The 72,089-nt window shown below is 39.6% G+C and overlaps 2 protein-coding genes across 12 annotated transcripts in view; one reads left to right on the top strand and one right to left on the bottom strand.

Moving 5' to 3' along the window:
- The window catches only part of Lsm5 (LSM5 homolog, U6 small nuclear RNA and mRNA degradation associated), a 3,217-nt gene extending 842 nt beyond the window's left edge, over window positions 1-2,375 (bottom strand). Inside the window, exons 1-3 of one of the 2 annotated variants that reach the window (NM_001107289.1) lie at window positions 2,279-2,375; window positions 1,014-1,109; window positions 738-765 (exon numbers count right to left, since the gene is read on the bottom strand). In NM_001107289.1, the coding sequence (NP_001100759.1) occupies window positions 738-765; window positions 1,014-1,109; window positions 2,279-2,324 (170 nt within the window). In that variant the 5' untranslated portion in view covers window positions 2,325-2,375. Of the gene's footprint in view, window positions 1-737; window positions 766-1,013; window positions 1,110-1,816; window positions 2,254-2,278 lie in introns of those variants that run through there. The other variant, XM_063285928.1, reaches the window with a different exon arrangement.
- Window positions 2,376-8,960: 6,585 nt separating this feature from the next.
- Avl9 (AVL9 cell migration associated) lies at window positions 8,961-56,436 on the top strand. 10 transcript variants are annotated; one of them, XR_010065640.1, is made up of 21 exons: window positions 8,961-10,012; window positions 17,575-17,695; window positions 18,695-18,780; window positions 19,866-19,937; window positions 21,155-21,244; window positions 22,156-22,222; window positions 23,249-23,289; window positions 24,174-24,212; window positions 33,489-33,558; window positions 34,233-34,771; window positions 38,760-38,894; window positions 40,467-40,686; window positions 43,011-43,128; window positions 45,752-45,805; window positions 46,242-46,330; window positions 48,093-48,186; window positions 48,273-48,377; window positions 49,498-49,815; window positions 54,263-54,524; window positions 55,882-56,036; window positions 56,142-56,436. XR_010065640.1 is itself a non-coding variant. In XM_063286035.1 (18 exons), the coding sequence occupies exons 1-18, from the start codon at window positions 9,920-9,922 to the stop codon at window positions 49,589-49,591; spliced, it is 2,127 nt and encodes a 708-aa protein (XP_063142105.1). In that variant the 5' UTR covers window positions 8,961-9,919; the 3' UTR covers window positions 49,592-54,193. The 10 variants fall into 10 exon arrangements, 4 of the variants coding, with proteins under 4 accessions (XP_063142105.1, XP_038964611.2, XP_063142106.1 ...); XR_010065641.1 differs by having other exon boundaries at window positions 54,263-54,443; XR_005503608.2 differs by lacking the exon at window positions 48,273-48,377.
- Window positions 56,437-72,089: the final 15,653 nt, after the last annotated feature.

A 72,089-nucleotide genomic window follows, 5' to 3' on the forward strand; every position in this document is an offset into this window, starting at 1 on the left:
ACACACACACACACACACACACACACACACACACGGCCTGGGTTCCATCCCTAGTACCAAAGCTGCTATTCTTACATATGAATGAATGTGAACTTATACAATTACAGTAAGTTTCACAAATATAAACTGTCCACTAGATAATATTCATGTAAATATAATTCACCATAAAGCTTGCTCGCAATTCTTACAAATTCAGGAATATTAAGATAATAATTCTCTAACTGGACCTCACAAATACCAGTAAATAATGTTTAAATGTTAAGGTATTTTCCAACAAGTAATTTTTTTTTAATCAATCATACTAAAGCTACTATGGAGGTTTAAAGGAGAATGGCCTCCACTTCGTCCTCAGTAGACTGGGAATGATTAGGAGGTGTGGCCTTTTTGGAGGAGGTGTGTCAATGGGAGTGGGCTTTGAGATTTCAAAAGCCTAAACTACACCCAGTAACTGCTAACTCATATTCGAACTCTCTCTCCCTCTCTCTGTCTCCTGGTTGTTGTCTCAACATATAAGCTCCTAGCTACTGCTCCAGATGCACACCTTGCTGCCTGCTGTCACAATCCCCACCAGGAGGGTCAAGGACTCTAATCATCTGAAGCTACAAGCAAGCCTTCAGTTAAAGCCTTCTTCTATAAGATGACTTTGTTATACTGTCTCTTCACAGGAATAGAAAAGTAATCAGAGATTACTCGATAAGAGATGTCCTCCCCTCCTCCCCAATCCTTTAACTACTCACAACTCTGTGACATCTTCCAACACCATATCTGAAATTCGACGTTAAGAAAATAAACAAGGTTGACTTTATTCTGGTGTATGTTTTTGTTTGGTTTCAAATATGTTCAACATTATGGTAGTGCAAATTCAAAGGTTTGTTGTTGGCAAAAACCCTATCATCAAACACGCCTCTTAAAATGCTACCAAGTTCCTGGAAAACAAAATTATTAATGTAATAACCACAAAGACTTAATACATCTTTAAAACACTACATCATTACCACTTATAAAAAGGATACTGACAAAGTCATCAAATCCTAGAAGTGTACCCACGATTTCTTTATCACTCTTCATCACAATGTGAATTCTTGATCCTATACACTTGTCCACAAGCTCTGTGGAAGGAAAGAGGTAGTTTTACCCACTTATTAAATCAACAAACATTTGAATGCCTACTTTATTATTTTCTTATCATTATGGATAGGCAAAAACATTCAACATTTATTTTGCTTTTATTTTTATTAATCATTCCATTCGTTTACATCTCAAATGATACCCCCCTCCTGATTACCCCTCCACAGCCCTCCTCTGACATCCGCTCTCTCCCACCTCCTCTTTGCCTCTACGAGAGTGCTCCCACACTCCTGCCCCCCCCCCACTCCAGCCTCTCCCTATGCTGGGACATCAAACCTCCACAGGATCAAGGGCCTCCCCTCCCACTAATGTCAGACAAAGCCATCCTCTGCTACATATGTATCTGAAGCCATGAATCAATACTCAATAATTTTACATCTTATACAAATCTCTGTTCAATCATTAGCACAAATGTCTGCTTTAGCTTTCACTTAACTCTTTATTTGCAATTAATAGGACTGTGATTTTTATTTAGATTAATTGATTAATATAGGAACACACCATGAGATGGAAACCATGACTGTTTCTCTTCATCAGTGTTTGTACCGATAAACAATATCTAACATTGCAAAAACTTTCAATCACAGCCACTTTCACTACATTCACCAGACCCAAAGCATTACAGGGGAGAAGCATTATTAGAGACACCAGCTTTCCTGTCACTTCTTCTCTGAGCTCCAGGACCAACCTGAGCGTCTCGGCATCTTGGAATTGTTCAGCACGATGTGTGCTAGTGTGCTATCTGAAAGCAATGGCTGTAATTTAAGTTCGTTATTCAACAGCTCTCTGGCACTGCGCGGGAACTGCTTGTTGAATTAAGGAATAACGGAGCTACTTTCCAGATTTCTATTTTAAGATTCATTGTATACCGTGGATGCAATGCCTAATACAGGGTCTGCCTAATCTGGAGACCGAAAAGGCCACGCAGAGAACTGGGACTGGTACCCATGACATCTTATTGGCGAGCTCAAAAAGAAGGCCGAGCATGTCCTTCACTAAGTGAGACCTTCGCCGACTACCGACAGGCAAAACGGTCTGTCTTCCCAGCGACGCCAAGGGCGGTAAGCCGGGCTCGGAAGGGCGGCGGCCCAGCCTCGGCCCCCAACGTGGAACTGTAGCAACCCGCCCGCTCCCCAAGCAAGACTTTTACCTAGTGGCAGGAGTTGAGACGGGTTCGTGGTCGCGTTAGCCGCCATGGCCACGCCGGAAGTGGCATAAGGACACCGGCGCAGACTTTAAAATAGCGCGCTTCCGCCCTTTTCCCACAGCTGGGTCAGACGAGACTAATCGGAGGCCGATCTTGCGATTGTAGAGCTCTGTAGAGAGGTTCAGACCTCTATCCCTGCCACCAACCCGACTATAGTCCCCTGAAGTTTTACTAAACTTCAGAGAGAGTTTGCCTCCAGAAGACCACAGCAAATGAGATCTCCGAGTTGGCAACTTTCCTTTTTCTTTTTCTTTTTTTTTTTTCGGAGCTGGGAACCGAACCCAGGGCCTTGCGCTTCCTAGGCAAGCGGAAGGTTGCATCTCAAGCCGGCATTTTTCTTCAGAGCAAAATAATCAATTTATATTTCCCATCATAGTTCAGCGTGTTCCTTAACAACTACTCATTTTCTTAAGGAATCTGTTACTTTTAAGGACAGAGGACTGAAAATCCATAAGCAGCATTATTTTTCATTATCCTTTTAAAAAAGGTTTTAATACTTATTTAATTTCTTCGTATCGTTTCTAGGAGTCTAGTTTATTACAGGCTTTAAAGTCATCAGTTTTTGACTTACAGGCAACAGAAAGATGTCATTCTGTATGTTTTCACCATCATGTTTGGAAACCTTGCTATCACACTTCTGTGTTGGAAAAGATTGAAAAGGCCCCTTTTAATGTGGAATGACCAGTAAACCCAGAGACAGAAGGAGGCATCAGTTGTCATCATGGCCACCTTAGACCCTGACATTAAAGAAAAAATTAAAACTAACAAGGGCTAGCTAGTAGCTTCGCTATAGAGTACTTTCCTAACATTGATGAGGCCCTGAGTTTGAGCCCTAGTGTTTTTGTTTGTTTGGCTGTTTGTTTTGTTGTTTTTAAAGCAGATAAATTCTTTGCCTTTGTCCATCTCATGTGATGGACTTAAAATCAAACAATCTAATATGAGAGATCATTATGAACAGCATTCATTTTACAGTGTTTGGTAAGCACGATCCTTTCCTTCGTTGAACAAACATATCCATCAAATACTGTCTGACTACCAGCTTGCTGGGTATGTAAAACAATGTCCAGAAAAATCTTCAACCAAGTGAGTGGGAAGAAGGACAAATAATACATTCCATGTACACAGAACTATAGAATTTAATATAGAAAGCAATGCCTCCAAGGAACTTAGAAAACTCAACCCCATTCTCAATTCCAAGCCAGTGGTGACTTTTCTTCCACTCCCAAAGGATAAATCTTTTGTATCTACTAGGTGCTGAAGCAATTGCAAACACACTTTACAGCCGTCCTTTGATGCAAGAATCAGGATTAAGTTTCTTGTGCTTAAAAAAAAAAAGTTAAACACTGTCCCCTGGCCACACATAAGAGCTTGAAGAACTGAGGAGTTGCTGGGAGTCTAATCCCGCACAGTGATTAAGGATGGAAAAGCAGAGAAGAGACAAAAGTAGCATCCTGAGAAAAGGAAATATTGTGTGTCGTGGGTATATGTCACTTAAAAGCCTTTCTTGTTGATCTTGTCTTTGAACCATAACCATTTATTTCTTCTACATTTAACATAAAACACTTGCCTTTCGAAATGTGGGGTTTTTTTTTCTGAATAACCCCAGTCTTCAGTGGTTTTTTCCTATTTAACTTCATGCTATTCCTCAATGTTCTGGTAAAGATGTCCATTTTTCAAGACCCTGATCAGAAATGATCACCTCTCCTGACTTGTGTAGTCTTTTTGGAGTCTGATGCTGGCTGGCAGCACTGTCAATAGCTGTCAAAGTTATTTGGATGTACATTTTAATATAATTATTCAACAAAGCACCTACCCTTAAAAAAAAAACTGAGTTCCTCAAGACTAAGAACATTGGAACATAGTATAGTGACTAAATCCATTGGTTCTGAATTTAGTGGCTTTTTTTCAAATCCAAACTTCGCAGTTTTTAAAAGCTTTTAAAAATGTTTTTAACATTACATTTAATTGTGTGCACCACATGAGTGCACACATATGTGTGTAACAGCAGAAAATTGGAAGGAATGTGTTCTTTCCTTCTATTATGTGAGTTCTGGGACTCAGACTCTGGTCAACAAGCTTGGCAGAAAGCATCTTTACCTATTGAGCCATTTCACTAGCCCCAGCACAGTTTCTACAAACTACTTTTTCTTATGAGTACATTATTTACGCTTTTTAAATCTCAGCTTACCTGTTTGAAGCACTGGTGGTAATACCAAATACAATATTAGTTTTAATTATTAATTATGTATATGGATGTTTTGTTTGCATGTATATGTGTCTTTGTGACCTTCCTATTACTGTGACCAAGACAACATATCAACATTAATTAGGAACTTGCTTCAAGCTATAGAGCTTTAGTTCATTATCATTCTTGAAGTGGTGGGGTGTGTGGCAGCCTCCATGGCACTGAAACAGTAGTGGAGATCTACGTCCTGATCCACAAGTCAAGAGAAAGAGATTGGACCTGGCAGGGCTTTTGATAACCTTAAAGCTCACCTCCCCTCCCCGCCCCCCAAGTGACATACTTCCTCTAAGGCCAATCCTACTGCAATAAGGCCACACCTACTAATCCTTCTAATCTTTTCTAACAGTTCCAACCCTTAGTAATTAAACATTCAAACATATGAGCCTATGGAGTTCATTCTTACTCAAACCAGCCTATTGTCCGTGCACTACATATGTGCCTGGTGTCCATGGAGGTCAGGGAGGGTATCAGATCCCCTGGAACTTAAATTATAGTTATGAATCCCATGGAGATGCTGGGAATCAAACCCAGGTCTTCTAGAAGAGGAACCAATGCTCTCAACCTTGGAACTATCTCTCTCATTATTTTAATGATTAAATGAAATAACCTATGAAAATTGGTTAGGGCAAGATCTAATATACAGCAAACTATTCTTATATTTTTGGTTGTTAGCCTATCCTTTAACAGCTGAGCCATCTCTCCAGCCCATAGCAAACTATTCTATGTGATGTAGTGTTACTTATAGATTTTTGTTTCCTAATGTTAACATTATATTTGGCTTAGGGTAGAACAGCATATAGGTAGCATTATTAATTGCTTGCACATGTATGTTATTGAGGGGGCTGGTGAGACAGCTCAGTGATGGTAAAGGTGAGTGATGCCAAGCCAGATGAGCCAAGTCCAACCTCTGGAACTCACAAGGTAGAGGTATACCAACTACCAAAACCTGTACTCCCATTACCACATAAACACTCCAACAGGCAAAATAAATGTAAAAGAAAGGTTATTTTATAACAATAAACCACATTCAAGCAACAATTTATCTGCCTTGGCACAGTAAAACTACCACATTCCCAGATGTAATACAGGGCCTAATCAATGCTCTTTGGATTTATTATATCTCATTTATGCTCATTGGCACACACCTTAATCTTTGTGAGGTCTCATACAGAGAGTAAGGCCATACTCATTAATGAAGTCCCCTTCTTTTCTTGCTTTTCTTTTCTATCTGTATTCCTGTTTTGTTTTCATCAGAAAAAGAATACAGCCGATGTTTTACATCTTCCCTGATATGAACAAAATGAACACTAGCAAGTTTCTTTTTGCAGTGCTGGGGCTGAAACCAGGAACCTCATGCATACAGGGAAAGTCTTGTATTGTCTTGTAGGTTGTCATGAAGCTACTCAGGCTAGTTTGAACTCACTCCGTAGCCCAGGCAGTCCTTGAACTTTCTCCTCTCTTGCCTCAGCCTTCCAAGTAGCTGGACTTAGCAACATTAGCACTTGTGAGTACCACAAAAAAGAATGAAATATTTTTATACTGTATAAAAGAAACTTAGTATTTACACAGTATACTGAGCAAGATTTCTAGATGGGAGCAGTTCTATTCCACCATGTTCTTTCCTGAGGCAAAAAAAAAAAAAAAAAAAGCCAAAAACAGCCAGTCAATTTCAGCTACAATTTCACCGAGTTGGAAATTACGCCATAGCTTCTTGACTCAAAGTGCACCTGGCCCCCTCCCCTTTGGTGCTTCCTTACAGAGCAAAACATAAATGGAGTTTATGAATCATTATAAAGTATATATAATGTAAATCTTTTCAAGATTCTATATATTCAGAAAAGCATTTTAAATTTCCCCTGAAGTTAAATGTCATTATATGAACACAACCAAACTTTTCTTTCAAGACAAGGTACAGAAATGTACTTAGACTTGGTTATCTCAAACTAGTATTTCTTCCCGCCTAACCCTTCCCAATACTTTGAAAAATAAAAGAATTGTTTTTCAGTAAGGGATTTGTCCTTGTAAATAATATCCTGTTAATGAATTTACTTTACAGTGATGTAATTCACTTAAAAATGAATGCACAGTCTAGAAAAAAATGGCTTAGTCTATCACTCAAGTAGGAAGACCTGAGTTCATTACCTAGCACTTACATTATAAAAAAATTGGAAATAATGGCTCAGGTCCACAGTGCCAGTGTTGGGGAAGGAGACAGGAGGATTCCTAAGGTTTGCAAGTCTTTTAGTCTAGCCAGATAGGTGCTCTCCGGGTTCAGTGAAAGACCCTGTCAATAAGTAAAGTACAGAAGTAATTGAAGAAAGGTATCCAACATTGACCTCTGGCCTCCATATACACACACAAACATAAACATGTACATATACACACAAAACTAAGATAAGGGAGGTGCTTTTAAATGTACCAGTTTAAGGACCATGAAGTCCTCTTTATCTGTCCCTTCTTTTGTGTACGTGTCATCTCAACCCCTGCACTGCAATGAATCCTTTCTCCCTCAGATCACTTCGTGTCTGAAAATAACTAAATAAATGATAATCTTAAATGATACTTTTTAAAACATTTAAGCTTAATAAAGATGATTTAATCTCACGCGATAGCCTCAGGATCCAAAGTGACACATACCTCTAAAGGCAGCGTGTCACTCCTGAACAGTGGAGTAAATGTCGATGTTTCCTGGAGACAGTCTAACACAAGTTCAAGCAAAGGTGTGAAGTTAGACTCAATTTTAGCTATGCCAACTGTGGAAAATATTAACACAGGTTACATCAAGAAAATAGTAAAAGACAAGTAGTTAACATAAAAGGGTAATGTGAAAAAAATGTTACTGGAAATCGTATAGTTTTCATGAAGCCATGAACATTGCCAAGAATTTTGCTATATAAAAAAGATATGATAGCATATTAAAAATATTGAGTAGTTTTAGAAGCATTTAAACAACTTACTTTTCAAAACTTAGCACATTCAGTAAAGGATTTGGAAACTCTAGAAACAAACCTATTTTGTGCCAACTACAGTAAAACCCAGAAGCACTTAAACTGTACATGAGTATATTTTAATCACAGCTGGAATAATCATTTGACAGGTACAATGTAAGTCTTTATTGGTGAGGATATTATGAGTCAAGACTTCCAAACTCTTGTGTATAACGTATATATTTATTTATCTTTGCGGGTATGAGGAGGATACCTGTTTGCCTAGACTGATCTTAAACTCTGTGTTAGTCACGGTTCTCTAGAGTCACAGAACTTATGGAATGTCTATATATATTAAAGGAAACTATTGTACTGACTTACAGTCTTTGGTCCAACTAACCCAACAATGAGCGGCTGTGAATGGAAGTCCAAAGATCTAGTAATTGCTCAGTCCCAAGAGGCTAGTGTTTCGGCTCTTCTTCTGTATAAGCAGGAATTCCGAAGTAGTTTCCAATGGGTGTGCTGGCCAGTAAGTGGAAGCAGGTAGAGAAGGAAGTATGCCTTTTCCATTGTCCTTATGCAGAAGGTATGGCCCAGAGTAAAGGTGTGTACTATCACACCTGGATTTGGAACTTGCTCTATCCCAGGCTGGCCTTGAACTCTGCTTGCCTCAGTCTGTTGGATGTAAAGATGTATACTACCTTGCCTGGGCCTAAGCTTTTCATGGTCACTATGCCTCAAGATCTGGATCAAAAGTATGTGTCATTCCATGTTAAGATCCAGGTCAGAAGCCTGTCTCTTCCAGCCTCAAAACCTGGATCACAGATGTGCCCTCCATTTCTTCGTTGTAGTTCATTCCAGATTTAGTCAAGTTGACAACCAAGAATAGCCATCACACTCACCAATGTGAGAAATTTGTCTTTTCTTACAATTTTAAGAACCACGTGCCTTCTTTGCCTCCTTTCCCTGTCCTTCATTAGATGTTTATCCAGGTGCACTCAGTTTAAACACTGCGTACTCTGCACTCTCTCTTTCTTCTCCTTTTCCAGCCACATCCTAAATCAGATGATCTGGAGTAAAGCGTGAGCTAGGACCTCAGCTAAAATGGAAAAGCCAACCACCACCATCACCACTACCACCTGGCCATCCTGAACAGGTGGTGTTTGTTCCTATGGTTTTTGGACTATGACCCTTTTCATCTGAAGTTATTATCATCATCATTATTATTACTATTATTATTATTAATTGTTGCTGCTGTTGTTGTTATCCCTTGTCATTGTTTTTCAAGACAGGAATTCTGTGTAGCTCTGGCTGTCCTGGTACTTGCTCTGTAGACCAGGCTGGTCTCAAACTCAGAAATCTGCCTGCCTCTGCCTCTGGAGTGAGTGTTTGAATTAAAGGCATGCACCACCACGCCTGGAGTGACTTGAAAGTTATAAAGCTTTGCTGGGTCATTATACTTGCAGTAGTGATCTTTGACCTTGTGAGCACATTTCTAAGACAATGTAGCCCAGGTTGGCTTGAAACTTGGAACTCTCTTACTTCAGCTCCTCAACTTGTAGCATTACACACTTGCAGCCTAGTATATGGGACTGTACAGAAAAAAATTAAATGAAAAAACTCTAGAGTGAAAGTAAAGAAACATTTGAGTAAGCAAGCAACTTAATTTCAACGTTGAATACACAAGATACCAAACTTCATGAAAATGCATGTGTCGTTGTAAAACATTTAAAACTCAAGGCTGAGAGATTCCACGAAAGATTTAAAGAATGAAAATACGTTTTATAAATAAGTAAAATTGAAGGAGGAGGAGTAAGGATATTTAATGAAGGAAAGATAGATTTTTAGAAGGAAGTGATTTGACAAAGATCGTAGGGAGAAAGGAGCAGGTTTAAGTGGAAGCCAATTCAACTCCTCCACCACTGACTGCAAAAGGTACCTGATGGTCAGCGTCTGCCTTACCTTGCCCCGCCCCGCCCGCTCTGCCCCGCCCCACAGGTCCTATAGGCCCCGCCTTCAACCTCTTCCGCCAATCCTGCTCTCAAACAGTCCCGCCTCTCATGTTATACAACCCCGCCCTTATCCGATTTATTTTCCTTTAATCCCGCCCCCTAGTCAGGCTCCGCCCACACTGCCTCAGACGCTGCCGGGACATGGGCCTCAGGGTACCGCCCCGCCCTGCCGGAGGCGGCTGTAGCGTCAGGTGACAGCCCGGAAGCTGCGGAAGCGGATGAAGCAGAGCGGTGGAGGCCCTGTGGGGCTTCGCGGAGGTGAGGGAGCTGGTCGGCGGCCCCCGAGCCCGTGGCGCAGCGCGTATGTGGCGCTCCGGTTGACATCTGAAAGCCGTCGCTCTGCTTTGTGCGGCCCGGCCTCGGCGTTTGGAGTCGCGGTGCGGGTCTACGGCGAGCGCCCATGGAGAAGGCTGGGCGTGAAAGTGACGGCGCCCCCTGCGGGCCTGTCCTGCATATCGTGGTGGTCGGCTTTCACCACAAGAAGGGCTGCCAGGTGAGGACCGGCCCGCGCCTACTCGGCGCCCCGCGGCCTCCCGCGCGTTGTGCCTCTGGGAATTGTGTGACGAGCAGCGGGGGTTCGGGTTTAGAGAAAGAAGGACGGACGAGCCTTCTGTTCCCTGTCAATCTCCACCGACCTGCTGGGTGTCTACCCGTAAAGGAAATCTTGAGGAAAAACTCGGCGTTTGAACGCCGGCATGTAGTGAGCTGTGGGTTTCCACACGAATGCTCAAGTAGGCTGACGCACTTGTAGGCTCCGCTCTGAAGAATCAGCTTCCTTTGTTTATCTCCCGCAAGCCTCCGAATCTGTAGTTTAGGGTTGGCGAGCGGCCCCGCCCCCTTCTCTTTGTGCCATGTAAGATTTGATCTTGCCCAGAACTATTCTTTTGGTTAGGTTGACCCTCCAAGTCGGTTGCAGTAAATGAAAATGTAACGTGCCAAACAGATAGTGCAAATGGACATGGATAGTCCAAATGGAGCCAGCTTCTTAGCTTACTCTTCAACCTACCATCTGAACAGAGCATTTGCTTTGTTTTGAAGGCAGAGGAGCAAAATAGAATAGGATTGTTTAATCTGAACAAACACTGGAAGGCAATGATGTCATAATGCGCTAGTGGATGTATATATTGAATACCTAAGGTGTTGAAAAAACGGAGTACTGCTAATAGAAAACAAAGCATTTGGTTTCTTTTCACAGAGAATGTAACATTAGAAGATAACAAAAGTAGAAAAGGGAGTGGAGAACTGGTAGCTAGCTAGCTGCGTGTGCGTGTGTATATAGGTGTGTGTCGACTGTTAACTTCAATCTAGGTGTGGTGGTACACAGCACACATCCAGCAAATGGGAGGCTGTGGCAAATTGATTATCTTAAGTTGAACAGGATACTTAGATCCTGCCTCAAAAAGAGACCATTAACTTTAAGATGTTCTATCCTTTTATCCTCAGATTAGAAAGATGTAGAATAACACTAAAGAGAAAGTAGCATTATTGTGTGTGCTATTATGACTTTTTAGTACTTCATGACTACAGCCTTTGAACTAACTAGTTGCGTTATAAGCTAGGAGTAAAGTGACAAAATGACAGAAATCACACTGAAAAAAAAAAAGATTGCTGAGATCATACTGTTTTGAAAACCAGCCCTGGAGTCGGTCAGAAGTAGTAACCTTGCTTCCTGTGCCATGTGTGTCCGTGTGTGGCAGTATAGTCATTGTGGAAGCTCGCTTCAGAACTACACTGAATGGAGCTCTGGAAAGGAAAGAAAAATCAGAATTGATAGAAGATAGGGTAGTCTTCTGATTCTTGCTGTCATTTGAAAGCCAAGATTCATTACGTTTTCTGCCTTTCTTACTGGTTTTATTGCTAATATAAATTTCAACAAAGGAAGCAGTATATAGTGCTGCATAAAGACTAGAGAATAGAGAACTGTTCTTAAAAGCAAAGATACAGGGCTGGAGAGATGGCTCAGTGGTTAAGAGTACTGGCTGTTCTTGCAGAGGTCCTAAGTTCAAATCCCACCAACCACATGGTGGCTCACAACCATCTATAATGGGATCTGATGCCCTCTTCTGGTGCATCTCAAAACAGCTACACTGCACTGTATACATATAAATAAAAATTAATAAAAGATTTTTTTTAAAAAGCAAAGATACAAGAGCAACCTGAATATTCTCTCTCTCTCTGTCTCTCTCTCTCTCTCTCTCTCTCTCTCTCTCTCTCTCTCTCTGCCTTTGACTTTTGGTTTTAGCATGCAGGTAAAAGTGACTGCTTTTGTAAAGTAAGTTTTGTGCCAGAAGCAGGAGGCCTATATTATGTTTCTCTAAGACCATCAAATCCAAATAGCTTCCTAATTTGCCCTTCTCAGTTTCTATTGCCAAATAATATATAATAATTCCAAGAAGCAAATAAATCCTAGTTTTTCCTCTATTTGATGCTTAAAGTAGCTTGATTAATTATTGATCTTTTGAAAGTTACACCTACCTAGGGTATGGTAGAAACAAAGCACTAAGAACCTAATCCTAGACTAGGGAATGTAGGTAGCTCAGTGGTAGAGTGCTTGCCTAATAGGTACAAAGAGTAGATCTCTGTGAGTTTAAGGCCATCCTGGTCCACAGACTGAGTTCCAGGACAACAGGGCTATCTAATAGAGAGATCCTATCTTAAAACAAAAATAAAGATTTATTTGCTGCCATGCCCTGCTCTTTTTTGTCATATATGAATATTTTATTTACATTCTTTACACCTCTTCCAATTTCTCTTGTGTCCCTCCCTCTCCTCAAATTTATCATTTCATCTGTTACACACATGCAAGCATGTGTGCTGCACATAACCATCCACACATATAAATTTAACCTGCTGAGTATGTTTAGTGTTGCTGGTGTGTATCCGTTTAGGGTTGACTACTTGGAATAGATAACCTATCAGGGATATGTCCTTGGAGAAGACTGAGTCTCCATATCTAGCTCAATGAATTACCTATAGCCTTCATCTAGGTATGGGCCCCTTTCTGCTTGCCCTATCTACTGTTGTCATTGTGTAAACAACCACATTACTGAGAGTTCTTGTGTGCAGCTTTCCTGCTATATATAGAAGATATTATCTCACAGATGTCCTTGTCCTCTGACTCCTAGAATCTTTCCACACACCGCTTCTACCATGTTCCCTGAGCATCAGGTGTAGAGATTGTGCTATAAATATATCATCAGCTTGGGTTGTGTACCTCATGGTCAGTTGTTGTCCTCTGCATTTTGACCAGTTGTAGATTTCTATGAAGAAAAAAGCTTCTTTGAGGAGTAAGAGCAGCAGCAATACTTACCAGGCTGGGCCAGCCCACAAATCAGATTGCCATAATCTTTTATTAAATAATCAAGTATGTATCACGTAAGCTCTTTGATTTTGTTCATACTTTTAAATTTTTTAATGTTCAATAGAGAACAATTATTTTCCAAGCCTTAACATTATTATTATTATTATTATTATTATTATTATTATTATTAATTGTGTATATGATGTGCTTAGAATGGGGTATGGCCCATGTATAGAAGTCAAAAGACAATTTGTGGTGTCAGTTCTCTCAACATTTTCATGAATTCAGGTCTTCATGCTTATATTGTCAGGCTACAGGCACCTTTACCCACTATGTTACCATGTCACCAATCTAAATTTTTGCTTTTGGCCTATTTAATGATAGAGTCCTGGATTGTATACATAGCTAGCATCTTTAATTCTTGAATAAACTGATTTTTTTGTTTTTGTTTTTGTTTCTTGGGTTTTGAGAGCGGGTTGTATGCTTTTTGTTTTTGTTTTTTTTTTTTACCAAACTGTTTTCTTTCTTTATTATGCTTTGACAGTATCATACGAGTATGTAAAATCTTTGGGTCATTTTCATATCTCATTACTCTTTTTCATGCCCTCCACTCCTACTGAACATTTTCTTCTCAACAAGTCTTTCTTCTATTTTCATGTTTCTTTGTTTTTGTTGTTATAGTGTGACCCACTGCACAAGCATGGATGGGGAAATTAGTCACTGGAACTTGGGCAGCTTAATGGCTATACTGTGAAAGAAAATGATCCGCTCCCATGCCCTAGCACCTATAAATGCTAATAGCTTCTCAAAGACGGGTGGAGCCTTATGACTCTCTCCATAACTCTTTTTATTGTCTGGCTTTTTTTTTCTTTTGTTTTTTTGGTTTTTTTTTGAGACAGGGTTTCTCTGTGTAGCCCTTGGTGTCCTGGTACTCAGTCTGTAGATCAGGTTGGCCTGGATCTCAGATCCGAACTCTTATTTTCTTTTTCTTTTTTTTCCCCCCAAGATTATTTGTTTTGTGTGTATGTGCGTGCCTGAGTTTATGTATATATGTTCACCATATGTATGCAGGTGCCTGTGGAATCCAGAAGAGTGTGTTAGTTTTCCTGTAGTTACATTCAGTTATGAGCCCCTCAAAGTAGATGTTAGAAATTGAAACTTAGCTCTTTGCAAGAGCAACATCCAGCCCCACACTATATTTCCTAGGAAGAAAAAGCAAAATTGTAAGACAGTTGGAACTTTACCAGGGAAACCGATTTTCTAACAGTTTAGAAACTAACTCAGAAAGAAGTTTAAGGTTCATTTGATAAAACAAACAAAAACAAAACCAGGAGCCAGATGGTGATATTGACACTGTTAATCCAGCACTCAAGAGACAGAGGCAGGTATAACATTGAGTTCCAGGACAGCCTAATCTACAAAACAGTTTTAGCAAGGGTACACGAGAAAACCAGTCTCAAAAAACAATGGAACAAACAAACAAGCAAACAAACAAAAAACCCCACCAGGGTCAATAAGTTATAAATTTGGCAGCTGCCAGGCTGGGAAGACAAAGGAGAAAGGGAGAAAGTCATCACTTGTTTTTTAACTACATTTTAATTTTATTTTGTATATGCATGGAAGTTTTACTTTTCTTTTACTGCGAAGAGCCACAACCAATTAATGGATGCTTAGAGAGGAAGACTGAGCGGATAAGTCCCTGATGATGAGTTAATCATTTCAAGTGCTCAGCCAAACACACACAGACACACACACACACACACACAGAGCACTAAATAGACTCAGTAGTTTATATGAACATTTGTGTGTGTGTTTCTGTGTGTAACAATAACAAAGACAAAGTCCTGAGAGAGAAGGGCATTGAAGGAGTTGAGAGTGAGAGAAAGGGTGAAAATTGTGTAAATACGATACTTATGCATTGCATTTAAAAAAAAAGCTGGACATGGTGGCACATAACTTTAATTCCAGCACTTGGGAGGTAGAGGCAGGCAGATCTCTGACTTCAAGGCCAGTCTGGTCTACAGTATAAGTTCCAGCCAGCCAAGACTACATAGGAGACACTGTCTCAAAAATAAATGAATCACAGTATTTTTAAATCTGGCAATCTGACAATTATACTTTATATACTTGAACAAAAAAAAATCCTGTAGAAATATATATATATATATATATATATACACACACACACACACACACACACACACACACACAGAGAGAGAGAGAGAGAGAGAGAGAGAGAGAGAGAGAGAGAGAGAGAAATTATTTCATGTCAAATAGTCTAATTTCAGGCAAATTTTAAAGGAAACAAATTGGAAACAGTTCTCTCCTTGCACTGTGGGAGTTCTGACTCCAGATATGAAGCTTGATGCCTTTAACCTTCTGAGCCATTTCATAGCCCCTGAAAGTCATGCCTTTCAAATTAGAGTCCAATAAACCAGGAGGGTTCAGCCCTGGAAGTCAGTAAACAGCTATAAATGGAGGTGGAGGAGTCTTCATAGAAAGTGAAAAAGCATGGGCATGTGTTGCTAGGGTTTTGGAGTGTATCAAAAGAAGAAATAGAAAGATAGAAAAGGAAATGTTGGCAGACTTAGTAGTACTGCTTGATGGGAAAGCTATAAGCAGCTTTTTGGGAGTTGGGCTTCTGGGAGATGAATACATGATCTTACTAAGGGGATCATTTTCCCATTTCCATGATGCCTTCAGGTGAACCAGGCTTTCTAACAAGGTTTTCTGGTGGGTGAGTGACAGAGCAGGCACAGAAGTGGAGGTTAGAAGAACAGCTGAGAAGAGAGTTCTCTCCTTCACTACAGGACTTCAGGGATTGAATTATGACTGCAAGTACATTACCTGCTGAGCTATTTTACTGGCCCAGGATTAAGAGAGAATAGTATGTAATGTTCTAATCTTTGGAGCATATCAGAATGTCATGTCTCCTCCTAAGACAAAAGGCATAATTAAGATTCTATTATTTTGACCCAGAGAAAGTAGCTTTCCCTTAATGGGCCTCAACATAGCTTTCACCTTTTTATATTATCATTTTAAACTCTAAGTGGCAGTTGTGATGTTTCCTATTAGGTACCTAAATAGGAATTAACAGGGTGGGAGGCCATTGAGGATAGATCCTTGCCTCATGTTCAGCTTTGGACCCCTCCTTCTGTTTCGTTGGCAACCACTAGAAAAAGACACCCATATGGTGTTCTTACATAGATGCAGGCAAGACACCTGTACACATAAGAAAGAAAAAGCTTATTCCTTGTGATTTAGAGCATCATTATTGTTTCCACTTTTTGTAAGTCAGCCATTGTCTTCTTTCCTTCTGTTACCACTTCTTAATAAATATGTAAGATTATTAGAATCAGAGTAGATCTACCCACATGAATTGGTTATTTAAAGAGAGATACTTGAAATTTTCTTGGTTTTAGTTTTATCCTTTTGGGGGATGTTGATATCTCCTTTACACTGATGTACATTAATGTCTCACTGTGTTTTTTAATCCTTAAATTTTACTTAGATTTTGGCCCATGGACTACTTAGTAGTAGATAATAATCAGGATAAGTGTGAAAAGGAAACTCCAGATATGAAGCTGGAAGCTTATTGTTCATGTATGATCTCAGATTCTTCCCATCTCTGCAGACCTATTATTAACTACTCTGAGTTAACGTTAAAACCCATAATTTAAGGGCTTGCATCCATAAGACTTATTACAAAGCCAGTTACAGGTGCCAAGGTCCCAGGCCACCTGAACTTCTGTCAAATTTAAAGGTTCCCATAACCGTCAGCTCAAGAATAGCCAAATGAAGAGAGTGGAATATAAAGCAGAATATGAAGGAGAGATAGGGAGCATCCATTCCTTCCCTTCATCTTCATGTATTTAGCAACTCAGGAGCTCCCTGAATCCCACTGCTAAGGGCATGATTGATCAACACACTCGCTATTTGCTGATCTCCAGGCTCTCTTCTAGGGTGAAAGGACAAGCTTGAAAGTTCCATCTTTCTAATCAAGGCATTTCGGGTGACTACTCTTTATTCTAAAGATGGCTTAAGTATAAGCTAGGGAATATTGGGACTGATTACAAGTAATTTATGATTCAGGAAGTTTTAAAGGTTTTAGTATATTTGTTGTAGGAACCAGTAGTATTTTTATTATGCCCATTGAATAACAATAGCTAGTTTATACAGCTATTAAAACCTTCTAATATAACAAAAGTATTGACTAAACAAGTACTATGTAGCTATTAAAATTGTGAGTGTTCATGTAGAAAGGAGGTTAAATATTTTAAAATTGATAGCAAATTCTTCTAGTTTTCAAGAACAAGTATCTAATGGTAGCAATTTTACCAGCAGAAAACAAGAATTCTAAAATTGCCAACATAAGATAGGCAGTCTACAACTTATGGATGAATTGTGTTCCCAAAGTTGGCTGTTTAAAGTCTGGACCACATTTTTCCAAAGAAACTGTGTTACAGACACTGAACCCAAGTCATCCTAGCATAGCCTTAATTTCACTTACAGAATTCTTGAGTATACTTAGCACCTAAACTCTGTTTAAACATATTTATGAGTAGATCGCACTTGAGTTATAACTAGACGCTTTAAGTCAACTGGGAATAGTCTATAAACCTTCCCATCTTTCTCCACTTCTGTGTGTTTGCTGATAATCTTCAATAGCATCATTCAGGATTTAAGAGCATCAGTTTGTCAGTGTAAGACCCCTTCTTTGATCACTGCTTGGCTAACATTCTTTTCCGTTTTAGGTTGAGTTCTCTTACCCACCACTAATTCCAGGAGATGGCCATGACAGCCACGCTGTACCTGAAGAGTGGAAGTACCTGCCTTCCCTTGCCTTACCAGATGGTGCACATAACTATCAGGAAGGTATGCAGTCAATAATAGATGAATTACTAAGTGCAATTTTGAAATTTCTCTCATGGTCTTGAATACTTTGGACCTGTTGTGATTATTTGTAAAATGTGTATGTGTTGGAGGTGAGACATGCACAAGAGACGCTTTAGAGAGTACTGGGCTGTTTCCTTCCTATGGAGTCTTCCACCATATGGGAGTGCTTTGTCACATCTAATGAAGGACTATTCTACCTTAATTAAACCAGATTAAACATCATTTCATCATTTGAGTACTTGTTTTCCTCATGCATTACTTAATACTTATAAATAAATCCCTTATAAAATAAATCAGATGTTACCATACAGTTTAAATAAATTTTATTATAAGATTTGTAACCTCAGAAATATGTTTCTTCCTAACTTTTTTATTATGGATGCTTTCAACCTCGTGGGAAAATTAAATTAAGATTATAGGGAATATTTGCAAGTTTTCTTTGTGTGTATTGTCAGTTTTGTAACTTTTTATTCTAAAGTCATTGGAATAATGACAGACACTTGACTTCTAAATATTTAAGTGCATGCACCCTCTAAGAATGTAATCATTTCCCAGCATCCAGTTGTATTATCATAGCTAAATAATTTAACAGTGATTTCATAATATCATCTCACATCCAGTCTATGTTCAAATTTTTCCAGTTTTTAAACCAAATTTTTTGAGTGCACTCAGAAAATTGAAGAATTCACATGTTGCCATCAGTTTTTATGATTTGATTTTCCTTTAGTCTGGAACAGTCCCTGTATATATTTTCTGTAATTTTATAGTCAGTTTGACTTGCTATCTTTAACACTCCTAGGTGTTGTGGCAGACATGTACTATAAGGATTGGGAAAAAGTCTGATGCTAGAAATAAGTATCACATAGTTCCTGGATGTGTCATTATGTTTATGTTAATGACTGCATTATAATTTCACATTTAATTGTTCAGTAATAAGTAACTAATGTCACTACTTATATTTTTCTGTGTTTCTCTTAGATACTGTGTTTTTTCACTTGCCACCCAGAAATGGAAATGGAGCCACAGTATATGGTATCTCTTGTTATCGACAAATTGAAGCCAAGGTATGATGGTTGATGATGAGCAGCAGCAGGAAAAAGCTCCTCCATCCTTTCTTGGTTGTTTGTTACCTGGTTGTTTGTCACAGTCTGTAACTTCATGTAGTACACGTGTGCAGAGGCCAGAAGAGGATGTTCAGTCCCATAGAGGAGGAGTAATAGGTAGTCGTGACTCATCTGACTTGGGTTCTGGGAACAGAGTTGGGGTCCTCTGCCAGAGCAGTGTGTATTCCTAACTTTTGAGCCATTGTTCCAGCTCTTAATTTGTACGTTTTTGCCAAATCTCCATACTGATCTCTATAATGGCTGTAACAATTTGCACCCTTACTAGCAATGATTAGGGTTTTCCTTTCTTTACATAGTTACCAGCATTTGTTACAATTTTTTTTGCCATGGATTATTTTTATTAGCATATTAAAATTTATATAATGAGAACTAGTGAAAGATGGAAGGCATCCATCAAAATTACATTAAAAATTAAATTCAGTAGTAGTTAAATGTATAGAAATGTACAAAAAGAAAATGTTAGAGCACTTCAGTAGCATTACTAACAAACAGGAAATACATCCATAGTAAATTTGAGTATCAGTTCCTAAAGACACTTTATGATGACCTCCTTTATCTCTCCTGACTAGTTTTGAAGTCTGCTTTAGCAGCTATGAATCTAGCAACATTAGTTTTTGTGGAGGCTCCATTTGTTTGGTAGGTGGATTTCCATCCTTGTGACTCTCAGTTTTTGGATGTGTCACAGGTATGCGTTTTTAGGAGATAGCAAATTTTGTTTTTTAATCCAGTCAGTTTTTGTTAGTTGGTTCTCACTAAATGGTTGGTCTGGTATGTGACTTGTACATAAAACAGTTTTCATCGGCCAGTAACTTCTGCGAGAGTAGGGATTGTTCCTCACTGTTCTACCCAGGGCATGGCTTCTGACATTCAGAACAAGGCTGGCAGGTACTCGCTCAACTAGCATATCTGAAATTCACTGTGGCATTCTTTAACCAAATACACAATTTTTGTATGTTCTTATTGAAAACTGTTTTGTAAATGCTGCTATAAAGTATTTCTAATACTTAACTATTTGCTTATAATAGGCATTAAAAGTAAGGCAAGCCGACATCACCAGAGAAACTGTTCAGAAAAGTGTCTGTGTTTTAAGCAAGCTGGTAAGAGATCTAGTAACTTACTTACCTATTAACATTCAAGGCAGAACTTTGCTAAAATTAGTCAGGTGCTTACTAATGTGCTCTTATTTCCTCTGTATCCATCAGTGTGCTCTCGTTTCTACTCTGCTGAAGACTCTAAGTTGAGCAAGTTTGACCCAAATGAAACAGCTGTTACATTTTGTTTATCTATTTTTGTTTGTTCCTAAGACTGTGGATAACGGTTCTTTTAACAACTTAAAAAAAAATCTTAACTTCTCCAATTTTATTGATAATAGAGAAGTCCATGACTATTGCAGTTAAGAAATTTAGCCTTAACATGTACTTTAAATTTTAGAATGTTTGAGGAAAGCCAGTGACATGGTAAAACTGTACTAAAACAAAATTTCAGAGTTGTGTTTCTTCTTGGTGCATAGTCTTCAAGTTTAAATTAACAATTACACATTTAAACATGTACATTATCTTTAAAATTTGTGCTGCTAGAGATGGGGGAGGAGTACCTGCCAGAGTGCACATGTGGAGACAATAGAACGACTTTGGTGGTCATTTCTCTCCCTCTGACTTTATGTGTGTTCCAAGGATCAGACTCACTCATCGGGGCTCTCTCAAGTTGCAAGTACCTCTGTGAGCAGAGCCATTGCCAGGCCCCTATTGTAACATCATTTTGTTCTTAAGACAGGGTCCTTTTTGGCCCAGGTTGGCCTGCAACTTTTTGTATAGCTAAAACCTTTAACTCCTGATCCTTCTGCCTCCACTTCTCAAATTACATGTGTGTTTGATCACATTCAGCTTATTTTTATTTTCTTTAGAGAAACAAATATTAATCTATCTTATCCAAGTCCTAGTTCTGTTCCCCACCACAATGGAAGAATTGGAGAGAGGGTCAGAGAGAGGAAGGAAATACTATATATACTATATGCTCCTTTTGGTATACAGGATCAGCTTGGTGAGGAGGTATGGAGAGGTTGAGGCATTTAATTAAGCAGACTGAAAGATGGAGCTTGGCCCAGAGTCTGTCTCACAACCTTGCCAAGATAGCTTTCACCTGCTGCCAAAGAGTGGGACTAGGAGATATCACAGTTTCTGGTTCTGAATGTGTACCCTACAGTTGATAGTTAGTAAACTTTCCACCCTGATATCTTTGAATTAAAAGCTGAAGGGTTTTGTTTGCTTCTGTTGTTCACTATGATCAACCTAATGATGGTTTCTCTTTTTCTTAGCCTCTTTATGGCTTACTTCAAGCAAAACTTCAACTTATTACACATGCATATTTTGAAGAGAAAGATTTTTCCCAAATTTCCATTCTAAAGGTAATCAATTTCCATACGTGTTTGGTGAATGGTAGCTTAATGAATCAAATAGCTCTTGTGGCAGTACTGTGAAGGCTAGTCCTGATAGTTTAAGAAAAACATTGTATGAAAATCCATTTGCTTGGACCTGAGATGATTCAGTGCTTAAAAGCTCTTACAGAGAACCCAAGTTTGGTTCCTAGCATCCACATTTGATGGCTCACAACCACCTAGGGATCTGATGTCTTTCTTCTTCTCTGACTTCTTTAGGCACACACATGCATGTTGATAAAAATCTAAGATAAATCATTTTTAAAATATAGAATAGAGTAAATCTTTATAATATATCTGCATTAAACATTGAAGTGCTAGTAGATTAACCCATGTACTAAATTCAAACTGTTTTTGACAAGGCAGTGACTATAAACAACTATTATCAGTGTCTCTTAGGAGGAATGATATCTTGCTATGGCATTGTGTCTATAAATTTAAGTCCAGTTTCTAGTTCCTGGTATTTTATTGAAAAAAAGATACCATCCTTCTCAAGGCTGGCAGTGGTATACAGTTCTCTATCTTTCTTGGGCATTGGTGAGAGGTGGGGCAGCTAGGAATTTAGTGGGGAGACAGAGGGAAGGTTAATTTATATTTCTGTTAAAGTTCTGAAAAGGAGCAGAGAGAGAGAGAGAGAGAGAGAGAGAGAGAGAGCCCCCGAGTAGCGTTTTGTTCTTTTTGCTCAGATCTCTCCTGTTACTGTTCATGTCTACAAGAAAAGAAATAGGTTGAGTGCTGAAAACTAGCAGGTTTCGGAGACTGTGGTTGCTTATTTTATTTAGTAGGTGGCAGAATAAAGTCCCTTTCTGGTCATCATATTTCTAGGAACTTAGTGGCTAAAGTATCAGTGTAGAGTTCTAAACTCGTTCTGCATTCCACAGGAGCTCTATGAGCATATGAACAGTTCCTTGGGAGGGGCCTCATTAGAAGGATCACAGGTGTATCTTGGTGAGTGACTTCCAAAACAAGCTAATGTCCTCAGAGTTTTCTGCTTTGAGTTGCATGTAACTGTTGATCAGAACTGTTAAGCGTATGTACATTCCATTGAGTATTATACAACTAATAAGTACTCACACAATCTTCGTATGGGATCTAAGTTCTTAAGTTTGCTTCTTCCTTAAATACCCAGAATTCATCTGAGATGGATCATTATTTTATACTGGTGGTGATATTTACATGTATTGCAGAGGCAAGTTTCAGCGTTTTAGACTAGTACTAGACTTTTTTCCATTAATGCTGATCAGCTCAATTCCAATAGAATGGCACAGGTGCTGCTTAGCTCTTCACTGAGATTCTTCACTTTGGGGGCGGGGGGTTGTTAATGTACACTATTGACAGCACAAAAAAATCCATTGTTAGCCTAGGTAGTCAATAAATATTCTTTTGTGATAAGAGTTGTAATGCTATGGTAATTTTTGTTTCCTCGGTTTCCATTTCAATGTAAAGTAGCCACATTGTGGTTTACTAGTGCAGTCTTAGAACGTCAGCTAGACATTCCTGTTCTAAGACTGTATTTGTAAGTTGTTTTCTCTTTTACTATGGTGTTAGAGCTATGTGATTGGAAAACACTGTGATTCAGAAATAGAAGTATATGTAATGCAGTGACCAGAGTTCACATTTAAAAGACTGACTGCCATTATGGTGTAAGCTTTATGACTTAAATTTATGTGGTTTATGTGTGTAGAATAGAAGTGTTAAACCCAGTGTCCAAAACTGTATCTACTAATAGTATAGACTAAGTGTATTATAGTATAGTTCATAAAATTTGAAAGCCACATTTGAAGTGCTTAGTGACCACATGGCTAATGTGTCTGACAGGGTATATTTTAAACATTTTCATCCTTGGGGATGATACTCTTTCCGAATATATATATATTTCACCAAAAATTACATAAATGTTTGAATATTTACATGTTCTCATTTGTTTCTCTAGATATTTTTTTTTCACATTTACCTCTCCTGTTTACATTGTAGGTCTGTCTCCTCGAGATCTTGTCCTTCATTTTCGACACAAGGTGTGATAGATCTCCTTCAACTTGCGGTGTACTGAAATGGGAGAGGCTGTGATTGTGTTCCTTTTCCTGCGAACTCATTGGGGCAGTATCACAATCAGCTGGCGGCATAATTGTGGTTTTGCTCTTCTAAGACAGCTTCTTAAGTATACAAGGCCGGAGGCATCAGGAATATTTGTGTGGTAAAAGTCTGGGAGTACCTCTTGCTCAATAGAGTTTGCTTTTGATTTCTTATTCTGCAGTCTTTGCAGTTTCACTTAGTATGGGTAGAAATGAAGATGTTTCCCTGAAAGTGGAATATTCTTCTACATGACTTACTTTTTCTTTTGTTGTGGTTTTGGTGTCAAAGATATGGTCCTTATTGTTAAAGCATAAGTTGCCAAGGACACACACATACAGTCACTTATTTACTGAAATTTTATTGAATAGCGATGTAAATGTCATGTATCCCAGACTAGCCTTGAATTCACTGTATAGCTAAGTATTACCCTGAATTTGGGACTCTCCTGCCTCTAGCTCCCAGTGCTGAGCTTGTAAGTGTGTACCACCATGCCTAACTTACTGACACCAGGCTCTCATGAATGGTAGGCAAGCACATTACCAACTAAACAATTCCCCAGCCTCAAATCTCTTCCTCTTCAGAAAAATGTCAAGCAGAGATGACACTATTCTTTCCAAAAAAAGATTATTTCAATTAAAGGTCAAATGATTCACATTTTTAGAGGACATAGCTAATGCTTAATTTCTCAGCTCAAGTTCAGTTTCTCATGTATCTTAAGTATAATTATATAATATTATATAACATGATTATATTTTAAAAAGAAATAGCAAATGATTAATAGATCTGAGTTCTTGTTTTAAAATAGTATTTCTTTCTCTTTCTGCAGGTCTTGATCCTGTTTAAGCTAATTCTTCTTGAAAAGAAGGTGAGATACAGAAGGGTAAAAGGAAGAACAGGTTATTTATTGGCATTTTTACATACTATTGTAATGTGGGAATTAATGATTAAGTATTAAAACATATTTTGTCTGTCAAGTGAAACACAAAATTCTTTTTTACTATCATACAAATACAAATTTGTGTGTTCCTTTTTAAAGACAGTTTGATAGTATAGTCAATTGTCCTGTTACCATAAGAAGTTTAAACTAACTTAAATAGAAAAGGAAATGTGTTGGTTCACTCAGACTTCAGGGTTGATGGTTGATTTGGTGCTTCCAGGGTGTCACAATCTTGGGTTTTCTCTTTGTCCCACAGTCCAGCTGGTTTTACTCAAAGTGATCTCCCTTGTATACAGTAAACTGCCAACAATAATTTGGCTATTTGCTTTCTCAGATATAATACCACTTCCCGAGCTATTGAATATGAATTTGTTCCATCAGCTTGTTATCAAAATTCTGCCTAGACTAATTGGCTTAAACTTGGGTTCCAGACCACTGTGTACGACAAAGAGATGGGATTGCCATAGTCATTGTGGACCTCAGGTCTATGAACTAGGTCTTGTAGCCTACTCTACCTTACCACTTTCTTTAGAGAAATTAGTTGTTTTTAAGACTTACTGTTTTTATGTGTATGTGTGTAGAGATATGCATCTGCTTCCATGTTCCTGCAGAAACCAAAAACAGGACATCAGACACTCTGTAGTTGTGGTTACAGGGTACCTAATGTGAGTGCTAGGACTTGAACTCAGGTCTTTAGCAAGAGCAACGGCTGTTCTTAACTATTGAGCCATGATAAAAGTTTTATTGGAAAAGAGGCATAGCAGTACTGTTTGCTTATTGTTTATAGCTGTTTTCATCCTTTAGAAACAGTTGAGTAGCTGTGAGAAACTATATGGCTAACAAGCCATATGTCTGACCCTTTATAGAAAAAGTTTGCTGAACTTATGCTTAGACTAATCAGAAGCTGTCCCTGAAATACATCCAGTTTTATATCCCACATTAACTGTATTCAGTGCATCTAAGGTAAAAGGGATGTTGAGGGGTCAGTCATGCACTATGTTCATTATGGCTCATTACCTTAAAGCTTGTTACCTTCTTTTGCTCCATAGAGTTTTTTTTTTTTTACAATTAATCTGAGTTGGATGCAAAACTACCTGAAAGAGTCCAGCACAGAGCCATTTAAAATGAGTTACAAATCAGCTAATTATGTTGTGTGTTGCATGTAACTCTGGACAATAAAAATTTCCAATACTTTTTATTGTCAAAATGCATCGAGGCACATGAGGCTAAAAGCTATCCAACCTTCAAGTCTGTGACTTTTTAAGTTTATTTATTGTTACCTAATGAGTATGAGTGTTTTGCCTGTATTTGTATATATTCACTACATGTGTGCCTAATGCCCCCAGAGGACAGAAGAAGGTATCAGATCCCCTGGAACTGGAGCTATATAAGGTTGTGAACTGCTCTGTGGGTGCTGGGAACTGAACCTGAATCACCTGCAAAAGCAGGAAGTGTTCATCACTGAGCTATTTCTCCAGCCCTGTGTTCTATTAACTATGATCCTGTTTTATAAACAAATACAGATTCACTGAAACAAGGCTGTAGAACACAATATACAGTCTGTTTTCAAGTTTCCCTAGATGTTTTAACCTCCTTTGCTTTCTTTTTTTTCATGGAGGGAGTTGGGGTGGGACAGGATCTCTAATGTGATCACAGCTGTTTGAAAACTTAATCCCAGTGCCTCCAACATGGGAATCCTGGGATTATAAGCATATATTACCACTTCTAGTTATAATAATGTCCTTATGTTAATTTGATTTGCCTAGAAATAATGTAATTATAATACACAAAGTGAAGTAGAGAACTTTTTTATCAATGCAGGTGTTAAGTGTCATTGTGGGGATTTAGGAGAATGGATTTTTACTGTAATTAGGATATTAAGGATTGGGGAAATGGCTCAGTTAGTAAAATGCTTGTGATGCAAGCATGAGCACTTGAGTTCAGATCCCCAGTGTCCATGTGAGAAGAAAAGCTAGCACAGTCCCTGTTCTGTAATCTCTGCACTGGAGAAATAGAAATTGACGATCTCTGTCACTTGCTGACTAGCCCATCTGGCCAGTCTGTGAGCTCCAGATTTAAGTGAGAGACTTTGTCTCAAATGTAATAAGCTGGGGAAGCAATGGGAAAAGATACCTGATGTCTCACTCCAGCCTCCACACGCATTTAAATGTGTACATGAACACCTAGAAACATGAATATGAAATAAGGGTTAAAAACACAGGCGTAGGAGCTGGCTCCTAGGAGATGACTCAGCAGTTAAGAGTACTAGCTGTTCTTTCACAGTCACAGGGTTTGATTCCCAGTACCTACATGGTAGCTCATAACCATCTGTAATTCCCGTACCAGGGTATCTGACGTTCTCTTCTGCCTTTCTGCAAGCACACATCTGTACACATTGTTCATGCAGGCAAAACACACATAAAGTTTAATTTTTAAAAATTCTGGTGCTCTATTAAAAAAAGAAGAGAAAAAGAAACCCAGACGTAGTATCTCAGTCTTGTCATCTCAGGCCTTGGAAGGCTAAGACAGGAGAATGGTGGTAGGCTCCAGAGTAGCCTGGGCTACATGGTAACTACCCAGTTTTCACACTCTAGATTTTATTTTTCTTGCACTATAGCCTTTGCATTTATTTCTCTGATATCTCTGACCTATCCCATCAATCTCTTAGTCATTTATCTTGTATAAAAATTACAGATTTAAAGAGTGGTAAGGAGCTGAGTTTTCAATGTCTTTATAGAAAGATAATGAATGAGAGTATCTTATCTCTAACTTTATAGATAAAATGTATAGACAGTTGTTCATTTTCATCTAGGAACCAGATGAATCAAGAATCCTATATTGCATTTCTAGTGTCTGCTAGTCTCAAATTATTCTATAGCACAATGGTAGTACATCTAACTCCAAGTCAAATTGTACCATCATTACTTCATACTCTTTTGTTTATTCATATTTATTTAGTTATTATTTATTTATTTATTCACTCCAGATTTTATTCCCCTCCCAGTCTACCCCGGAGAGTTTCACATCTCATAACTCCTCCCCCCTTCCCCACCCCCCGTACTCCCCTCCCTGCACGCACGTGCGCATGCGCACACACAGTCTCCACAAGGATGCCCCCACCCAACCACTAAACTTCCTGGAGCCTCCAGTCTCTTGAAGATTAGGTGCATCTTCTCTGACTGAATCCACACCCGGGAGTCCTCTGCTGTATGTCTTGGAGGCCTCATCTCAGCTGGCGTATGCAGCCTGGTTGGTGACCCAGTGTCTGAGAGATCTCAGGGATCCAGGTTAATTGAGACTGCTGGTCCTCCTACAGGGTCGCCCTCCTCTGCTCCTTAGCTTCCACCAGCTTTTCCCTGATTCAACCAGAGGGGTCAGCAGCTTCTGTTCGTTGGTTGAGCACACATATCTTCATCTGACTCTTTCAGCAGGTCCCTTTTTGTGAGTGCTCCATAGCTTCAGTGTGAGGGCTTGTGGCCTCCCCTTGAGCTGGATCCCACTTTGGACCTGTCACTGGACCTCCTTTTTCTCAGTCTTTTCTCCATTTTTGTCCCTGCAGTTTTCTCAGACAGGAAGACTTATGGGTCAGAGTTTGGCTGTGGGATAGCAACCACATTCCTCGCTTGATGCCCTGTCTTTCTGCTGGAGGTAGATTCAATAAGTTCCCTCTCACCACTGTAGGGCCTTTTATCTAGGGTCCCCGACTTTGAGTTCTGATAGTCTCTGGTACATTCTAGAGGGTCCTCCCAACCTCCTTCCTCCCAAGGTCTCCTCCTGTTTTCATTCTTTCTGCTGGCCCTCAGGGCTTCAGTCCTTTCCCTCCCCCCCACACCCCCCTCCACCCAAAACCAGATCATGTTCCCCTCTCCCTCCCACCTCCATCTCCTTTCCCTCCCCTGTCCCTCCCTTGTGGTTGCTTTCTTCTCCCTCCCAAGTGGAACTAAGGCGTCCTCACTTGGGCCCTTCAGCTTATTCACCTTTTTCAGTTCTGTGGACTGTATCTTGGGTATTCTGTACTTTTTTTTTTCTTTGACTAATATCCACTTATTAGTGAGAACATGCTGTGCATGGCCTTTTGTGTCTGAATTACCTCACTCCAGATGACATTTTCTAGTTCCATCCATTTGCCTGCTAAATTCAGGATGTCCTCATTCTTAATAGCTGAGTAGTATTCCATTGTGTAAATGAACCACATTTTCTGTATCCATTCTTCTGTAGTGGGACATCTGGGTTGTTTCCAGCTTCTGGCTATCTCAAATAAGGCTGCTATGAACATAGTGGAACATAGTAGAACATATGCTCCTGTGGCATGGTGGGGCATCTTTGGGGTATATTCCTAAGAATGGTATTTCTGGATCTTTAGGTAGGTCTATTTACAATTTTCTGAGGAACCTCCAAATTGATTTCTAGAGTGGTTGCAATCCCACCAGCAATGGAGGAGTGTTCCTCTTTCTCCACATCCTTGCCAACATGTGTTGTCACCTGAGGTTTTGATCTTAGCCATTCTGACTGGTGTGAGGTGGAATCTCAGGGTTGTTTTGATTTGCATTTCTCTGATCATTAAGGACTTTGAACATTTCTTTAGGTGCTTCTCAGCCATTTGAGATTCCACTATTGTGAATTCTTGGTTTAGTTCTTTACCCCATTTTTTGATTGGGTTGTTTGATTTTTTGGTGGTTAGCTTCTTGAGTTCTTTATATATTTTGGATATTAGCCCTCTATCAGTTGTGGGGTTGGTGAAGATTTTTTTTTCCCAATCTGTAGGATGCTGATTTGTCTCATTGACTATGTCCTTTGCCTTACAGAAGCTTTCCAATTTCATGAGGTCTCATTTATCAATTCTTGATCTTAGAGCATAAGCCATTGGAGTTCTGTTTAGGAAATTTTTGCCTCTGCCAATGAGTTCAAGGCTCTTTCCCACTTTTATTAGATTCAGTGTATCTGGTTTTATGTTGAGATCCTTGATCCGCTTGGACTTGAACTTTGTGCATGGTGACAAATATGGGTCTATTTTTATTTTTCTACATACAGACATCCAGTTAGACTAGCACCATTTATTGAAGATGCTTTCTTTTTTCCATTGTATTTATCAAAGATCTAGTGTGCGTAAGTGTGTGATTTTATTTCTGGGTCTTAAGTTCTATACCATTGATCAACCTGTCTGTTTCTGTACCAATACCATGCAGTTTTTATCACTATCGCTCTAGTAGAGCTTGAGGTCAGGGGTGGTGATTTCCCCAGCCATTCTATTTTGTTAGGAATTGTTTTCGCTATTCTGGTGTTTTTGCCTTTCCAGATGAATTTGAGAATTGTTCTTTTCATGTCTTTGAAGAATTGTGTTGGGATTTTGATGGGGATTGCATTGAATCTATAGATTGCTTTTGATAGGATGGCCATTTTCACTAGGTTAATTATGCCAATCCATGAACGTAGGAGATCTCTCCATTTTCTGAGAGCTTTGATTTCTTTCTTGAGAGACTTGAAGTTCTTATCATAAAGGTCTTTCACTTGCTTGGTTAGAGTTATCCCAAGATATTTTATATTATCTGTTGCTATTTTGAAGGGAATTGTTTCCCTAATTTCTTTCTCAGCCTGTTTATCATTTGTACAAAGGAAGGCTACTGATTTATTTGAGTTAATTTTATATCCGGCCACTTTGCTAAAGTTGTTTATCAGCTGGAGAAGTTCTCTGGTAGAATTTTTGGGGTCCCTTATGTATACTATAATATCATCTGCAAATAGTGATACCTTTAATTCGTCTTTACCAACTTGTATCCCCTTGATCTCTTTTTGTTGTCTCATTGTTCTAGCTTACTGTATTGAATAGATGTGGGAAGAGTGGGCATCCTTTTCTTTATTCATTTTTTTAAGATCTGTCTTATATTTAACTATGTGTCTATGTGTGTATCTGTGTATATAAGTGAAGCTGTGCTCAGAATCCAGGAGATCTTTAGATCCTCTGGAACTGGAATTATAAGCACTTTTAGACCACCTGATGTGGATTCTGGGAATCTACTCATGTCTTCTGCTAAAGTAGAATACTTTAACCACTGGACTGTCTTCCTAGTCCTGCCTCTTTTTCCCATTTTTTTTCTTGAATTTCATGACATTGGGACTTTTTAATTGATCTATATCTGTGTGGGTTTATGTACACTTATATGTAGGTATGAGAACCTGTGCCTGCATGCCGTGGCTAGCAGAGGTTAATGCTTATCCTCATCTATCAATCACCCTATTCATTTTGCGTCAGGATCTCTTTTAACCTGGGACTTTTTATTATTATTATTATTATTATTATTATTATTATTATTATTATTTCCTGTCTCAAAATCTTTTTTTTTTTTATTAACTTGAGTATTTCTTATATACATTTCGAGTGTTATTCCCTTTCCCGGTTTCCGGGCAAACATCCCCCTCCCCTCTCCCCTTCCTTATGGGTATTCCCCTCCCAACCCTCCCCCCATTGCCGCCCTCCCCCCACCAGTCTAGTTCACTGGGGGTTCAGTCTTAGCAGGACCCAGGGCTTCCCCTTCCACTGGTGCTCTTACTAGGATATTCATTGCTACCTATGAGGTCAGAGTCCAGGGTCAGTCCATGTATAGTCTTTAGGTATTGGCTTAGTCCCTGGAAGCTCTGGTTGCTTGGCATTGTTGTACATATGGGGTCTCGAGCCCCTTCAAGCTCTTCCAGTTCTTTCTCTGATTCCTTCAACGGGGGTCCTATTCTCAGTTCAGTGGTTTGCTGCTGGCATTCGCCTCTGTATTTGCTGTATTCTGGCTGTGTCTCTCAGGAGCGATCTACATCCGGCTCCTGTCGGCCTGCACTTCTTTGCTTCATCCATCTTGTCTAATTGGGTGGCTGTATATGTATGGGCCACATGTGGGGCAGGCTCTGAATGGGTGTTCCTTCAGTCTCTGTTTTAATCTTTGCCTCTCTCTTCCCTGCCAAGGGTATTCTTGTTCCCCTTTTGGAAGGAGTGAAGCATTCACATTTTGATCATCCGTCTTGAGTTTCATTTGTTCTAGGCATCTAGGGTAATTCAAGCATTTGGGCTAATAGCCACTTATCAATGAGTGCATACCATGTGTGTCTTTCTGTGATTGGGTTAGCTCACTCAGGATGATATTTTCCAGTTCCAACCATTTGCCCACGAATTTCATAAAGTCACTGTTTTTGATAGCTGAGTAATATTCCATTGTGTAGATGTACCACATTTTCTGTATCCATTCCTCTGTTGAAGGGCATCTGGGTTCTTTCCAGCTTCTGGCTATTATAAATAAGGCTGCGATGAACATAGTGGAGCATGTGTCTTTTTTATATGTTGGGGCATCTTTTGGGTATATGCCCAAGAGAGGTATAGCTGGATCCTCAGGCAGTTCAATGTCCAATTTTCTGAGGAACTTCCAGACTGATTTCCAGAATGGTTGTACCAGTCTGCAACCCCACCAACAATGGAGGAGTGTTCCTCTTTCTCTGCATCCTTGCCAGCATCTGCTGTCACCTGAGTTTTTGATCTTAGCCATTCTCACTGGTGTGAGGTGAAATCTCAGGGTTGTTTTGATTTGCATTTCCCTTATGACTAAAGATGTTGAACATTTCTTTAGGTGTTTCTCAGCCATTCGGCATTCCTCAGCTGTGAATTCTTTGTTTAGGTCTGAACCCCATTTTTTAATAGGGTTATTTGTCTCCCTGCGGTCTAACTTCTTGAGTTCTTTGTATATTTTGGATATAAGGCCTCTATCTGTTGTAGGATTGGTAAAGATCTTTTCCCAATCTGTTGGTTGCCGTTTTGTCCTAACCACAGTGTCCTTTGCCTTACAGAAGCTTTGCAGTTTTATGAGATCCCATTTGTCAATTCTTGATCTTAGAGCATAAGCCATTGTTAACCTGGGACTTTTATTTCTTATGATATACAGGAAACCAGCAAGCCTCAGCAATCAGCTAGCCTCAGAGCTGCTCTTTACAAGTTTGTTATGTGGGGGCATTGGAACCGGAACTTCAGTCCTTATGATTGACACCTTTTTAAATTATGGAATGCTTCATGAATTTGCATGTCTTCTTTGCAAGGGGCCATTTCTCTGTATGGTTCCAATTTTAATATCTATGGTGTTGAAGTGGGTGCAATTGGCACTTTTAAAAAGAATCTACTTGAGTATTACAGAATTAAATGTGTAATTGTTTTCTTGTGGTTACTTTCATTTTAAACATTTTTAGCAAGATGCTAGATCAATGATGATATGACGTCAGTGTTACACAACCGTATGGTTCTTTGATAATAGGAGTTTTGATCATTTGGTTAAGTTGACAAACTACCTTAACCAATAATTCATGGGACAATGACTCTAACATGTTGTGACTATTCTGTTGCCCAACCTACCATGGTCATTTAGTGTCGGTTGGCAGTACTTTCTAAGTTATAATTTTTTTTTATTTATTAAAACTTTATTATAAAGAACTTGAGAATTTTTTTTTAAAAAATCATGAAATTAACTAGACCCAAAGTCTGGTTAACTCATTGTGTGTCTCTGCGTGTGTATGTTTGCACTCCCACCGTCACCAAAGCGTATAGAAGTCAGAGGACAGCCTTTGCAGGTGGTTTTTCTTCTTCTACCATGCAGGACACACAGATTAAACTGAGGTCATCCAGCTCGATGGCACTTTTATCCTTTGAATCACCATCAGGCCTTATTGGCAGATTTTATCTGAATTGTGGGTGGCTGATTGTTGTTGTTGTGTTGGTTTAAAACATGACTCATTTGTTATTGTTGTTGTTTGTTTGGGGGGGTCCTTAAATCATCCAAATCGTTATATTTCTCTCATTTTTTAGGGGTGTCATTTACTAATCTACTAGCTATTTTTATATAATTAGTATTTATTTATTTGCTTTGCTTTGCATCCTGATAGCAGCTTCTTCTCTTACTCTCATGAATATCAACCCGCCATGGCATATCACATTGCAGCAGGACTAGGTGCATCTTCCGTTGAGGCTATACAAGGCAGCCTCATTAGGGGAAGAGAATCCAGAAGCAGGCCACAGAGTCGGAGACAGCCCTGCGCTAGTTGTCAGGGCTTCCCCATGAAGACTAAGCCGTACATCTGTTCATAGGCTTTTTAAAGTATTATTCTTATGCAAAGGATCCTCCCCTTATATATTATTACAGCCTTGTGAATTTTCTAATTTAATTTCATTTGGATCCATTTCAGGTTCTGTTTTACATTTCTCCAGTGAATAGGTTGGTGGGTGCACTAATGACTGTGCTATCCCTTTTTCCAGGTAAGCGGGTAGCCATTGCTACTTTTGCTTAATGTTATTGGAATTTCAACTTTTTAATAATAAAAATAGACACAAAGTAAACTCATTAGGGTTAACCTTTCCAGTTCTTTTGGCAATAGGCTTTTTTCATTTACCCTGGTTTTCCTTCCTTACTTTAATTTTAACATTGGGGGTGGGGGTGGGGTGGCTGTAAGCCATGTCATGCTGGTGGTCAGAGGACAGACATCCTGTGAGAATGTACCCTCCATTGTGTGTTGTGGTATTCAGTCTAGATCTTCAGGCTTAGTTTGGCAACAAGCACCCTTACCCATCTTGCCAGCTCCCATCTTTCCTTTGTTTGTTTGGTTGGTTGCTTGGTTGCTTGGTTGGTTTGGGTTTCAAGATAATAGTTTCTCTGTGCAGCCCTGGCTGTCATAACTCACTTTGTAGACCAGGCTGGCTTCAAACTCAGAGAGCTGCGTGCCTCTGCCTCACAAATTCTGGGATTAATTTGTGGGCCACCACACCCAACTTCCCAGCTTTTCCTTTTCTAATAGAAATTTCATTTTAAAAGATGCAAATATAGCTTTTGGAAAATTTTTATAGGAAATTTCCACTGTATAAAACAGAAACTACACTTTATTTTCGTCCATATTACCATAAGCCAAGCTGTTCTTCAATATTTTATATTTTAGGCATGATTGAGCATGGTCTCAGTGACTGTTCTCAGTATAGACCCCGAAAGAGTATGTCTGAAGATGCTGGACTTCAGGAAGGTAATCCCTCTGCAGATGATTTTATTTCTGAGTCTACTTCTGACAACTTAAATACCAGCTTGGGAATTGTCACAAGAATCGTGGCAGTAAACCATGGAGAAGATGCTGTTCCTCCGACGGAGAAGCCTTACTTCCAGGTAGAAGGTAACAACAACAAAGGACAAGAACACAGTGATACTGGCCGATATTTGGAACTTCCACCTCGACCATCTCCAGAGTCTTCAGAAAGTGACTGGGAAACTTTGGATCCTAGTGTCTTAGAGGATGCCAGCTTAAAAGAAAGGGAGCAGATGGGCTCAGACCAGACACACTTATTCCAAAAGGACTCTGTGCCCTCAGACAGTCCTCCAATCACAGTACAACCTCAAGCTAATACCAGACAGGTGGTCCTGATACCAGGGCTCATTTCTGGTTTGGAAGAAGACCAATATGGCATGCCTCTGGCCATCTTTACAAAGGTAAAATGGAGTATCCTTAATTGAGACATTGATTGTAACAAGACTAAAGAACTTTTAAAATTATTGTGTTTATATTATAATTAATATGAGATCTTGGGGGATGAACAAGAAAGGAAAAGTTATGATTAATAAGTGATGTGTTGGGGGTTGGGGATTTAGCTCAGTGGTAGAGCACTTGCCTAGCAAGTGCAAGGCCCTGGATTTGGTCCCCAGCTCCGGGGGAAAAAAAAAAAAAAAGTGATGTGTTTGTGTGAAGTTGGCAAGGGGTTAAATGAACCTTGACATACCTGGGAAGAGGAAATCTTAACTGAAAAAACACCTCCATAAGATTGGCAAGTCTGTAGGGCATTTTCTTAGTCAAACATTGCTGTGGGAAGGCCCGTCCCCCTATGGTTGGTACCATTCTTGGGCAGATAGTTTTGGATTGTTTAAGAGCAGACTGAGCAAGCCATGGGAGATAAGCCGGTAGTAACATTCTTGCATGATTTCTGCTCTAATTTCACTCAGTGATGGATGTGACCTGAGAGTTGTAAGGTGAAATAGACCCCCTCTTTCCCAATTTGCTTTTGGTCATGGAATATTATCACAGCAGTAGAAACCCTAAGAAAATATATATACATATGCCATGTGTACCTAGTGTCCAAAGAATACTAGATCTCTGGAAAGAGGAGTGAGAGATAGTTGGGACCTATCATTAAGGTGCACCTAGACCCAGGCCCTCTGCAAAGCATCAGGTGCTATTAGCAGTTGAGCCCTCCTTCCCACCCCAAATTGTACAATTTCTTTAACTGCTGTTATTTCTGCATGTCTAAGAGCACTTCTTGTCAGGAGGCAAATGGACTGAAAAATTTTGGTTTTGAGGGTCAGGTTACTCAAAGTGATCTGGATTTTTTCAATAAACCATGTTAGCTATTAGATTTGTGTGCTTTATGCCAGTACTAAATAAGTGGTAGGCTTACCACTGTTATTGTGATAAATAAGTCATTTTTCCTCTTTGGTTTCATGTTGTGTGTTGAGTAGAACCCAGTGTGTTGCTTAATCACACTTCTAACTACAAATACTGATCCTTTTGGTCAATAACTTTGGAAGATAAGATGCTCTAAAAACTAGATTTTTTAAGCTCTTTTCCTCTTGGGATTCTTTTACTTTCTTATTTATTTTTATCTTATATGTATAAAGTTTTGCCTGTATGTATATGTGTGCATACAGTGCCTGCTCGGGTCAGAAGAAGGTGTCAGATCCCCTGGAGCTCAGGTGACAGAAGGTTGTGAGCTACCATGTGGGTGCGGCTAATAGCCTGTGCTCTGACTCTGCTTTTGCTTTTGAGAAGGGCGTGGTTTTGTTGTTGTTGTTCTCGTTGTGTGTGTGTGTGTGTGTGTGTGTGTGTGTGTGTGTGTGTGTGTGTGTATACATGTGTGTGCATGAGTGCATTAGAGGTTACACCAGATTGTTAAATAATTTGTATGGCTTTTTTCTGAGAGCTTATTTAAGAAATACACAGAAGGGGCTGGAGAAATGGCTCAAAGGTTAAGAGCACTGACTTAAGAGCTCTTCTAGAGGTCCTGAGTTCAATTCTCAACAACCACATGATGGCTCACAACCATATGTAATGGGATCTGGTGCCCTCTTCTGATGTGTCTGAAGACAGTGACAGTGTACTTAGATATATAGAATAATAAGTCTTTTTTAAAAAAGAAGTATCAGATTGGCTGAGGAAGTGATGAGTCTAGAAACGTCTATTCCAGCAGACCAAGAGAAAATTGAAACAAATCATGCCTGTATACTCATGCTCTGCTGCTATGCAAATGAATGAGCAGAGGAACACTGAAACGAGGGATGGAGTAAGATAAACTGAAAAAGAGAAACAGAATAGCATTTGGGGGTGTGGAAGTCCAATATTGAAGGCCTTCCTTCTGTTTCCTCCTGATTTAGTACTGGAGTTGGGCACATGCTGGCATAGTTAAGTGTTAGGACTGGAATCCTTTTCTGTTTAATTTCCTGTGTCAGCTTTCTAATTACAAGTCTTTTAGTAAAATCAGTTGATGTACTGTAAAAACTATGATTAGAAGTTACTTTGTTTTAATTTCTATATGCCAATTTAAAACAAGGCATCTTAAATAGTGAAGTTTAGTTATCTTAGCCATGTGTGGTGGCACATGACTGTGACCCAGCACTTTGGTAGCTGAGGCATGAGGATCCTGAATTTGAGGCCAGCCCAAGATACATAGCAGGATCATATCTCAGACAATAAAAAGTCATGTAACTTCTCAACTTGTAATTGAATATAGCATTTTTTTTTTAGTATTTGGATATTTGAAGGGGAGATGAATAATATTCCATTATAGTCCACCCTACTTTTTTATTTATTCACTCACTTCTGAGAATATAGATAGGCAAATATCTCAATAATGTTTGCTTGTAATTTTTATCTTTATAACTTGTGTATTAGTGTATGTTAATCATACATGATAATTATTCTGTGGTTTTTGTCTTTTTTGTCAGTATATGGTACCATTTCAAGTATGGATATTGAATTGTCTTAGATAAGTGGGAAGCCAGGAGTAGGTTTGGATATAAAATCTGTTCTTTTGGATAAAGACTTACATTCTTCTGTAATCATATTCCAGCACCTTACAAAGATTTTAGCTAAATTGAACATCATAAAAAGAAAAATAATACCATATTAAAACTGTTTTGAACAGTTGTATTAATATGCAATATTTCCACATAGTTCAATAGGAAAAAGGTCCAAGGCACCTGTAATAAATTTTCTGTGGACTGAGGATGTAGAATGCATGCCTAGCATACACCCAACAAAGGATTTAACCCCTAGAACCAAAAACCAAATGTTTCCTAACCCATCTCTTCTGCCCATCTGCCTTCTCTGGTAGCTATGAGTATTACCAATATTGTGCTTCCTTCTAGTGGTATTTTTATAGCACAAAGAAATATATAGACTTTCCCTTACCCCTTTTATACAATGATTGTCTGTGCCCATCTTTCTCTACCCCTTGATCACTTTTACATTTCTGAGAATTGAACTTTATCACTTTTTTTAGCTTTAGAATGTTCTAGCTAGAAATATATCTACTCCAGTTTTCATGAAGTTATTATTCCTGTTTATAAAAAGTACTATATTAAATAATTTAAAAATATGTCAACAGATGAACAAGGCATGTCTATAGGATAAATTTAGGTAAAGTATTGGGCAGAAGGATGTGTGTGTTTTTTTCGAGACAAGGTTCTTGCAGCCCAGTTGAAATATTCACAGGAAAATAGAAACTGTTGCTGAAAGATTCTGAATCAGAATAGGTTTTCAGTAAGTCTCATGGTTTATGTATAACCTCAGACTACAAACAGGATGAGAGGTTCAACAGCTCTGTCCTGCATTTATGCCCAGATCATTCCCACTGACCACACCCTTAACTCTGGGGATTGGGCTGGGTTGGGCTTGCTTTCGGTTGGGTGGTTTGTAGATTCAAATGCCTTTTGAAGATTAGTGATTCAGCTATAATTTTAAGGCAGTGCTTTTTCAAATGGAAGTTGGATACTTTTACTTTAATTTGTAGCAAGTATTTTGACATATTTTTGCTTTGTGTCTAATAGTAAACTGGATGCTTTACTATTCTCATTGCACATTGGTGGCTGTGTGAAGATGTATGCTTTAAAATTCTTAACTGCTTTCTATTAGACAACATACTTTTTAATGGATGTAATATGTTTAATTCCCTAAATTAAAAGAAAGTCAGACTTTAAATTGAACCAAGAATGAAGGGATCAAGTAAGATGGCCTTACAGAGGTTTGGCCATTTATGAAGAAAACGAGCTAATCACTAGCTGGACGTACTGCAGTCAAGGCGAGCCATTGCTCTGTGAATACTAATGAGTCAAAGGTTAAATGGGCAGCAGAGAAGAATGGACATTTCTTGCATGAAAAGAGGAGTAGCTGTGTTTTTCACATTCTCTTATTTTCTCTTGTAATCCATAGGGATATCTGTGTTTGCCTTACATGGCACTGCAGCAGCATCATCTTCTCTCCGATGTCACTGTTCGGGGATTTGTGGCCGGAGCTACTAACATCCTTTTTCGACAACAGAAGCACCTCAGTGATGCCATTGTGGAAGTACGTTTATGTCTGAGTATATGAACTCGGCCTGCTGGCTCACTATTTTTCCTAAATATAATTATGAACCTATTATAAACAACATTAATAAGAAAAATAATATTCTAGTCATTTTAATTTTATATTTGTTTGAGTTTTTGGTTTTGTGTTGTTTTGGTTTGGTTTGGTTTTGAGACAGGGTCTCTACTTGACCCTGGCTGGCCTGGAATGTACTTTGTAGACCAAGCTGGCCTTGAACTCAGAGATCTGCTTGCCTCTTCCTCCTAAGTATTGGGATTAAAGGCATACCTCACTATATCCACTTTATATATATTAACTGATCTTAATTTTCCTAGCAGCCCTATAAGATAAATACTGTCTACATTTTGCACATACATAAGCTGAGGGACACAATTAAGTACTTGTCCCATTATCAAAAAAACTGATAAATGCTTGAGCAAGGATTCCAGCCCGAGCAAACCAGGCCTATCATGGTCTCAATGCCTTATTAAAATGTGAAATTTTTTTTCAGAACAATTTAAACACATACCCTGCTTAATATGTTCCTGATATTAAAGAACTTAATAGCAGTTATTCAATTCTGTATCACTATTTTTAAGTTTTTTAATTCATTTAATTTCACAATTGAAAATGTTGGGATTTTTTAATTGCACTAAGGCTTTTATAATTACTAACAGATTTATTATTATCCCCAATATAAATGAGAGAAAAAAATTTTATACCAGATAGGAGGGTACAGTGGGAGAGCACAAAGTGCTTAACATTCATAAGTTGATTGATCCAAAACTAACTTTTGGGGGTGAGTTCACTTGAAGAGCAGTTGCTAAGTATGTGTAAGATCCTAAGTTTAATCACCAGCAGCTAAAGAAGAGAACAGAACCTTGCCAGTTAGGTAGGGGTGTGTGTGTGTGTGTGTGTGTGTGTGTGTGTGTGTGTCAGTATTAAAAGTATTTTGAAGTATACATACCCTCAAAATGAAAAATGTGAAGGAATTATAACTAAACTTGTTCTTTTCCATGTTAATATAAGGGCAAGTTTCATTGTGTATGTATTATATTTTCCAAAGTAAGTATACTATCAAAGATTTTAAAAGCATGAATTACTTTCCTAGTTCAAAGTCATGTTCTTAGTTGCACATATATTTTCTGTAAGTCTTTTCTTAAGACTTACTTATGTGTGCTTATTTTGCCTGCATGCACCTGTGTGCACACTAGGTGACCATGGACATCAGAAGAGCATGCCAGATTCCCTGGAACTGAATGGATATAAGCAACCCTGTGAGGCTGTTAAGCAAACACAGATCATTCCCAAGAATAGCAAGTGCTCTTAACCACTGAGCCAACTATCCTCCTCTACCTGTAATTTCTAAAATTAGAAAAGGCACTCTTTTCCACAAAAAGAGAGAATATATAGAAACCTCAGTGTACAAGCCTGTCTCTCTTAGATTCATCCTTTGAGAATGTTGTTACTCATATTTTTTTATTCCAGTACCAATTCCCCAGTAGTTCCTTTTTATAATGTGGCATGGATATCTGTGTCCTAACTCTGACTTGTATCTGGATACTCTTCTAGGTAGAAGAAGCACTGATCCAGATCCATGATCCAGAACTTAGGAAGCTGCTTAACCCAACAACTGCAGACCTAAGGTTTGCAGATTACCTAGTGAGGCATGTGACTGAGAACCGGGATGATGTCTTCCTGGATGGCACAGGCTGGGAGGGAGGTGATGAATGGATCCGGGCCCAGTTTGCGGTCTACATCCACGCTCTGCTGGCTGCTACACTGCAGTTAGGTAAGAAGCACTTAGCCACAATTCTTCCTATAAGCCTTCTAAGAAATAGGTGTTCATAGTTAGAAAATCATTGGTACCCATACAGATGTAATGACTCTTTGACATTTTGAGTACTTTATATCCCCCCAAATCTTTCCTTTACATATGTTTTGAACTTTGAGTTTATAGTTCAGTGTAGTCTTTACAAAAGTGAGTCTATTTAAACATATTATCTGACCATTACTCTTTTCTTTATGATAAAAATGTTAAAAGAATACTGACTCTTTTCACTTCCACTTGGCTGCTGATTATTTTGTATCAAAGGAAATGTCAGTATTTGGTAACTTCATAAATACTGCTTATATATTTTCAAGTTATTAAAGAATAAATTTTAAAGGAATCATTGCAAATCATATTCAGAGTGATTGGACCTTCAAAATACCCATTTTAAAAAATATTATATTTCCCATTAAATTTAAAATGGGGCAAATGAAAATACATTCCTGGTTAAAACTACTTCACTCTACTTAGAAAACAACATGAACTAGAAGTGGAGTTTTGCAATGAGCATTTCTACTTTGGAATTGTGGCAAATACTTGTAGACTTGTAGCAAAAATAGATTTCAGTATAATTTTGCTTTTTTAAAAAAATAGCAATGAAATATTTACAACATGCAGTTTACTTTCTTGTAACAGTCTATAAGAGTACACGTCTGCAGTGTCATGTGACTTATTTGTAATAGTCTGTAGGAGTGCACGTCTGTAGTACCGTGCAGTTGCGTTTTGTGTCAGCAGGATTTTTTTTTTAATCATTATTATCATTTCCACCTACCAGATTTCTAGATTCCAGGGATGTTCTCCATTATAAAGAAAAAGTAATGAACAAGTCCTCATTTATTAGTTGGGTATTTTTTAATGTCTATCATCTCTATAAACATAGGAGCAGAGGCATCAAAATTAAGTCTTTTAACCCAAATTTACTTCCTAATATTAAAAAGAAGGCCAGATATCTACTAGTTATTTGGCCTCATGAATAATCACTTCTTTGTTTTCAAGACAGGGTTTCTCTGTGTAGCCCTGGATGTTGTGGAACTCACTCTGTAGACCATGCTGGCCTCAAATTCATAGATCTGCTTGCCTGCCTCTGCCTCCCAAGGAGTAGGATTAAAAGCATGTGCCATAATTGTCTGACATTCACCTTTTTTTTAATTGAAAAAATCAATACATTGCAAGGTATGTTCTGAACACGTAATAGCTGGTAATTAATTTGGGCCTTAATCTCAGAAATTCCAATTTACAGAAGACAGGAAACAATACTGTAATTTGGTCATCCATCTGGTTGAAAGGCTTCAGCAGTCTGGTTCAAAAGCCCATTCTTCTGTATGATTAGCAGAGGAGGTTGAGCTGTAGCAATACCTTGGGGGAAGCATACCTTTATGCTGTAAATTGAACTTTGTGTCTCCTAGTCCTTTTCTTGCAATGAAAGGCACTTGTATTTCACCTTAAAAGCAAACAATATAGCCAGACATGGTAGTACACACCTCACATACCATCTGCCTGGACAGAAGGAAGCTAAGACAGAAGGGCCACAAGAGTTCAAAACCAGCCCGAGTGCATAGCAAGACCTTGTGTCAAAAACAAAATAGCAAACCTTCATTTGTGCTAAATGCGAGGCAATAGCTACTTCAATCACTTCTCTAGACCTTTTGTGTCCTCTGTCCAAGCAAAAGAAAATATTCATTGACACTTCCCCATGGTATCAATAGCCAAGAGCTCCTTAGCATTAATGTGAAAATCCTATGTTGTTTTAAGTATTTTTTGACAGTATAAATGCTTCAGTAATTCAAGAATGCAGCACCAAATACTGAGACAAAGTCCAAAAAAGAGAAACCGTGGGTAAAAGAAGTAGTTTAGTTCTTTGTGCTCAACCTCTTTAACATTTGGAAGGAGATTCTAACTGCCTCACCATATGCTTAAGCCAGTATGTCTGTTCAGTGTCATGTCTGTGGTTTTTGTTTAATAGATAATAGGATCCTTGTAAGAGTAAGGAAAACATGGAAATGTTTTGGTGTTGGTAGAGAGCCTTGGGCAGTATTTGGCTCAGTCCTCTTATTTCACAGTTAAGGAAATAAATTTCTGAATGATTGACTTGCCAGAGGCTACATCGCTTCTTAACAGGATTTCTGGAACTAGAGCCAAATTTGCTTACATCTATAGGCTATGTCCCCGCGATGTGGGTGTGGGATTTAAAACCGTAAAGGGACTTTCGCCCTTTACGGTTATTAATCTTCATGCCCAGATGGCTGTGATCCAGCTTAACTTTTCTTCAACTGTTTTCTTTGCAGATAATGAAAAGATGTTATCAGACTATGGGACAACTTTTGTTGCTGCCTGGAAGAATACTCACAACTACAGGGTATGGAACAGCAATAAGCATCCAGCACTTGCAGAGATAAATCCAAAGTAAGTATGTCTTCTAGACTTAATGGGATAGAAAATGGTTGCTTTACAAAGAAAGCTTTTCTGATATTGAGGCAATCTTACTATGTAGCCCCTACCTAACTTGGAACTCACTGTGATAGATCGGGCTGACCTCGAACTGAGAGCCATCTGCCTCTGCCTTCCCAGTGCTTAGATTAAAGGTGTTTACTACCACTCCTGGCTTAAATACTAATTTTAATGTTACAAGCATAAATTGGCTATTTTTATTGTACTTTGAACTTTTTTTTCTTGGTGGGAATAGACAAAGTCAACTTTGTATTCAACACCATTGTTATTTGGGACCTATCGTTTATTGTTTTTAGCTAAAGTAGAACTGCCACTTAAATGATGCTAGAAAAGATAAACAAATACACACACTTTCTGACATACAGATTAAACAATAGAAACTTCTAAATGAATTTGGTGGGAAACATGGTTTCAGAACATTTTGGTGGACAAGTCTACAAAATAATATCTTTATATTATCTCTCAAAGAAAATAAATAAGTTCAACTCTAATTTCGGTAAATTTTTTGTCTGTAGCAAAAGCTATATTTGATGTCTTTATATGTTCTATGGAGGTGTGGTAATAATATTGCCATCTGAATATCTTAAAAACAATTAAAAAGTAGACCATGTTTTAGTGCTATTAAAGGAAAGAACTAAGAGTTCAAAGTAGTCTATTTCACCAGTTACAAGGTCTAGCTGCTGAGGCACACAGAGGGAAATGTATGTGAACTGGTTTGCCAGGGACACATGAGGTGGCTCTTTTTACTAGCTGCGTCACCCTAGTTAGTAAACTATCCAGTGTGTGAGCTGTCTTGGTCATTGCACCTGATGCTTTTAACATGAACCAACTCTGCAAACCTTAATGCTGGTACCTAGGCTTAGCTAGACTGGGCTTTAAAAAAATGTTACCTAAAAAATATATATAAAGAAACAAAGGTTCTGGGGGTTGAAAAGCAGACTGGAAAGCACACATAACTAGGTATGGTAGCACATTCCTGTAATCTCATACTCAAGAGGCTAACGTAGGAAAGTTGTAAGCTTGAAGGCTAGACTTACCTTCAAAAACAAAAATAAACAAAGAGAACACCAGTAGATATGCTAACACGGAAGGAGGAAATCTCATGGGGCTTCAAACTCAGGCTAAGAATTATAGGCAAAAAATGCAGAGCACTGAAGAAGCAGGAGAAAAAGTCCTCCCAGGGGAGAGCCCCCAAATTGTGGTCAGCCCTGAAAGCATATACATACAGTTAGCATTATATACTATACAGACTGGTAAGGGGTGTGTGTGTGTGTGTGTGTGTGTGTGTGTGTGTGTGTGTAACAAAAATTGTAGAAATGGAGGCCATGAAGGTGAATTACATTGTAAGGTTTGGAGGGAAGAAAGGGAGGAGGAAAAACAATGTAATTATATTTTAATTTCAAAAAATAAAAAATATTTTTATAAAAGTACACATAGAAAAAAAATTTTTTTTTTTTTTTTTACATTTTTAAAACACAAAGGCAAGAAGATCAAGGATGAAGAGGTCCATTAGAGTAGTAATTAGGGAGTCATGGTAATCAGATTTTAAACATTTTCACCAGATTAAAAATAAGAAATGAAAAAAAAAGAAATGATGGTCTTTATTAATTATCAGGAAATGTAATTTGAAATATCTGAACTAATTACCCTTGAGATCTGTCTGCACTATTTTAGCTTCTAAAGAGGAATCCTCTAAATTACCAAGCATCAGACACATCCCATCCCTGAAATCAAGCTTTTTTGGGAAATAGGAAAAATGACTGTTTGATACTGAACTTGGGCTTCAAATATGTTAGGCAGCTATAAGCACAGCATGTTTATATGATTTGTTAGGTTAGTTCTGTGATCCGTAAAAGGAAGAACTGTTTTGTATGCTTACTTTAACCCAGAGCACTTTGCTGTCATTTGACAAAACCATAGGATTGTGTAAATAGCTATGAATTTCTCTTTCTCTGTAACACAGGACAGAGGACCCCGAGTATGAGACAATTCTCTCTTCCAATCTTAACTGTGCTTAAGTCCTGTGGTTGGTTTGGTTTTGGTTTTAATAAAATGTTTCTCCTTTGGTGTGACAGAAATTCTCACAAAACTACAGTGACATTTTAGATTCTTCATTTTGAGTTGCTTTTCTAATACACTACAGATTTTGCTGATTCACTAGCAAATTTTCATGGCCAATGACACATATTTACCAGGATCAAGGTAAAGTTGTGACTGTGGCTTAAATCAGCTACTCACCTAATTTCCTGATGTATTTTTAAGTTGGGCTGATGCTTGCTCCCTACCCCAGATTAAATAATTCCTCTATCAGAGTAGTGTTAGCACGTCCATCTCCCAGTACACACACACATGTCCACTTTTAACCATAATCATTCATTGCACAAGGAAAGAAGGTAGAACTCAGAACTGCTGAGTCACTTGGAGAGTTCATATTCAGAATGATGCATGGGACCCCACTGTCAGTTTCAGAGCACTCTGTCCACTTGTGTCTCCCAAAAGGTTTACTAACAGTTTATGTGGCTGTTCCTTGCAGTGTTATTGATGTATTCACAATATAAACTTAAACTTTGTTTTACAGCCATCCTTTTCAAGGCCAGTACTCCGTGTCAGACATGAAACTCAGATTCTCACAGTGAGTACTTAGAGAATATAAGGGGGAGTTATTCTGGGTATATGCCATATGTTGCCAATTAGGTATTTTGTTTATATACTTGATAGATTAGTGTTCCAAATAGTAACCCAGTGTGTATAATATTCTGTAGCTCAATAGTATGTATTTCAAAATGAAAACTCTGTCTACACACAATAGTATGATATAATAACAGGACTTGCCATTCTTATTTTGATGATAGCCTCTCTGAAATCATGTCTGTCAAGGAGATTTAGCCATAAATCTTTCTGTCCTCATCTCAGTTCATTTCTGTTTTCTTTCAAGTATACTCAAGTATTTTTTCATAATAATTTTGCTTTTTATTTTCTCAATACTAATTTGGGATGTTAATAGAGTTGTTTGGTTGTGGATATTCTCAAATGTTTGAGATTTTTAAAAATTGTATTTCTTTTCTTAGTTCTGTTCAGAACAGTGAACGTGGCAAAAAAATTGGCAATGTCATGGTCACAACCAGCCGGAATGTGGTACAAACAGGAAAAGCCGTTGGTAAGGCACACCCTCAGCAGGAGCTGTTTGTCATGTATCCATTTTCTGTCTTCAGTGAGCAATTCATTACAATAAAGTTATAGAGATATCTGGATCACAAAACAATACAGAAAGGCTTTTAAAGCTTTCGGTTCTAAAATAAAAAAGGAATGTATGTTTTCTAAGTAAGAAAAAGAATAAAAAGAGAAACCACAGATAGCCAGGAAAGTGAGACTAGCTCTGGATATGCTGAAGAATTTAGGACTGCTGTAGGGTTTCTAATTTAGTCCACATCTATGTTGACTTGGCTCTTGAACTCTTTTCTCCTCTTCTTCCTCCTTCCTTTCTCTCTCCCTGCCTCTCTTTCTTTCTTTCTTCTCTTATTCAACCCCTCTTGTTTGTTTGTCAAGACAGGGTCTCACTTTGTAGTCCAGATTAGCCTCAAACTCCAGATTCTCCTGGCTCAACATCACAGGTGCTGAGATTACAGACTTCACATTGAAATTCTATCAGATATTTAAGGAAAGAACATAAACTGAATGCAAACCTTTTATAAAGGAGTGAATGAGGTAATACTTTCCGACTCACTTTATGAGGCCAGTATTACCCAGATACCCAACACTAGATAAATCATAGCATGTACATATATTCTATGCCTACCTTTTTTTCACTCAAAATTTTTTGAAGATTATCCTGTGTTATGTCTGAATAAATTTCTTATTTCCTTTTTTATTTGTTTGTTGTTGGAGTCCCAGGTAACCTGGAACTTAATTTGTAGACCAAAATGGCCTTGAACTCAAAATCTGTCTCTTCTCCCAAGTACTGGAAATAAAGGTGAGGTGTGCACCACCACACCCAGGACCTCTGTTCTGTACTTTTAACTTATTTCAATCGAGTTTCAAACCTAGAAACCATATTAGTTACTTTCTTATTACTTTGACCATACCTGACTCTGCTTTGGCTTATGGTTTTAAAGGGCACAGTTTATGAGGTCGGCAAAGTTGTGCAATGCATAACAGTGTGAGCACGTGACTGCTGCTCTTTATATCCTAGTAGACCAGGAAGCAGAGAGCTGGAGCTGGAAATAGATACAACTTCAAATGCCCATGTAACACTTCACTTCTGCTAGACCACAGGTCCCAAAGTTCCTTAGCCTCCCAAAGTAGTATCACCATGCAGAGAGAAAGTATTCAAACATGTGGGCCCATGCAGGACATTTTATGTTTAACCCATAACAGAAATATAACTGTTAACTCTTATTGAGCAAAACACAAAAGCCCCAGTATAAGAATGTCCTAATGATCTTGGTAGCTAGCCCTCCTCACACCTACAGAAAGTTGGTGTAAGGACTCTTTGGACTCCTTTTAAAAGACACAGAACACATAGCCCTACTGCTAGGTATATTTTATTGCCAGAGGAATGAAATTTGATATATTTGTTTCTGTATGGTTATACATTTGATTTATTTTGAATTCTTATATTTAATAGAAAAAATTAGCTTTGTTGAAGACATAAGCATCACTACAGTAGCCTACCCCCACATCCAAGAGATCTATTCAAAGAGTCACAGAGAAGACTCACAACTACGGACATGCCATGGTTTTTTGTTTGTGTTTTTGTTTTGTTTCTTTTGCACATCCAACCTGTGATAAAACATTAACATGTAAATTAACCACAGGAATTAACAGCAATAATAGGATGAGAGAGTTATAACAGTATACTTTAGTTAAAGTTATATGAATATATTCTGTCACTCAAAATTTTTTCACTTTTTCGTTTAAAGAAATCACTTTACAGCTCTTCTTTGCCGTGTTCAAATTGCCAGCTCCACTGCTCTTGCCTTTAGGGTTACTGGAACATAGACACTGCGATACCAGGTATCTTAGTCAGGGCTCTATTGCTTTGATAATCATGATCAAAAGCAACTTGGAGTAAAAGGGGTTTGTTTGGCTTCATGTCCTAGGACACAGTTCATCGAGAGAAGTCAAGGCTGCTTATTGGTTTGCTCAGTGCCTTGCTCAGCCTGCATACCAGCAAGACCACTTGCCCAGGAGTGGTACCAACCACGGTGGGCTAAATAATCCTACACTAATCATTAATCAAGAAAATGCCCTATAAATGTATGCACAGTCTGTTAGTAGCATTTTCCCAATTAAGATTCCCCCTTTCAGATATGTCTAGGCTTGTGTCAAGTTAATGAGAACCCACCTGCACACCATGGGACTGAGTCTATAACCAGGTGTCTACCAGATGCCTGGTAGGCGGAACAGAAGCATGTATACATTAGACAAAAGGAGATATGAGTAGGGCACAACTGGAAAGTGTGATGGGTGTACTTAGACTGAAATTTATAATTTATAAATAATTTATTTCTAAAATAGTCCATTGAACATTTATCACCTGGATATAATTCTCTGAAGATTAAGATGTCAGGGAACTCAAATGTAAGAACTGAAACCATAGGCAGGGAGGACTGCTATATTTGGTTTCCGGTGTTGCTGCTGTTAATTAAATTGCAACCCAAGTCTCCTCTACACCCCCTTTCTCTAACATCAGTGACTTAAATAATCTCACACTCACAGCAGCTTCAAAATATTATTTTAAAATAACAAGACTTGAGACCTACAAGACTCTCTTCTAGTATAGTACTACTCTTCTAATACAAGTAGCTTCAGAGAATGTGTGCCTGTGTTCTGTCTACATGTGTGCGTGGGTATCCATGGAGACCAGAAGCATTGGGTCTCCTGGAGCTAGAGTTAAAGGCAGTGTTGAGTCTCCTGATATGGGTGCTAGGAACTGAATTTGATCCTGGAAGAACAGTAAACAGTCTTAATTCCTGAGGCATCTCTCCACCTGTATATTTAGCTATTTAAGCTCTCCAGATAATTCTCATTACAGTCAGAATTGCTAGTGCTATGGCTACAAAATTATGTTATTAGCCCCCACAAAGTGCCTAGTGTGTTGAAATATTACTCAGTTTAGTCTTTTGAACTAAAAATTTAAGTGGTGTCTCAGTAACTACAAGTGAGTTAACCTTATTCATGTTTATTGGGTTCTCGTTGTCTAACCAAATATTAGATGTGGTTCACTATTAAAGGACCTGCCTACATTTTATTCCCAGCATGCAAAATACTTGAACCTTATATTAAGCTCATCCATTTTTCCTTTTGTTTTTCTTTTTCACACAGGCCAGTCAGTTGGAGGAGCTTTTTCCAGTGCAAAGACAGCTATGTCTTCATGGCTATCTACTTTCACCACATCCACCCCTCAGAGTCTTCCTGAGCCACCCAACGGGAAGCCCTGAGTCCAGCAGCAGAAGCTGCTGTGTTTTCAAAGGTGTAATGCTCCCTCCCCATCTGCTGCTCCCAGGGTTTCTTCCTCTATCCGAAGGTCCATACCCAGGGACCAAGACGACAAACTGTTTACATGGACGGTTGCACTCTGTCTAAATGAAAGTTGCAGGATGCTGAATGGATGAAACCAACATAGCAGAAATAGCTTTCCAGGTTGGGGTTAAATTGACTACTTTCACTTCATTCTGAGCCTAATTAATGTGCACAATGAACCTTCTAGTGAATTTTAAGTTCTGAGATTGTACATTTGTTTACTTAGAAGAATTTTTACATATGTATATTTTGTTCTATTTTGCTGTTTAAATATTTAGATGGTCATTGTAATTTATATTGACTAAAATTAAGTTATATTACTATTTGACTATCTCTGAAGTTAGCCCTAAAATGTATTTGTAAAGCGTAGGGACTATGCATTCCAGCCTGAGTTCTAGGGTGGGCTCTTATGGGGGCTTAGAGGAAACACTCTACCCACTAAACATATCTGCCAACTCACTTCCCAGAGCTGTGAGAGTCAAGAGGGGAAAGCTGAACGTAAGATACCATTTGCTATGAATGTCTCCTGTCACAGTTGGTGTGAAGCAGCAGAGATGCCCCTGTGCTGCTCTCCTGCTGGCAGCACTCGTGCAAGGAAGCAGCAGTGCTGACTCAGCAGCACTGAAGGGTTGGCACATGTCTGGAAGGCAGTACTTTGACGACCCACACGCTAGCTTGATCAACTCCAGTTATGTTGCTGTCCGATCAGCACTTCGTTATTGAAAATATGTGCCTTGTTTCTTCATGTGTATGGTTGTCCATTGGATCTGGATAGATCCACGGGCCTTCTCTTAGTCTTGTTCTGCATTGAGCTTTTAAGGCACTTGACCTTCCTATTTCCCTGACTGAAAATCCTCCTTTATTCAGGTCTGACACCTTCTAAAGAAAACCAAAGTGACCAATAAAGGTTAAATATAAACCATGACTTAGCTCACATTTAGAAAAACAAGAAGTGGGCCAAGGAGATTTAGTGAGGAGAAGTGCTTACTGTGCAAGCATGACAACCTGAGTCCAGATCTCTGGAACCCACATAAAAAGCCGCATCTGTAATCCTAGTGTTCCTACAATGAAGTGGGAAGCAGAGTCAGGAGAATCTTCTAGAATATCGAAAGCCAGCCAGCCTAGAGTGAACAATGAATTGGCAGAAACGAGAGACCCTGCCTCTCGTGGAAAGGAAGAACTAACTCTTGAAAATTGTCCTCTGACCTCCACATAAGCAGTGTCTCATGCCTAGGCTTATATTCACACACACAAGGACACACACCTCAAGTGAAAGAACAGTAAGAAGCAAGAGAATGAGTTCACACCCATGCCACGAGTCACTTGCTTGGCAAATCAGTTTCATATTACCACAGGCATGAATTTGCCAGCCTCTCATTTAATTCATGTGTTTGTCATGTGTAACTGTCATTTGCCTTTCAGAGGGTCCTTAGTTGGTGTTCTCAGGGAGTACTTATGGGAAACAATCTGCCTTTTCAGTAGCACAGGGCATGTGGAATAACCATTATATCTACATATGATTGGTAAAGTAAGGGGCCTAATTAAGGACATTAATTGTATTTCATTTATCCCCTATGAGATTACCTAAGGACTATAAAAAGAAGATAGGGCATAACTCAATATTTTTAAAACTTTGCAAGTTAGATTTTCACACAAAACCACAAAATACAAACTACTTCCAATTGGGCATAATAACTTGAGAGAGTCCAGTAACAACAAATTAATTGGTTAATGGGAGAACACCATTAATTTTCTCTGGTCACTAAATATTTGAAAAGAGAAGAAAGTAAAGCCACACAGAACTGCGAGAGGCACATCAATCAAGGTTGTGCCGAGACTATTGAGAATTCGTTCTTAGATATCATTTCATGTGGCTGCAGCATACTGATAGGCCCATGGTAGTTGACATTGCTAGGAGCCGTGCCTGGGTTAGCTAGTAAGATAATGGTTGTTCTTTAGTTTGCATCAGGTTTGTATGACTTGGGGAAATGCCTGCTGTCACCTAAACAAAAGCAGTGCAACATTCACCTTGAAATATACTTGGGGGAAAATTGTAACTGCTTTTGTTTCACATTCCCCATTTGAGTTGTATATGGGTCTCCCTGTGTATGGTCTCACAGTCTTACCACATAGGTCTCTAAATTGCCAAACTCCTCCCTCTGTCTCAACTGGGATTATAGGAGCACACCACTATGTGTATATTTTAATTGAACTTTCTCTTAATGTAGTTAAAAACTTAACTCTTAAAATGGTCACTTAACTGGTCAGCATAAAATAACTTACCTTGGAATATAAAACATCTTAGAATGGTCAAAAGACCATACACTTATTTCCTTCAGGTTCTTGGAACTGTTGACTTTTCAAGACCCAACATTTTGTTGCTGGCAGGGGCATCACCTAATGCAGCAGCCAGTGTCCTGGAGAATAGGAGATACAGCCAGTGAGCCAACACACGTGAAGACTGTATTTTAGGCTCCAGTGAGCTAGACTAGCTGATGAGTAGTCTCCCTCCAGTCCTGGCATGGTGGCTCTTTAGCCAACACTAGGCCTTTGCCTATTGCCAGGAGCTATGGCTATTGGAAACCACGCTTTCTCCAGTGATTGCCAATGCTTTTGTGTCTAAGAACTGAGTGTTTATAACTAGGCCTGCGGGAGTGAAAGTCAACCACCATTTTTCAGGTTTTCAGAAAGCAGACATTGGCAGTAGCTGCACTGCTGTTCAGATGGTTTTGAGGAAGCCCACTGTGATCCTAGTGTAATGACAGTGACGCAGATAAGGAGGGGAAAGAGCTAAAGCTGTCAGTCTGTGGAGTAGAGTGGAAATTCTGAAGCTGCATGTAACAGTGTAGAGCAATTGTATATGTATATCTGATTTATAACCAATATGAATTGTCTGCCCTCAAATCCTTCACTAGTTCACAAGCCTGAAAACAGTTCTCTCCTTTTGCATTAAGAAACAGTTGGCTTTCTTGGGCAGCAAAGTAGAGCCCATGACAGGACTTCCTCAGCCTTTCTGCTTTTCAAATTTTGTACTAAGCAGTTAACTTTTTTTTTTTTAAATAGCTTTCTTTAGCTATTTCTTTAGAAATTCAAGGAAAAAGCAAATTAGGAAAACAAAAATGAAAAGCTGTCACATGGTTTAGAAACAGGGCACTTAAAGTCTGAATGGAGAGTATTTTGACATCAGTATTTAGCTTATGAAAGGCATGAGTCTAGGCAGAAGTTAGAATTGTAATCTGCTATTTACATTTTTAAGTGAAGCTATAACATTCTTTTCCTGGTAGGCAGGTATTATTGAAGCTTTATATTCTATGGAGAAAATTTTGTGGGAGTTAACAGCCGGTGGCCCCTCTTCCTTTCATGTTGATAAGCTTAGAAGCCCTGCAGGCCAGCGTCCTGATTTATACCCACAGGCAGTGTCTGCTACAACCTCCACGGAGGGCAGCCTGTTAGAACAGAAGTGTTGGCTCCTGCCTCTGGTACCCGCCTGTTAATGTATTGGGGTATTGCTTTAGGATCCCTGAAACGTTTGCACACTGATTCTTTAATGAGAAATGGCCCAGCATTCATGGCTTTCCACGCCATCTCCTGGTAGCTTTTAACTCTGACAGAATGCTCCCTGAATCACTTGACGATAACCATCATTCCTCATAACATAATGTGCCGCTAGAATTTTCTCATTCCAAGTCTTCTGACTTCATTAATTTGAAATTGTTTTTCCATAATTTCCAACATTCCATAAAATTTTTTAGGGACAAAAGGAATGTGTTTTTATTTTTTCATATAAAAAACTTCATAAAAATGACTTCCTACCTACATTATGAAGAAGAAACTGGCTTCCTCATGTGGTATAACACTCCAAAATTAAAAGATTGTGCATGTCAAAGGCGTTGGATATATTTTGTAAAACTCTAAATACATTTGTATTTCTGTGCTATTTACCTTTTTACTTACACTAATTAAAGATATAGAAAACTATATATTTAAATCATGTATATTGAACACAATTTAAGGGGATTTCCAATCTTATTTTTCATCAGCTTCTCATGCACATAGTATGCTGCTAAAGTTTATGTTGTGTGCAATATAAACATTTGAACATTTCAAGTCAGGTACTGAGCCAGAAAAGGTCATTGAAGTTTTCAGAAACTGCTTAGAGCATATTTTATTTTGTTAAGATACTGTTATTTTATAACTGGAAAAGCAAGATTGTGCATTACATGTTTCAGTCCACTTGATCATCCGTTTCTAAATTTAGAAAGCATTTGATTAATGACTTGGTGAAGACACTTAATGGTTGGAAAATAGCTTTTAAGGAAGTTAAGCTATAGCTTTCTCTAGTAGCTTTGTAGTTTGTGCTGGTTCATCTCTGTTGTCATTTGTTTTCTAAAACATATTCAAATTATAAATCATGTCTAATCATGCTGAACTGTAGAGCTTCTACTGTATCTTTATTTTAAGGAAAACCTGATAATAAAATTATCCTGTTTCTCTTGCACACTGCTGTTGATCTCCTGGACTTAACTGCATGTTGTCTGTGTGATTTCTGGTCTTCACAACTGGACAGCATTTCATTCTTCATTTGTCAAGAAAACAGCACATAAGTGAGCTGAAGGACTCCACACCGAATCTAGCTTCCTCCTGATACTGCTTATGGTGGAACCTCAGCTTTCTAGGAAACCTCTGCAGAAAGAGCCCTATATAGCATCTGGGGAACTCTGAAGGAATGCTATGCAAGTTCTAAGGAGGTTGGTCATGTAATCACCTCATGGTCAAGGCCAGGGAGGAAAGAAACTGTGCTACTATAGTCCATTTCTCCACTTGGACTGGTAAGGTTAAAAATATTACACTGAAGATTTCAGGCATGTTTGCTGTGCACCGTGACTCCTTCCAACTTGTTCATGGAATAAGATAAACGTTCCTTTCCTGGGGTTGTATTGAGTATGGCCTTTAGCACTAAGGAAGGTGGTCTGGATATAAAAGGATGGTTTTTCAGTTGATAATACAAGATAAAAATCAAAACAATTCAGGTAGAAAGTTATAAACTCTTTAAATTAGATGTTATAGCAATGTACTACATTGACAAATTTGATGGACTGGATGTTATTATTGTATATCTTACCTTATAGTTTACATAACTTTTACAACTATGTTCAATCTATATCTAAGAGGCCTTTTTAAAGGATGGAAAGGGTGAATTGTTGTAGATTGGTTCTAATGCTATTTGTGTTAATTTGGCTCCCAAAATCACAGGGAACCCTAACTTCTGCCTGAAAGATGCTGAGGGTTCCTGTCCCCAGTTGGCTCTAATTGGTAAATAAAGTTGCCTGTGTCCAATGGTCAGGCAGGGAGACAGAGGCAGGACTCCCAGGCAGGGGAACCATAGAGAGAAGTTTTAGAATTGCCATGACGGGGAATCAGGAAGATTGGGCTTGAGAGCTAGAGAAGTGGGAGTGTACAGCCATGTAAGAGTGGCCCCAATTCCCCGACCACCACCACCATTTGGGTCTGGGGTAATAAAGATAGAAATTAGATCTTAGTAAGTAATCAGGAGTATTGGAGGGAAGGCATTAGCTACGTGAAAATTTGGAAATAGCCCAGCTGTTGAGCTGCTTTGGAACATATTAAAAATAAAACTACGTGTGTGCCTTTCATTTGAGAATCCACAACTTTGGGGTGGTAGTGAGAAGCGCTAGCAAGCACGGCTGCCAGAGGATTAATTTACTGCCACAACAGGACAAGATCTTTCAACTGTCATACACATGGGTGTATACTGCATACTGTTTTTTTGTCATTTTTGGTTTAACAGGTATTTCCCATGATTCATTCTTCACAATGTCTTGAGAGTTAGTTTTTCTTTTAATTATTTTTAATTATGTGTATATTGAGAGGTTGGTTTTTCACAGTGTCATGACTATCAAAGCCAGAAGAGGGAATCCAATCCCCCAAAACTGGAGTCGCGGGTGGTATCTAAAGTAGAAGCCAAGACCTGAACTCTGGTCTTATTCAAGTGTAGCATTCAAGGGCATTTCTCACCTTCTCTTTAGCACATGAAAAAAATACTTAATCTAGTTGCATTTACCCAATTACATTTAGAGACTTTGTATTCTCTTTAAGAAGCCCTTTACCCACAATCATAAAGACACTCTAGTGTAGAAGTTATTTACTCTTGCGTTTCACATTCAGGACTACCTGGGATTTCTTCATTAGAGCCATGTGAAATCAAGACATACAAGAATAGTGTATCTTGCTGCTGCTTATTTCTTCAAGGAAGAACTCTTGTGAAGCTAACTTCTCATCTTTGTACGTTCATGCAAAAACACAAGAGGAGCATAAAATCAGTAAGCGTTAAAGAGAAGTCTTTACGGAAAACAGTAAATTTACAGTATTAAATATTAGCTGAGATTCTCATTTAACTTATCCATATTTTTCTCATTTTGTTTCAGGTCTTGGCAAAGTATTACCTCAGCACCACTTCGTAGAGATGGATGAAGGGACCTTGTTTTGGTACTCTGATTGGCTGATGTCCTCAAAGTCAAATAGTCTCACGGTGGCTCCAGTGTTTCCAAACCTGTCCTGGGCAGCCACAAACTTTGAGGGCCTTTTAACTGTACCAGAGATTCAATTTTCCCCCAGGAAACTAATGTTTACAGTCTGTGGCCACTTGAAATTTGTTAACATCAACTGAGTCTCTCAGGCTACACATTAAGTTCTGCCTTCCTTGTGGAGTATTTGAATATCTTCTGTGTGTCGTGTATATTGCATGGTAGCACACACTATCTCCGGCTGAATATAGCTTGCTGCCATAGGTTGCCAGTTGCCAGAGGGTAGAGCGTACTAACTTGTGAGCCAGAGTACTAAACCAACACCTTCCTAGGGGGTGGCAGCTGTTCATCAGGGACAGTTAGGTTCCTATGAGCCCGAGCCAAGACCTAAAGGTTGGGAGTTTTAGCATGAAGGGAGTTGAACATGAACTTGAAGACACTAAGGATCCCAGAGCTATGTGAACAGCACAAATGAAGACTAGGGAGCAGCATGTCTTGGAGAAATCAAATGTTAAGAGTGACAACAAGGGTCAGAAAGGAAATGAAACCAAAAAATAAGGTCAAGTCAGGACAAGGGGAGTCCCATCAGCCTGGTGAAAGTAAACAATTTGGAAGGTAACAGGGCTTCCTAGGGGCAGGTAGCATCTTAGAGAGCTGCTTCAGGAGTCTAACCACCACAGCCTGTTTAACTGAACTGAACTCAGTTTCTTGGCTGGCCATCTCGAACTCACCTGCTACTCCAGCCTTTTTCACTGAATCTCAGCTTCCCACCAACCAAACACATGTGTCCAAAACACAATAAGCCCCAAAACAAAACTCCCACAACTGTTCTCAGTCAAAATCCAGTCACTGTGAGCAATGGCTTCTTAGGTTTCTCCAGAGGTTAGACAGTAAGGTGACTAACCAAGAGGCACTGTAAGCCACTATAGGTGTGGGGGTGGGGTAGTCATTGAGGGCCCGAACAGCTCCAGCTACTGTCTCCCGCATAGCCTAGAGATGTGGCTCTACTACTACAGTGCTCCAAGAAAGAAACCTACTCTGCATACTTCACACTGGGGTTAGTCTACAGGTGTGAAAAGTCCATCTAGATTCTTCTAGCCAACCTAATCCATGAGCCTGTTTTAAGCAGGAACTTGTACTTCTCTGGAGAATAAAGTGATGAGTGAACAAAGAACAGGAGCCTTCCCACCTGCTCTGCCCCAGAAAGCAGCCACTGAGCACTTTGTAGAGCTCTGCAGCAATTCTGTTGCACCATTTTCGGCTGCCATGGCCTGAATTGGTTCTTTGTTCCATAGTGTCCATCCATTTAGAAACTGAAACCTCTGCCCTAGATAAATCATCTGCTCACACCGAATGCCTGTGAGATGGAAATTCCCAGATAGACTTTTGACAGCTCAACCAGTACTTTTTGTTATTAAAATCCCAAGGCTAAAAGCCAGGTGTAGTTATATAGCTGTATAACTCCAGCACAGCCAAGTCCAGAGAATAGTTCAAGGTCAGCCAGATGCTTTTGGGTTTTATTGCTATGAAGAGACACCTTGACCAATGCAATTTTTATAAAGAAAAACATTTAATTGGGGATGGCTTATAGTTTGAGAGGTACAGTTAAAGTATCATCATGACAGGAAGCAATGCACCATCCAGGCAGCTTTGGTGCTGGAGAAGGAGCTGAGAGTTCTACATCTTGATCTGGAGGCTGCAAGGAGGAGCTTCCTATGGGGCAGAGCTTCCACATATATCTAAGACCTCAAAGCCCACCTCCACAGTGACACACTTCCTCAAAGGCCACACCTACTCCAATAAGGCCACACCTCCTAATAGTGCCACTTCCTATGGGTCAAGCATTCAAACGTGAGTTTATGGGGGCCAAACCTTTTCATGCCACCACATCTTGGCTGCATAATGACACATTGTCTCACGAAACTATAGGGCTAACAGAAATTAAAATAGAAAAATTCAATGTTACATGCTTGTGCACAAGTGTGAGTGTGTGTGTTCTAAGTGCATTTTTTCCCCAATTGGGACATTGTAGACAATATGCAGGTGTACGAGTGTAAGTATTCCTTAGTGTTCAGCAGTGGGGATGCTGTGGTTTGGGCATCATTTAAATGTAGCCTAGGGTTAATGTACCAGGACCTTGGTCCCCAGCATAGCAAAAGTAAGAAGTAGGCCTGGGGAGGATGTTGGACTACTAAGATCACTGTACCACCAACCATTGCCCCTCTGCTTACCCAAAGCCTACCATTGTGATAACATCCACCTTGAGGCCATGAATGGATACTGTTTACTGGCTTTGCTCTCTATAGATAGCCTAGTTTATATTACCCAGGACCACCTGCCCATGAGTGGTACTATCCACAGTCAGCTGGGCCCTCATCAACCATTAATCAAGAAAACCCCCACAACTGGCCAATCTGATGGAGGGTTTTCTCAATTGAAGTTTTCCTAGATGAACCTAGCTTGTTTCATGTTGAGAGGAAAAATAAATCAGTGCAGTATATAATTATATCACAGTATATAATTAAATTAGTAGTTCAATTGTACCATTAATGAAATGTAAAACAACTTGCATACTAATGAGAAGGGCATGATTTTTGTTGTTTTTGGTTTTGGTATTTTGTTTTTCAAGACAGGATTTCTCTGTGCAGCCCTGGCTGTCCTGAACTGGCTCTGTAGACCAGAAACTCAAAGATCCACCTGCCACTGCCTTGAGGGCTGGGGTTAAAGACATGTACCACCATCACCCAGCTTGGGTATGCTTAATTTCAATTGAATTAAATTCTGGCAGAATATTTGATACCACAAGACCTAAATGTTTTTCAGAGTTGATCAATGAAAATACCACCTAGCACAGATGCAAAATACAAACTATCACAAGTGTGTTAAGGGTCAATTCTGTCCTAACCTCAGGCTATTGAGTGATTTAAAAGACATATTTTTAGGGCTAGGGAGATGGCTCAGTGGTTAAGAGCACTGACTGCTCTTCCAGAGGTCCTGAGTTCAATTCCCAGCAACCACATGGTGGCTCACACCATCTGTAATGGGATCCGATGCCCTCTTGTGGTGTGTCTGAGGAGAGCGACAGTGTACTTACATACAATCTTTTTTAAAAGCTGTACTATCATTCTTAGAGTATTTGAGTTTCTATGTGTGGTACATGTGCAGGTCAGGGCTCACCTTCTTGGAAGTCAGCTCTTTCTACTTTTGTCCTAAAACACTAAACTCTCTCCCCCCTCTCCTCAACCCCTCTCTCCTCCCCCTCTCCTCCCCACCCCCCGCCGTGTGTGTGTGTGTGTGTGTGTGTGTGTGTGTGTGTGTGTGTGTGTGTGTCCCACAGCATGCATGTGTAGGTCCAAGGATTACTTGCAGGAGTCAGTTCTCTCCTTCCACCATGTGAGTTCTTAGGATCACATTTGGAATGTTATCAGACTTGGCACCAAGTTCTTTTACCTGCTGAGCCATGGAACTGGCCTCAAATAACATTTTTTTCATTGATTATTTGGGAATTTCACATCATATACCCTGAGCACTCTCACTTCCCAGTACTCCCAGGTCCTCAACCCTATCCTTGCAACCTTCTCTGATCTCCCCCTCTGCCAAACAAACAAACAAACAAACAAACAAAAAAAGGTCCAATTTGTGATGGTTTATATACTCACTGAAGTATGGTGAAACTGGTGGCTGACTCCTTAAAGAAGCCATCAACTGTTGACATTTTTTTTTTCTTTTTTTCAGAGCTGGGGACCGAACCCAGGGCCTTGCACTTGCTAGGCAAGTGCTCTACCACTGAGCTAAATCCCCAACCCAACTGTTGACATTTCACCATCTTTATCACAATTTTTAGAAATTCTCTTCAATGGCTTTCTGTCTAGGCTATTACGTTGTTTTTCATGTGGGAATAAGGGTTGTCATGGAAGCCTTCTATGTCCTATTAACTGTGAGTCTGTAATCATCAATACCATGGCAGAAGTATCTTCCTTGTTCTTTACAGTCAGTGGAAGAATGGATCATGAATTTACACATAATTTCTGGCAACAGCACTGACCATAGACATCAATGCATTGGCACATGCCACAAACCTCAGCATGGTCTCAGGCGGCAGTGCAGACCACACACATCAATACAGCCCTATGTCACTGCATCGGCTACAGACACCATCACAGCCCTCAGCAACACAGGGCAAGAACATCAACAAGATCTTAGTCTTCAGCACAGGCCATGTATATCATGTAATATTGATATTATGGCTTCAGGCTACAGTATAAACCATGGACATCCTCATGGCCTTTGGTGGCAACACAGGTCATGGGCATCAACAAAGACTCAGGCTGCAGTAGGACCATGGACCTGAACATCACCACGGTCTCAGATGGCAGCACAGGCCATATCAATATGGTCTACGGTGGCAGCATCAAAGAACAATTTTAAGAATCAAACATTGTGGGCTGAGGATATATCTTTTTTGCCTAGTGAAGTCCTGGGTTTGATTCTCAGTGGCATATAAAATATAGGGCTATAATCTCAGCTCTTGGGAGATGGCAGCAGGAAAAAATTAAAGACCATTATGAACTACATGAGACCCTATTTCAAAAAATAAAAAACCAGGAGCATCAAAATAGTTAAGCGTGATGCCCAGAGTTCAGTCTTCAGAACCCACACGGTGGAAGTAAGAGAACTGACTCCCATATGCCATGGCATGAGAACAGGAGTGTAATATACATGCTAAAATGAAAATGTAAAAAGTATTTTTAAAGCAAAATATATAAAAAATAAATGTAGAATAATATATAATATAAAAATATAATATATAAAATTATATAATATATAAAATGAAATATCTTACATTATAACACAACACAGTCCAAAGTCTGATAGTTTAATATTTACAAGCTGAAGAATGAGGTGGGAAATATTTAGGAACTTTGTCTTCCATAATGAAAAATTATGTTTCTATATGAGAAAAAAATCTTTTCATGTATAGTAAATTACTAATTTATAACACACAGTAGTCCCCAAGTACACCAAGGTGTTTTAGATAGTGTAAGGATAAATAAGAAATAAGTTTTTATGAGAAATAAAAGAGATTTTTTATGAGAAACATAGATGGTTTCAACCAGCTAGAGCAGCATTATTTAATGTCATAGCAGTAAAATGTCTAGTTCTGGCTATGCTTTGATGGGGATGTGGGACCCAGTCCTTCAGTGAGCAGAATTTAGATCACAGTACATGCCTTGAGCTGAGGTTTTTATAGCTAAGGATGGGGAAGGGGGTTCAGTATGGGTAGCGACTATTGTCTTTTCTAAAGCCATCCGGTGTCTGGGATGGGGAATCACTGCTTTGCTTCTGTAGTCCCCAAATAGCTGTTTCTGGATGCTGAGCTCAGTTTCATGTGGTGGATTTGGGTGGGTCTGGTTTTTTTTTTTGTTTTTTGAGACAGGGTCTTATATAGTCTGTGATAGCCTTAAATTGACCCCTGCTTCTGTGGTCCAAGTACTGGGATTACAGATGTATTCCACTGCGTCAAGCCTCAGTGAAGCCTCAGGATGGGATTTAAACCAAAGTCCTCCAGTAGAGCATCTCTCCAGCACCAAAATTGAAAGGTTTGTTTGTTTTGTGTTTTGCCTTTTGTTTTTCAAGACAGAGTTTCTCTGTATAACAGCCCTGGCAGTCCTGGAACAAACTTTGTAGACCAGGCTGTCTTCAAACTCACCAAGATCTTCCTGCCTCTGCCTCCCAAGATGAAGGTTTTTTATAAATGTTTTTAAATTTCAAAATAAAAATTTCTGAATATTATCATGCAATAAAACAGCAAACGTCTCTAAGTCTTATAGTGCTCTATCTTATTGCAATATGATGTATACACCATAAAATTTATGGTATGTAATTTTTACCTTTTTAAAATAGTTTACAGGAATATGTAAAATGAGTCAGCAGGAGGGTGCTCAGCTTGAGGCCAAGCCTGAGCTTTTAAGTTGAGTCTCTGGAACCCAGTTGGAAGAAGAGAACCTATGCCACAAAGTTGATCTTCACGCCCAACCCATAAATAAGTAAGCATAATTTTAAAAAATTACAGTAGCTTCTAGGCTATTCAGAAAGATTGACAGTTCTCACTACTGTCTATTTCTGCCACTCCAAAAGGAAACTCTGTCCACTAGCAGTCACTCCCTCCCAGCGGCCCCTCCCAGCCACCAGTGCTTTCTATTCCATGGATTGTCTGTTCTGACTGTTTCCTTTAAACGGAATTCCACTGTTGAGGTTGAATCGGAAAGACTCCCCACAGATTCTTGTTTTGAATACTTGTTCCCAGCTGATACTTCTGTTTTGGAAGGCCAAAGGAATACCACTTCAGGTGGTGTGGAGCCTACATGATGAGGACTCCTAGTGATGGATGACCTCTGATGACCATGGCCTGGCATCACTTTGTGTGATACATTCTGGGCACAGGGAGTGCTCATTATGGTGTCCAGTTGCTGTGTGCACCTTTCCTGCTGGGTGGGGCAGAGATTCCTGTCTGTTGGGTCCTGTGGCCACAGTGAGCAGATAATAAACTAATACCCACACATATAATACCCACACATTTTCTAGTAGTTTCTTCTTAGCTTTTTGACCACTTTTTTAAAGGTTTGTCTTATGTATCTGTTCACCCAATGCTCTGGCAGACTTTCAGATTTTGCCAATTCAAAGCATATATGATTACTTAGGGGTGGAGATGTAGACTGAAGAATAACTGTTACTGAGCCAGCACTAGGGAATATTTACATAAACCTGCGGGGTGTTGCCCACTACACTCCCAGGCTGTATAACCCTAATGTTATGCTGTTTGTATTTTGTTTGAGACACTTTAGCTTAGACAGACAGTCTTCCCGCTCCATTCTCCTAAGTGCTAATCTTCACTGGGTCTGTGCTGTGATTTCATGGCTGGCACTGTAGTAGGTTTACCCTGGCAGCATCACAGGCACGCCATGTTTTACTCCAGCAACACTGTGGCTTCAGTATCCCCAAGGCACAAGTCATTATTTTAGCAACGTTATGCACCTGTTGGAGACATGGCCCATCAGGGTAAGAAATAGAATTTCACTGTTGTTAATTTCCTATTTACGGGGAGGTACTCACATATGACCCAATGCACATGCGGACGGAGGTCAGAGGACAACTCCTGGGAGTAGAATCCAGGAATTGAACTCAGGTCATCATCCCTGCATGCTCTAACTGCGAAGCCATCTTGGTAGGGCCTCCTTTTCAACTTTTTGGCATACGTTATGTCCTGGGATTGTATATATTCCTGCACATACATGGCATGTAGCATAGAATTGCTGACATCTAACTACTGATCTTACTCCACTCTTGCCCCATGTCTCAGACCCAGCAGTTATAATTGACTTTCAGGTTTATTTTCAAAATTTCTTTTCATGCCACCCAATTAGATAAGATGGATGAAGCAAAGAAGTGCAGGCCGACAGGAGCCGGATGTAGATCGCTCCTGAGAGACACAGCCAGAATACAGCAAACACAGAGGCGAATGCCAGCAGCAAACCACTGAACTGAGACTAGGACCCCCGTTGAAGGAATCAGAGAAAGAACTGGAAGAGCTTGAAGGGGCTCGAGACCCCATATGTACAACAATGCCGAGCAACCAGAGCTTCCAGGGACTAAGCCACTACCCAAAGACTATACATGGACTGACCCTGGACTCTGACCTTATAGGTAGCAATGAATATCCTAGTAAGAGCACCAGTGGAAGGGGAAGCCCTGGGTCCTGCTAAGACTGAACCCCCAGTGAACTAGACTGGCGGGGGGAGGGCGGCCATGGGGGGAGGGTTGGGAGGGGAACACCCATGAGGAAGGGGAGGGGGGAGGGGGATGTTTGCCCGGAAACCGGGAAAGGGAATAACACTCGAAATGTATATAAGAAATACTCGGAAGTCCCACACCCGCGGATCCCGGCCCGCAGCAGCTCTCTGCTCCCAGACCCGGTGAGAGAGAGACCCAACCGCCTGGTCAGGTGGGCACTCCTGAGGCTGCAGAGCGGAAGAGACCACCAACACTGCTCACCCCTGCCCACATCCCTGGCCCAAGAGGAAACTGTATAAGGCCTCTGGGCTCCCGTGGGGGAGGGCCCAGGAGCGGCAGGACCCCTGCCGAAGACACCGCCGGACCCTGAAGGAAACAGACCGGATAAACAGTTCTCTGCACCCAAATCCCGTGGGAGGGAGAGCTAAACCTTCAGAGAGGCAGACAAGCCTGGGAAACCAGAAGAGACTGCTCCCTGCACACACATCTCGGACGCCAGAGGAAAAAGCCAAAGACCTTCTGGAACCCTGGTGCACTGAAGCTCCCGGAAGGGGCGGCACAGGTCTTCCTGGTTGCTGCCGCTGCAGAGAGCCCCTGGACAGCACCCCACGAGCAAACCTGAGCCTCGGGACCACAGGTAAGACCAAATTTTCTGCTGCAAGAAAGCTGCCTGGTGAGCTTGGGACACACGGAAGCAGAATTTCTCTAGAACCGGGCACGTTCTGTGTTTACCGGAAGTCCCACACCCGCGGATCCTGGCCCGCAGCAGCTCTCTGCTCCCAGACCCGGTGAGAGAGAGACCCAACCGCCTGGTCAGGTGGGCACTCCTGAGGCTGCAGAGCGGAAGAGACCACCAACACTGCTCACCCCTGCCCACATCCCTGGCCCAAGAGGAAACTGTATAAGGCCTCTGGGCTCCCGTGGGGGAGGGCCCAGGAGCGGCAGGACCCCTGCCACAGACACCGCCGGACCCTGAAGGAAACAGACCGGATAAACAGTTCTCTGCACCCAAATCCCGTGGGAGGGAGAGCTAAACCTTCAGAGAGGCAGACAGGCCTGGGAAACCAGAAGAGACTGCTCCCTGCACACACATCTCGGACGCCAGAGGAAAAAGCCAAAGACCATCTGGAACCCTGGTGCACTGAAGCTCCCGGAAGGGGCGGCACAGGTCTTCCTGGTTGCTGCCGCTGCAGAGAGCCCCTGGACAGCACCCCACGAGCAAACCTGAGCCTCGGGACCACAGGTAAGACCAAATTTTCTGCTGCAAGAAAGCTGCCTGGTGAACTCAAGACACAGGCCCACAGGAACAGCTGAAGACCTGTAGAGAGGAAAAACTACACGCCCGAAAGCAGAACACTCTGTCCCCATAACTGACTGAAAGAGAGGAAAACAGGTCTACAGCACTCCTGACACACAGGCTTATAGGACAGTCTAGCCACTGTCAGAAATAGCAGAACAAAGTAACACTAGAGATAATCTGATGGCGAGAGGCAAGCGCAGGAACCCAAGCAACAGAAACCAAGACTACATGCCATCATCGGAGCCCAATTCTCCCACCAAAACAAACATGGAATATCCAAACACACCAGAAAAGCAAGATCTAGTTTCAAAATCATATTTGATCATGATGCTGGAGGACTTCAGGAAAGACCTGAACACACTTAGGGAAGCACAGGAAAACATTAATAAACAAGTAAAAGCCTACAGAGAGGAATCGCAAAAATCCCTGAAAGAATTCCAGGAAAACACAATCAAACAGTTGAAGGAATTAAAAATGGAAATAGAAGCAATCAAGAAAGAACACATGGAAACAACCCTGGATATAGAAAACCAAAAGAAGAGACAAGGAGCTGTAGATACAAGCTTCACCAACAGAATACAAGAGATGGAAGAGAGAATCTCAGGAGCAGAAGATTCCATAGAAATCATTGACTCAACTGTCAAAGATAATGTAAAGCGGAAAAAGCTACTGGTCCAAAACATACAGGAAATCCAGGACTCAATGAGAAGATCAAACCTAAGGATAATAGGTATAGAAGAGAGTGAAGACTCCCAGCTCAAAGGACCAGTAAATATCTTCAACAAAATCATAGAAGAAAACTTCCCTAACCTAAAAAAAGAGATACCCATAGACATACAGGAAGCCTACAGAACTCCAAATAGATTGGACCAGAAAAGAAACACCTCCCGTCACATAATTGTCAAAACACCAAACGCACAAAATAAAGAAAGAATATTAAAAGCAGTAAGGGAAAAGGGTCAAGTAACATATAAAGGGAGACCTATCAGAATCACACCAGACTTCTCGCCAGAAACTATGAAGGCCAGAAGATCCTGGACTGATGTTATACAGACCCTAAGAGAACACAAATGCCAGCCCAGATTACTGTATCCAGCAATATTCTCAATTAACATTGATGGAGAAACCAAGATATTCCATGACAAAACCAAATTTACACAATATCTTTCCACAAATCCAGCACTACAAAGGATAATAAATGGTAAAGCCCAACATAAAGAGGCAAGCTATACCCTAGAAGAAGCAAGAAACTAATCGTCTTGGCAACAAAACAAAGAGAATGAAAGCACACAAACATAACCTCACATCAAATATGAATATAATGGGAAGCAATAATCACTATTCCTTAATATCTCTCAATATCAATGGCCTCAACTCCCCAATAAAAAGACATAGATTAACAAACTGGATACGCAACGAGGACCCTGCATTCTGCTGCCTACAGGAAACACACCTCAGAGACAAAGACAGACACTACCTCAGAGTGAAAGGCTGGAAAACAACTTTCCAAGCAAATGGTCAGAAGAAGCAAGCTGGAGTAGCCATTCTAATATCAAATAAAATCAATTTCCAAGTAAAAGTCATCAAAAAAGATAAGGAAGGACACTTCATATTCATCAAAGGAAAAATCAACCAAGATGAACTCTCAATCCTAAATATCTATGCCCCAAATACAAGGGCACCTACATATGTAAAAGAAACCTTACTAAAGCTCAAAACACACATTGCACCTCACACAATAATAGTGGGAGATTTCAACACCCCACTCTCATCAATGGACAGATCATGGAAACAGAAATTAAACAGTGATGTAGACAGACTAAGAGAAGTCATGAGCCAAATGGACTTAACGGATATTTATAGAACATTCTATCCTAAAGCAAAAGGATATACCTTCTTCTCAGCTCCTCATGGTACTTTCTCCAAAATTGACCATATAATTGGTCAAAAAACGGGCCTCAACAGGTACAGAAAGATAGAAATAATCCCATGCGTGCTATCGGACCACCACGGCCTAAAACTGGTCTTCAATAACAATAAGGGAAGAATGCCCACATATACGTGGAAATTGAACAATGCTCTACTCAATGATAACCTGGTCAAGGAAGAAATAAAGAAAGAAATTAAAAACTTTTTAGAATTTAATGAAAATGAAGATACAACATACTCAAACTTATGGGACACAATGAAAGCTGTGCTAAGAGGAAAACTCATAGCGCTGAGTGCCTGCAGAAAGAAACAGGAAAGAGCATATGTCAGCAGCTTGACAGCACACCTAAAAGCTCTAGAACAAAAAGAAGCAAATACACCCAGGAGGAGTAGAAGGCAGGAAATAATCAAACTCAGAGCTGAAATCAACCAAGTAGAAACAAAAAGGACCATAGAAAGAATCAACAGAACCAAAAGTTGGTTCTTTGAGAAAATCAACAAGATAGATAAACCCTTAGCCAGACTAACGAGAGGACACAGAGAGTGTGTCCAAATTAACAAAATCAGAAATGAAAAGGGAGACATAACTACAGATTCGGAGGAAATTCAAAAAATCATCAGATCTTACTATAAAAACCTATATTCAACAAAATTTGAAAATCTTCAGGAAATGGACAATTTCCTAGACAGATACCAGGTATCGAAGTTAAATCAGGAACAGATAAACCAGTTAAACAACCCCATAACTCCTAAGGAAATAGAAGCAGTCATTAAAGGTCTCCCAACCAAAAAGAGCCCAGGTCCAGACGGGTTTAGTGCAGAATTCTATCAAACCTTCATAGAAGACCTCATACCAATATTATCCAAACTATTCCACAAAATTGAAACAGATGGAGCCCTACCGAATTCCTTCTATGAAGCCACAATTACTCTTATACCTAAACCACACAAAGACACAACAAAGAAAGAGAACTTCAGACCAATTTCCCTTATGAATATCGACGCAAAAATACTCAATAAAATTCTGGCAAACCGAATTCAAGAGCACATCAAAACAATCATCCACCATGATCAAGTAGGCTTCATCCCAGGCATGCAGAGATGGTTTAATATACGGAAAACCATCAACGTGATCCATTATATAAACAAACTGAAAGAACAGAACCACATGATCATTTCATTAGATGCTGAGAAAGCATTTGACAAAATTCAACACCCCTTCATGATAAAAGTCCTGGAAAGAATAGGAATTCAAGGCCCATACCTAAACATAGTAAAAGCCATATACAGCAAACCAGTTGCTAACATTAAACTAAATGGAGAGAAACTTGAAGCAATCCCACTAAAATCAGGGACTAGACAAGGCTGCCCACTCTCTCCCTACTTATTCAATATAGTTCTTGAAGTTCTAGCCAGAGCAATCAGACAACAAAAGGAGATCAAAGGGATACAGATCGGAAAAGAAGAGGTCAAAATATCACTATTTGCAGATGACATGATAGTATATTTAAGTGATCCCAAAAGTTCCACCAGAGAACTACTAAAGCTGATAAACAACTTCAGCAAAGTGGCTGGGTATAAAATTAACTCAAATAAATCAGTTGCCTTCCTCTATACAAAAGAGAAACAAGCCGAGAAAGAAATTAGGGAAACGACACCCTTCATAATAGACCCAAATAATATAAAGTACCTCGGTGTGACTTTAACCAAGCAAGTAAAAGATCTGTACAATAAGAACTTCAAGACACTGAGGAAAGAAATTGAAGAAGACCTCAGAAGATGGAAAGATCTCCCATGCTCATGGATTGGCAGGATTAATATGGTAAAAATGGCCATCTTACCAAAAGCAATCTACAGATTCAATGCAATCCCCATCAAAATACCAATCCAATTCTTCAAAGAGTTAGACAGAACAATTTGCAAATTCATCTGGAATAACAAAAAACCCAGGATAGCTAAAGCTATCCTCAACAATAAAAGGACTTCAGGGGGAATCACTATCCCTGAACTCAAGCAGTATTACAGAGCAATAGTGATAAAAACTGCATGGTATTGGTACAGAGACAGACAGATAGAGCAATGGAATAGAATTGAAGACCCAGAAATGAACCCACACACCTATGGTCACTTGATTTTTGACAAAGGAGCCAAAACCATCCAATGGAAAAAAGATAGTATTTTCAGCAAATGGTGCTGGTTCAACTGTAGGGCAACATGTAGAAGAATGCAGATCGATCCATCCTTATCACCCTGTACAAAGCTTAAGTCCAAGTGGATCAAGGACCTCCACATCAAACCAGACACACTCAAACTAATAGAAGAAAAACTAGGGAAGCATCTGGAACACATGGGCACTGGAAAAAATTTCCTGAACAAAACACCAATGGCTTATGCTCTAAGATCAAGAATCGACAAATGGGATCTCATAAAACTGCAAAGCTTCTGTAAGGCAAAGGACACTGTGGTTAGGACAAAACGGCAACCAACAGATTGGGAAAAGATCTTTACCAATCCTACAACAGATAGAGGCCTTATTTCCAAAATATACAAAGAACTCAAGAAGTTAGACCGCAGGGAAACAAATAACCCTATTAAAAAATGGGGTTCAGAGCTAAACAAAGAATTCACAGCTGAGGAATGCCGAATGGCTGAGAAACACCTAAAGAAATGTTCAACATCTTTAGTCATAAGGGAAATGCAAATCAAAACAACCCTGAGATTTCACCTCACACCAGTGCGATTGGCTAAGATCAAAAACTCAGGTGACAGCAGATGCTGGCGAGGATGTGGAGGAAGAGGAACACTCCTCCATTGTTGGTGGGATTGCAGACTGGTAAAACCATTCTGGAAATCAGTCTGGAGGTTCCTCAGAAAATTGGACATTGAACTGCCTGATGATCCAGCTATACCTCTCTTGGGCATATACCCAAAAGATGCCTCAACATATAAAAGAGACACGTGCTCCACTATGTTCATCGCAGCCTTATTTATAATAGCCAGAAGCTGGAAAGAACCCAGATGCCCTTCAACAGAGGAATGGATACAGAAAATGTGGTACATCTACACAATGGAATATTACTCAGCTATCAAAAACAACGAGTTTATGAAATTCGTAGGCAAATGGTTGGAACTGGAAAATATCATCCTGAGTGAGCTAACCCAATCACAGAAAGACATACATGGTATGCACTCATTGATAAGTGGCTATTAGCCCAAATGCTTGAATTACCCTAGATCCCTAGAACAAACGAAACTCAAGACGGATGATCAAAATGTGAATGCTTCACTCCTTCTTTAAATGAGGAAAAAGAATACCCTTGGCAGGGAAGGGAGAGGCAAAGATTAAAACAGAGACTGAAGGAACACCCATTCAGAGCCTGCCCCACATGTGGCCCATACATATACAGCCACCCAATTAGACAAGATGGATGAAGCAAAGAAGTGCAGACCGACAGGAGCCGGATGTAGATCGCTCCTGAGAGACACAGCCAGAATACAGCAAATATAGAGGCGAATGCCAGCAGCAAACCACTGAACTGAGAATAGGTCCCCTATTGAAGGAATCAGAGAAAGAACTGGAAGAGCTTGAAGGGGCTCGAGACCCCAAAAGTACAACAATGCCAAGCAACCAGAGCTTCCAGGGACTAAGCCACTACCTAAAGACTATACATGGACTGACCCTGGACTCTGACCCCATAGGTAGCAATGAATATCCTAGTAAGAGCACCAGTGGAAGGGGAAGCCCTGGGTCCTGCTAAGACTGAACCCACAGTGAACTAGTCTATCGGGGGAGGGCGGCAATGGGGGGAGGGTTGGGAGGGGAACACCCATAAGGAAGGGGAGGGGGGAGGGGGATGTTTGCCCGGAAACCGGGAAAGGGAATAACACTCGAAATGTATATAAGAAATACTCAAGTTAATAAAAAATAAAAAATAAAAAAAAAAAGAAAATAAAAAAAAAAAAAAGAAAATGCATACACTTTGTCCCCAGATGACTCTGGAATCTATCATCAGACACGATTTGCTTGGTGTGGTGTGTATGTTGCCTTATAAATCTACTGTGTGAAAAAAAAAAAAAAAAAAGAAATACTCAAGTTAATAAAAAAAAAAGTTAAAAAAAAAAGAAGGGAGAACAAAATACTCATAGGAGGAAATACAGTGACAAAGAGTGGAGCATGAACTGTATCCATTCCTCTGTTGAAAGGCATCTGGGTTCTTTCCAGCTTCTGGCTATTATAAATAAGGCTGCTATGAACATAGTGGAGCATGTGTCTTTTTTATATGTTGGGGCATCTTTTGGGTATATGCCCAAGAGAGGTATAGCTGGATCCTCAGGCAGTTCAATGTCCAATTTTCTGAGGAACCTCCAGACTGATTTCCAGAATGGTTTTACCAGTCTGCAATCCGACCAACAATGGAGGAGTGTTCCTCTTTCTCCACATCCTCACCAGCATCTGCTGTCACCTGAGTTTTTGATCTTAGCCATTCTCACTGGTGTGAGGTGAAATCTCAGGGTTGTTTTGATTTGCATTTCCCTTATGACTAAAGATGTTGAACATTTCTTTAGGTGTTTCTCAGCCATTCGGCATTCCTCAGCTGTGAATTCTTTGTTTAGCTCTGAGCCCCATTTTTTAATAGGGTTATTTGTCTCCCTGCGGTCTAACTTCTTGAGTTCTTTGTACATTCTGGATATAAGGCCTCTATCTGTTGTAGGATTGGTAAAGATCTTTTCCCAATCTGTTGGTTGCCGTTTTGTCCTAACAGTGTCCTATCTATGCCTTACAGAAGCTTTGTAGTTTTGTGAGATCCCATTTGTTGATTCTTGATCTT

This window comes from Rattus norvegicus, chromosome 4 (genome assembly GCF_036323735.1).
Source record: "Rattus norvegicus strain BN/NHsdMcwi chromosome 4, GRCr8, whole genome shotgun sequence".
NCBI classification, from domain to species: Eukaryota; Metazoa; Chordata; class Mammalia; order Rodentia; family Muridae; genus Rattus; species Rattus norvegicus.

What these genes read in the sequence shown, in the direction of transcription:
- Avl9 (XM_063286035.1), top strand. Translation starts at nt 9,920, where the DNA reads ATGGAGAAGGCTGGGCGTGAAAGTGACGGCGCCCCCTGCGGGCCTGTC. An exon ending in TCAGTGATGCCATTGTGGAA is followed by an intron (nt 38,895 to 40,466) that starts GTACGTTTATGT and finishes ATACTCTTCTAG; the next exon opens with GTAGAAGAAGCACTGATCCA. An exon ending in GGCTGCTACACTGCAGTTAG is followed by an intron (nt 40,687 to 43,010) that starts GTAAGAAGCACT and finishes TTTTCTTTGCAG; the next exon opens with ATAATGAAAAGATGTTATCA.